This window comes from Oryctolagus cuniculus, chromosome 12 (assembly GCF_964237555.1).
Source record: "Oryctolagus cuniculus chromosome 12, mOryCun1.1, whole genome shotgun sequence".
In the NCBI taxonomy this organism is placed as follows: Eukaryota; Metazoa; Chordata; class Mammalia; order Lagomorpha; family Leporidae; genus Oryctolagus; species Oryctolagus cuniculus.
In genome coordinates this window covers 76,533,334-76,605,422 of record NC_091443.1, presented here as the reverse complement: position 1 = coordinate 76,605,422, position 72,089 = coordinate 76,533,334, and the positions used below count along the sequence as shown (strand labels likewise).

The 72,089-nt window shown below is 39.4% G+C and overlaps 1 pseudogene; it reads left to right on the top strand.

Annotated features, from left to right (window-relative positions):
• The first annotated feature begins 35,770 nt into the window (after positions 1-35,770).
• On the top strand, positions 35,771-60,567 carry LOC138844803 (glycine cleavage system H protein, mitochondrial-like; annotated as a pseudogene).
• The last annotated feature ends 11,522 nt before the right edge of the window (positions 60,568-72,089 follow it).

Below are 72,089 nucleotides of genomic sequence, written 5' to 3'. Positions count from 1 at the left end.
CCATCTATACTCAAGTTGCTTAAGATTTTTGTCACAAAAGAATGGTTTATTTTACCAAATGCTCTCTCTGCATCTATTGAGGTAATCATATAGTTTCTTTTTTTTTATGCATGTATTTCTTTTTTTTTCTTTTTTTTTTTTCTTTTTTGACAGGCAGAGTGGACAGTGAGAGAGAGAGACAGAGAGAAAGGTCTTCCTTTTGCTGTTGGTTCACCCTCCAATGGACGCCGTGGCTGGTGCACTGTGGCCAGCGCACCGTGCTGATCTGATGGCAGGAGCCAGGTACTTATCCTGGTCTCCCATGGGGTGCAGGGCCCAAGTACTTGGGCCACCCTCCACTGCACTCCCTGGCCATAGCAGAGAGCTGGCCTGGAAGAGGGGCAACCGGGACAGAATCCGGTGCCCCAACCGGGACTAGAACCCAGTGTGCCGACGCCACAAGGCGGAAGATTAGCCTAGTTAGCCACGGCGCTGGCCATATAGTCTCTATTCTTCAGTTTGTTGGTGTGATGTATCACAATTATTGATTTTCAATTGCTGAACTATCCCTGCATTCCAGATATAAATCCCACCTATAAAGAATGGATGATCTTTTTTATGTGTGGTTGGATTTAATTAGCTAGCATTTTATTGAGGATCTTTGCATCTGTGTTCATCAAGGATATTGATCAATAGTTGTCTTTCATTGTGTGACTCTTTCTGGTTTTGGAATTTAAGTGTTGCTGGCCTCATAAAAGGAGGTTGGCAGGTATCCCTCTGTTTCCATTGTTTTCAACAGTTTGAGAAGAATTGGAATTAGTTCCTAAAAAATTTGGTAGAATTCAGTAGCGAAGCCACCTGGTTCTGGGTTTTTCTTTGTTGGGAAAGCTTTGTAACTGACTCAATCTCCATCTTGGTTATTGATATTTGGGCTTTTTATGTCTTCGTGCCTCAACTGTGGTAAATTTATGTGTCCAGAAATATATTCATTTCTTGTATACTTTCCAATTTGTTGGCATATTGCTTTTTCTGGTAATTAACTATGATTCTTTTTATTTATGTGGTATTGGTTGTAAAATCTCCTTTTTCTTCTCTGAGTTTACTCATTTGGGTCTTCTACTTTTTCTTCATTAGTTGGGCCAATGGCTGATCATTTTCATTTTTGCAAAAAAAAACAGATATTCATTTCCCTGATCTTTAGTATTATTTCCTAGATTTCAATTTTTCTTCTTCTATAATTTTATTATTTATTTCTTCCAAATAATTTTGGTTTGGTTTGTTCTTGTTTTTCTAGATCCTCAAGATGTTTTATTAAACCATTTATTTGGTGCACCTCCAATTTTTGATGTAAGCACTAATTACCATATACTTACCTCTTATCACTGCTCTGGCCGTATCTCCTAAGTTTTGATATTTTGTGTTGTCATCTTCATTCATTTCTGGAAATGTTTTGATTTCCCTTTTGATTTCTTCAATGATTCACTATGCATTAAGAACATGTTGTCCAGTCTTAATGTGTTTGCATATTTTTCAGTTCCTTATGTTATTAATTTCCAACTTCATTCCATTTTGATCAGAATAGATTCTTCTGAGGCTTGTTTTATGGCCTAGCATATACTCTATCCAAGATAACATCCAATGCACTGATGGAAATAGTTTGTATTCTACAGCTGTGGGATGAAAATGCTTTGTAGATAGCAATTAGATCCATTTGGGCAATAATACAGACTAGATCTGTTTGTTGATTTTTTTTTTGATAGTTAATATGTGTATCGATGTGAATGGGGTGTTGAAGTCTCACACTGTTATTTTATTGAAGCCTATGTCCCCTTTAAAAAAAAAAAGCTTTTATTAAGTAAATATAAATTTCCAAAGTACAGTTTATGGATTACAGTGGCCTTCCCCCCCAATAACTTCCCTCTCACCTGCACCCCTTCCATCTCCTGCTCCCTTGCCCATTCCATTCACATCAAGATTCACTTTCAATTATCTTTATATACAGAAGATCGATTTAGTATATATTCAGTAAAGATTTCATCAGTTTGCACCCACACAGAACATAAAGTGTAAAATACTGTTTCAGTACTAGTTATAGCATTAATTCACATAGGACAACACATTAAGGACAGAGATCCTACATGGGGAGTAAGTACACAGTGACTCCTGTTGTTGACACAATTTGATACTCCCTAGGCTATTGTCATGAGTTGCCAAGGCTATGGAAGCCTTTTGAGTTCGCCAACTTCAATCTTACTTAGACAAAGTCATAGTCAAAGTGGAAGTTCTCTCCTCCCTTCAGAGAAAGGTACCTCCTTCTTTGAGAATATTTTAGGCATGGAAAGCCAAGACACTATGGCAAAAAAAAAAAAAAAAAAAAAAAAGACCTAAATGAGAGATCTCTGCGAGTGAGATCCCAGTAGAAAGAACGGGCCATCAAAGAAGGAGGTACCTTTCTCCTTTTAGATTCATTGTCATTTGTTTTAAAGAGCCAGGTGCCCCAGCATTGGGTACATATGCACTTACTTAGGTACATCTTCCTGTTGAATTTATCCCTTAAAAATTGCATATTCCCTTGTCTCTTTTAATAATTGTTGTGATAAAGTCTATTTTGACTGAGATTAGGTTGGCTACTCCTGATTTTTATTTCTGTTTCCATGGAATATCTTTTTCCATGATTTCACCTTCAGCCTATGTGTATTTTTATTAGCAAAGTGTGTTTCTTATAGGCAGCTATAAACGGGTCTTGTTTTTTAATCCATTCAGCCAGTCTGTATCTTAATTGGATAATTTAGGCCAATTTCATTCAATGTTATTATTGATAAGTAGACTTGGTCCTGCCGTATTTCCACAAATATTTCTATTTTTTAATCTCCTTTGTACTTTTCTGCAAGAATGTTTCCTGCATTCACATTCTTTCATGATGCTGATTATCTCTCTCTATTTTTGTGTGAAGCATATATCCTTCAGTGTGATTTGAAAGGCTGGATGAGTGGTGAGAAATTCCTTCAATTTATGTTTGCTTTAGAGCTCTTTATTTCACTTTCATTTATTAATAAGAACAGCATTAGGGGTTGGCAGAGTTTTTTTTTTTTTCTTTTAGGATGTAAACTATGTCTCTCCAATATCTCCTAGCTTATAGGGTTTCTGATGAGAAATATGCTGTCAATTTAACTGGAGTTCCTTTAAGGTAACCTGGTATTTTTCTTGAACATTTTAGGAACGTTATGTTCTATTTTTCAAAAGTTTGACTTTAATAGTGTCATGGTGAAAATATTTGCTGATCACGTTTCTTAGGTGTTCTATGCACTTCTTGTGCTTGGATGTCCATATCTTTCTGTAAATTAGAGAAATTCTCTGCTATTGTTTTACAAAATAAGTCTTCTAAGCAATGCTGTTTTTCATACCTTTAGGAACTCCTATGACATGAACAACTTGGTCATTTGAAGGTATTTAATAGATCTCAAACACTGTTTTTGGTTTTCCTAATTTCTCCTTCTTTTTTTGTCTGATTAAGATATTTCCAAATATTTACCTTCTAGCTCCAATATTCTTTCTTCTTCTTCAGTGATTCTGTTGTTACAGCTTTCCTGTCTATATTTATTTGATAAACTGAATTCTCCATTTCTAATATTTTAGTTTGATTTTTCTTTAATATCTTTATCCCAACAGGAATTTCTTGTACATGTCATCTACTTTTTTTTTTAATTCATGTATTTGCTTCTCTGTGTTTTTGAGTAATCTTATGACCATTCTTTTGAATTCTTTTTCAGGCATTTCATCAACCTCTTGTATTCATAGTCTAATATGGAAACACTATTGTATTCCTTATTCATATTTCTGGTATTTCTAGATAAATGCCTGTTCATATCTCCTCTGATGGCTTTGTTCTTTAAAATGTGCCTCTATGGTTTTACCAGAATGTCTGGTCCTTCTGTTGGTTAAAATCATCTCATCTATTCCCTCTTCAGTCATTCTGAATCTGTGATGTTTGCATTAATATGCCCTCACTACAGAGGTAGAGGTAGCAGTGTGGCATAGAGGGCCTACAGCAGGGCCAGCTAGCCTGCTGTTGGAATTTTCAGGCTACAAGAATGAGGATCTAAACTATGGAAGTAGTTTTTTAACTGGGGAGGAAGGCGGGAACTATTCTTAGATCAATTTATGGAAAATAATTTTTAAGATGTAGTTACAAAATCAAAAAAGGGAGACAACCTGGAATGACGCTTATGCCCCGGGATTGAGTGAGTGAATATATTGCGGCAACAGCTCTGGAGACTGGGGCTTGGCAACAGAGAAATTTGTGGCAAGTCATGGTCTCCTCTTTTGACTGTTTATTTATTAAATTCTTCTGTGACAATCGGATGGAAATGTAGATGGAAATGTTTTGGAGATAGTTGGATATGTGAGTTTTGAAGTTCTGAAAAGAGATCTGACCTGCTAACAAATACACAAGGGAGTCATCCACATTTAGTCAGAAATTCATGAGTGAATCCACACAGTAAAACAAATAAAAATTAAATAGCCTGAAGCCAAGCCAAGTCTAATATTTAAAGAAAACATAAGAAGGAAAGACAAAAAAGTAAACATAGAAGGAACGTTTAGATCAGTGGAAAGAGTCTAAGTGGAGATGAGTGTCATGCTATCCCACATAAGGAAGAGTATCATGAAAAAAAAATGATTTTCCAATTGCCTTAAGTAAACAACATCCCTAGCTCATCCTCCTATTAACACTGTCAAGTACTCATTGATAATCTGTAGTTAGACAATCTATATTAAATTTTATATCACAGGATGATTAACACAGTCTACAATTTCCAAAAAAAATCTGAATAGTATTCTTAACATTTTTGTTTGTTATTTAAATGCATCAGTCTCATGCTGTTAACCTACCACACAGTATATGATAAATTAAAAGTAACATAAGGACTGCATTATGAATGGGAAAAGCACTAACAGTGATTGTGGACCAGATGTTAGGAAAAGATCAGTTTAATCATCTCTACTTTGATAAATGACTTTGCTCCTACTACATGAATCATTAACATCTGAACTCCAGAGACTTGACTTGACTTATAGTGTATGTGTGATAGCTGGCATTAGGCACACTTCCTGCTAGAAAAAGAGGATGATTTTAACTAGAGCACAACTCAACTGATTCCATCCTTCTTATAGGAAAGTCAGAGTTGTCTACAAAATTCACCTAGGAAAACACCTTAGTCTATTTGTCTTCACAATGTATTCACACTTTGGGCTATACACATATTCCAGAAGTCCTGAGGGTCCAATCAATCAGGTCCCTGCACTGGGTCACTCACGAAAATATATGTGGTAGCAACAAGAAATCTAAGATTATGTATGCATACCCTTTGTAATGCAAGCATTCTAATTAACAAAGAAAACTAAGAGAAGGAAAATCTTCTCTCTGAGATGTCAAGCTCATCTCACTGAAGGAGAAGTCACGATGTTTGAATGGCACTAGTCAGTTGTCACCTGCTGGTTCTTTCTCTACGAAAACCATAAAGTATCCTTTTCAGTTAAGGACATGCAACTAGGAAGAGCCCATTAGACAATGACCAGAGAAGGTTATTTTATTTTACACAACTACCTGTTCTCTGCAAAATTAACAAGACTTAGGTTTCACTTACACTTTCTTGCTCTACAAGTCTTGGCACTTAAAAAGTACCTTAAAATCTCAATTTGAAAGTACATAAAAGAAGCAGTTCTCCAACATTGCACCTAACATCAAACTGCCCTCAATAATTGCTGAATGAAGAAACTGGAGTTCAATATTGAATCTGTATATTATAATGATCCTGTCAGGGATTGAGTATCACATGCAAATAAAAAGAAAAAGATACACACAAAATCTCATGAAAGCTACTGAGAAGCAACTTTCCCCAGCACAGATAGAACAATAATGGTATTTATTAAGCACCAGTGCTCTGTATATTTTGTCTATCATTGTCCCACAAGCAGCCAAACCAAACTTTTTCCCAAAAAATCTGTTCTTAATGGTGTGGCTATCTCCAGAGATGGCCACCAACAACTACACCCATTCTTCTAGTGACAGGCCACTCCAGCCACCCAGATATGAGGATTATTTCCATTCCTTGGAATCTGGGCTTACCTGTGATCTTCTGGACCAATAGAACGCATGGCAGGGACTCATGTGACTTAAGGTCCGGCCATACGAGAACTAGTAGCATCCACTCCTGCTCCCTGGGAACTCGACTGCCATGCTGTAAGGAAGTTCATGCTCTCATCCTGGAGAGAGTGGTCACAGGGAGGAAACCTGTGGAGAGAGGAGGCACTTTGGAGAACTGAAGAAGCTAGGTGACTGACCATCAGCTTCCAGGCCCTAGTCACATGAGAAAGGCCATCTTGGATGATCCAGCCCAGATCAGCAGCCAGCTGGATGTATCCAAGGGAATGATACCAGCTGTAGCAGAAGGACCATACAGGCAAAGCAGAGAATGGTAAGAAATACGAAGCCATTGTTAATTAAAGTCCATATGTTTTGGGTAGTTTCGAACACAGTAATAGGTAACTGAAACACATGACTTCACCATTCTCCCCTTGTAGGCCACCATTAGCATCTCATTCTTTTTCTCCTTTTTGATACTCTTCTCAGAAATTCTACCCTACTTCCTTTAGCGGTGATTCTGAAACCAGTTTCTAGAATGGAAAATGATGGCTTCTAAATTTTTTCAATGAGTATGGGGCCAAACTAAATTACTTATTAAAACAGAGACAAGCTCTCTCTAAAATGTTTATAAAATTCAGTTCATAATTGATCACAATGATAGGATTAAGTGTCAAAGGGATCACATAAACAAGGCCAGTGTCTGCTAATACTAACTGATAGAATTAAAAAGGAGAGAACAATCCAACATGGGAAGCGGGATATACACAGCAGACTCATAGAATGGCAGATGTCCTAAATAGCACTCTGGCCTCAGAATCAGCCCTTAAGGCATTTGGATCTGACTAAAAAGCCCATGAGAGTTTCTTGGGCATGGAAAGCCAAGACACTATGGCAAAAAAAAAAAAAAATGACCTAAATGAAAGATCTCTGAGTGAGATCCCAGCAGAAAGAATGGGCCCTCAAAGAAGGAGGTACCTTTCTCTGAAGGGAGGAGAGAACTTCCACTTTGACTCTGACCTTGTCTAAATAAGATTGGAGTTGGTGAACTCAAGAGGCTTCCATAGCCTTGGCAGCTCATGACAAGAGCCTCGGGTTATTACTGACTTCATAAATAAGAGTGTCAATTATTAAAATAATAGGAGTCACTGTGCACTTGCTCCCCATGTAGGATATCTGTCCTTAATGTGTTGTACTATGTGAATTAACAGTAAAACTACTACTAAAATAGTACTTTATACTTTGTGTATCTGTATGGGTGCAAACTGTTGAAATCTTTACTTAGTAAATACTAAGTAATCTTCCGCATATAAAGATAATTGAAAATGCATCTTGATGAAGAATGGGATGGGAGAGGGAGTGGGAGATGGGATGGTTGCCTGTGGGAGGGAGGTTATGGGGGGAAAAAGCCACTATAATCCAAAAATTGTACTTTGGAAATTTAGATGTATTAAATAAAAGCTAAAAAAATGTAAAATGTTTAAATCCAAATCACAGTACTTGAAACATTCAAATGCACAGAATTTAATTTTTAAAATTCAGCTGACACTTAAGTAGTGAGTACAAGAGCAAATATAATGTAGTCTGTCCCATAAACTTCACCAAAAGAAAACTAATTCAGCTCTAGGCTTATCCATTATATAGCTAACATGTATACATCTTGTTTTTATACAGTTAGAAATGGCTCCTTCCTGCATCACTCAACATTTCAGTGCTAGATGCTCTGCAACCAGAGTAGATACACTGATCAAGTAAATTCTCTGGCAATGTCATTTTTATTCAGCAGCACTTCCAAATAACCTGACCCAATGAGACGGACTCTCAGTAACACCTCCCAGAGCACATGGAATGGGATCTTTTCATTCCATGACCCCTGCCATGACACAACCCTCACCTCTTTTTTCAGGTCAGAATTTCAATCTGGAGTCTTCTCAAAGAAAATGTCAAGGGCATGACCCTGTCCTGAAATTGTTCATTCACAGTCACAAACATTTTTTATATTAAGACTACTTACACAATGGGTGAAATAGTAAGTTAGACCTCCTCATACTTGGAGAAAGCAGCAGTGTCTCCATGAATACTATAGCTTGCCCCTAGAAAGCTATTCACAGCCAGCCGTGCTGTATTATAAATCCCAGCTGTAAGCACCCACAGCGACACTTTCTCATAACAAAGCTGAAAACAGAGTGTCCTCCCAGGAGAGGATAAACAGAAATTCGGTTTTGAATAGTAAAGATATTCTATCTCTATACTGAAATGTTCCAAGTATAAATATGTCTATCACCTTTTTAAATAAATTATTATTTCTAAAGTTGTTAAACTTCACTGACTAGTCATACATGGCTATTTCAACTACAGAATACACTAAATATGACCTCATTTATTCTATCATTTATTTTGCTTATTATGATTGTACTGTTAAAAGCTACAGTCTTCTTCTAGCCCCTGCTTTTAGCTTTTTATGCCAAATGAGGTAAATTTAAGTATATACATCTACATGTCAGATCAAAGCAGTGCAGATCCATTTCCAAAACTACCCTGGGCAATGTATCTGCCCATAATTTGTAGTGATGACTCTGAAATCTAAATTTCAGCCTTGGATCCTTCCTTTTCTTAAGGATATATTTCTCTATTTATTTGAAAAGCAGAGTGACAGAAAGGGAGAGAGGGAGAGAGAAAGAGAGGTAGAGAGGTAGAGAGGGAGAGAGAGAGAGAGAAACCTATCCACTAGTTCACACCCCAAATGCCTGCAACAGTTGGGGCTTGGCTAGGCCAATGCCAGGATCCAGAAATTCCACGTAAGTCTCCCAAGTGGTTGGCAGGAACCCAAGTACTTGGGCCATCGTCTGCTGTCTCCCAGGCACATCTGTAGGAAGCTGGCTCTTGAACACAGCACTCTAATGTTCCAGGCAGCAGCTTAACCAGCTGCTACACACTGCCTTGCGGACCCTGTTTTTGAATCCCAGCTCTACAGAACCATCTGTCTTCAGTCCGTGACCATCTGCATGTCTCATGGCCACTTCAAAACATACATGGCCAATCTTCTCCCATTATTACTGTACTTCATCCTTTTTATGGAATCATCCCCTGTCCTGAAACAGTTCCTTAACTCCTCCTTTACTCTCTACAGTCTATCCACACTCATTTCCATCAATTCTATCTGCTAACATGTCCTTGGAATCCACTCAGTCCCTCTCTTTTGCTCACTGCTTCATCATTTCTTCTCTGGACTCTTGGACCCATATCCCAGCTGGTCTCCTCCCTGCAGCCTTGTCTCTTCTCTCAGCCATTCCCGGCACAGTAACCAGGGTAAGCATTTTAATACATGACAACAATCCTGGGTGGCAGGCAGCATGGGACAGTGGTTAAGAGGAAGGACTTCAGAGCCTGTGTTGAGTCCTGGTGCCATCACTTACTAGTGGTATTGCCTTGTGCCTCACTTCCCTTACAAGTCAAACAGAAACAAAAATAATGTCTATATCAACTGGGGTTTATTTCTTATTTGACAGAGTTAGACAGTGAGAGAGAGACAGAGAGAAAGGTATTCCTTCCTTTGGTTCACCCCCCAAATGACTGCTACAGTATGGCGTGCTGCACCCATCCAAAGCCAGGAGCCAGGCGCTTCCTCCTGGTCTCCCACGTGGGTGCAGGACCCAAGCATTTGGGCCATCCTCCACTGCCTTCCAGGGACACAGCAGAGAGCTGGACTGGAAGAGGAGCAGCCGGGTTTAGAACCCGGTGCTCATATGGGATGCCGGTGCCGCAGGCAGAGGATTAGCCAAGTGAGCCACAGCGCCGGCCCCCATCACCTGGAGTTTATGAAGACAATGATATCTTACTGCTTTAATAGATAAAATCTTGGAAGTACCTTGTATCATTTTATGTTTATCCATGTAATACTAGACAGAGAAAGTTATCTAAGGTTTTAGGAATTAAGTGGTTTCTGAAGGTTCATTATTTAAATCCACAACTTAAATTCCAAATCCTGTTTTTTGCTTCACAATCACAAATGCTTGTCTCGAGATGACCATTTTGTATTAGTTAAATTCTGAAAAATTAATGATACTACCTCCTTCAGCGCCTTCACAAAACACCTGTGCCTCTATGTCTTTAAGATAAATACTTCCCCATCAAAAAAGGAAAGAAGAACAAACTAATCTCTCTTGTTTTAATCACCAAGAACAGTATTGTTTCTGGTCAAATACATTCATTACTTACAAATATGTCTTCTAAACTTCCAGGTAGGTGACTTTTTAAAACATGTTGTGTTCCCTCTGGGGTATGGACAATATCCGTGGGTGCTATTCAAGGGCAAAAAGTCCTTGGAGCCAAATAAGAAAGGTTCGCCTGCAATGTCAATTCATATTTTACGGCAATCCAGCCAGGAATGGTCACAAAAGCACAGCACCTGATCTGGCATGGAGATTTTTCATAAGATCTTAACAAGGAAGATCTTAAAAAAAAAAAAAAAGTTTTGGAGACACCTAAAGATTAGGCTCAGAGCCAGTGTCACAGGTAAATAATAGTCTGGTGTTTACATTTCGCCAGGGAGTGTTTCTCTTGACACCACAAATTAAATGAGGCAGCCTGACTCTCAGAGCCTGCAATTTTACCTAGAGAGCTGTGTGTTTAAAACCTAAACAAAGGGGCTAGCTGGCCTTTCCAGGGAGTGTAAGAAAAGCCAGAATAGAACATGCAAAAACACTTGTATCCTGCCAGACGAAGGGGTTTCATTTCTCAAAGCTCTAAAATGAGTTTTCTCTCAACCCAGAAGCCCTTCCAAATGCAGGTGTGTGGCAAATGCTAATTGCCACAGAGAAAACAAGCCTCTCCCTTGGGAAGGAGAGGCCCTGTTGCCAAACACAGACCTTCTGGGGTTTGAAATCTTGACAGGTCCAAACAAAGCAGCTTGTTTTTCTTTCTTCTTCATAGACTGCAATGTTTAATGTTTTGTAACGTGAAAAAAAAATATGATTGCTTTATTTTATCTTGAATTTCTGGAAAGTATGTAGCTTAGGAGAGACCATCTGAAAGGCAACTTCAATGACATTGCTATAGAAGGCCATGAATGCCCAATCCAATCACCCGGTGACATTTATCCAATCACCTCTGCATCGAAAAAGCAATAATGCAAACAAAAAAAAAAATTCCCTTTGTTCTGAGACATTCCCCATGAATGCAAGTGCTGGTCTCTCTTTATAAAATCATTGGCTGCAGCTGGAGTTGGTTGGCAACAGCTGTGACAACACAGTTTTCTATTGATAGCTTAATTCCCATCTCACCTTGGGCTTCTGAGTTATAGGCAGGCTCAAACCACTTGTATGTCCATATACCCTCAGCATCTAGTTCACAAACAAAATCCCTTCTTAAAGGGGCACTGATTTTTTGAAATCAACAGAATTTATTTATGTTTAAAGAACATTTTGATTATGATAAGATGACTCAGTGTTGAAATGTCCAAGATCTTAGTCAGTGGAAACGTTGACCTTTTTTTGGGATTGGGAAAGATGTTCTTGCATTTGGATTGTTTTTGACTGAAAGCAAAAAAACTTGTGGCACATCAAGTTTGCTAAATTTGCAGTGAAAACTAAATAATTATTTATGTTACACTAAGCACAAGATAATAAACCAGCGTTATCTCCAAAATTTACCCCTAACACAATTTAAAAACTGTGCAACCTATCATTTTCTTTATTCTTGAAAATAAAACATAAATGAAGGGGCTAGTAATAATCTTATATTTTATAAACATTTATCTATGTTCTTTTTCAAATGGGGATGCAGTTAACTAGTGGCAGATCTTTCATCTACTAGTTCATTCTGTAAATGCACACACTGGTTTATACTTGGCAACGTTAGGAGCCAGGAATTCAATCTAGGTCTCTCAATGGGTGGCAGGGGACCCAATTACTTGAGCCATCATTGCTGTCTCAGGGATCACAAAAGCAGAAAGCGCCAGGACCTGAACCCAGGCACTCAGATATAGAACACAGACACAACAATCAGCAACTTGTCTGCTAAATGTCGGCCCTTTCCTATTGATTTCTAAGTTGAGCCTCACAACAATTCTATGGAAGAGGAAGGAAGGGAACATTTCTCCCTTCCCACAAATGAGGATTTCAGTCTCAGAAAGGATACAGGAGTCTGCCCTGTCGCACAGCTGGGAAATGGCAGAATTAGATTAATCTAGTCTATTAGCACTGAACTGTGCAGTGCTCTTGCTCCATTCGGTAAACTTGGCCCTCACCTAGGGTAATCAACTTAGACTCCAAACTGCTAGCAGTTGCCTATCTGCTGTAATACGACTCTGGAATAACTTACAAGCTTAGTAAGCACAGGAGAATTTTGAAGACAAAGCTGTTGAGCACTCATACACAGAGATGATTCTCAGGGTGATGACTCTGTTCCAAGGAAGAATCACACTCTCCCTCCGTGTAACCTGTACTCTCTGGACAGCCATCTCCTTCCAGCTGAATCCTACTCTGAAGCTCTACATTCACTATGTTCAACAGAAAACAAATACCCTGAGCTCAGTAGTGACAGCTCATATTGAAGGGAGCTGTGATGCAAGAGTTGCACAGATGCTTTTTCGGAATGAGTCAACAGCCATAGGAACTGTTTTCTGTAAGTCATCAAGGCTGTGGGTTGCAACCCTCATAACTGTTTCTACCATAAGCATAAATGAGTGTTAATATGCAATGAAGCCATCCCTAGGAAAATATGAAGACTGTTCTGTCCAGTATGATCAGTGATAGACACACAGAGACATACTTCTCTTTTTCAACCAATAACTATTGGGCATCAATTATGGATCAAACACTACACTAGATCCTGAGGGTACACCAGGATATCCACATGGGAGAGAGTAATGCAAACTGATGATCACACTGCTGTTCTCCTGATGGCATAACTAAGATCTTTGCTTAGGGTAGTTTTCATCTGAGTGGGATGACTTCCAGAAATTATGTCATTTGATCTGTCTCAGCCACACAAACTACCAATGATAATATTTTATCACTGCCGTACTTCACAAACATAAAAATTCAAATGAATACACTAGTTTCCACTGCAAATCCCTATCCATCCATGGGTGCAACAACTTCAGAACACTGAGACCACGACTTAGAAAATAATAATTACAGATCACCTCATGGACTTCATTGTTGCTAACTGCTTTTGGCAACTAGTGGTCCTATAAATTACATTCATTTGAAGACAGTCAAAATACTAAGGACAGAAAAGTACCTAGAAGCATCATCTTTTTGATAAAGCAGAGACAGATTGTTACATGTTAAAATCACAGTTAACCACTGAAATTAAAAATATTCAAAACTAAAGGCAGGCATTTGGCCCAACAGTTAGGACATTACTCAGTGTGCCCACATCCCATAGGTCTGTGTGTGAGTCCCAGCTCTGCTTTCAATTTCAGCTTCCTGCCATTGGACTCCCTGGGAGGTAGCAGCTGATGGCTCAAGTAGATGGGTTTTTGCCATATATATGGAAGACTGAGTAACAGGCAACTGGCTACACTCTGGCCTAGCCTCAGCTGTTGCAGGTCTTCAGGGAATGAACCAGCAGATGGAAGTGTGCTCCTTATCTCTGCCTTTAAAACAAAAATGTATATTTTAAAACAAATATTCAAAATACATTTTCCTTTTTTTTTTTTTTTTTTGACAGGCGGAGTGGACAGTGAGAGAGAGAGACAGAGAGAAAGGTCTTCCTTTTCCGTTGGTTCAACCCACAATGGCCGCTGAGGCCTGAGGCCAGCGCGCTGCAGCCGGCGCACCGTGCTGATCTAAAGCCAGGAGCCAGGTACTTCTTCTGGTCTCCCATGCGGGTACAGGGCCCAAGCACTTGGGCCATCCTCCACTGTATTCCCGGGCCACAGCAGAGAGCTGAACTGGAAGAAGAGCAACCGGGACAGAATCTGGCACCCCGACCGGGACTAGAACCCAGGTGCTGGTGCCACAGGCGGAGGATTAGCCTATTGAGCCATGGTGCCGGCCCAAAATACATTTTCTTACATCTAACTTAGTTTCTTTCTTCAATGTTGCATGCTCTGTTGTTGTGAGTCAATAGCTTAGGTTAGGGATATCCTTTGTGAACATAAGGGGATGGTTTGAAGTCACAGGGGTAGGCTAATCAAATTTACATCTATAACTATAACTATTTTGTGTACTATGAAAAGGGATAAATCCATTTGTGTGTGAATGCCTGTTGCATTTCTCAAAATAGTTATACAGAACCTTTATCATCTATGCTCTCAAATACTCAAGCCAGATTCATGTATTTGGTATTGGTTAGTCCCAGTTTAGAAATACAGAGTATGTTGTCTAAATAAGATCAGAGTCGGCGAACTCAGAAGGCTTCCATAGCCTTGGCAACTCATGAAAAGAGCCTAAGGAGATTGCTGACACCATAAACAAGAGTGTCAATTTGTTAGGTCAACAACAGGAGTCACTGTGTACTTACTCCTCATGTAGGATCTCTGTCCTTAATGTGTTGTTCAATGTGAATTAATGCTATAACTAGTACTCAGACAGTATTTTACACTTTGTGTTTAGGTGTGGGTGCAAACTGTTGAGATCTTTACTTAATATATACTAAATTGATCTTCTGTATGTAAAGATAATTGAAAATGATTCTTTATGTGAATGGAATGGGAGAGGGAGTGGGAGTTGGGAGGGTTGCAGGCGGGAGGGAGGTTATGAGGGGGAAAAGCCATTGTAATCCATAAGCTGTACTTTGGAAATTTATATTTGCTAAATAAAGTTTAAAAAAAAAGAAATACAGAGTATGTGTTGCTGAGTTTTTGTGACTTACACAAAACCACTTCCCAAATAGATTACAGAGCTGCCCTTGGAACACATATCATTTATTTTATATTTTATTTTTCAAGTATAACAAAATATACACACTTATGAACAAAAATACTACTGAAAAGTTTTGGAAAGCAGCATGATATTTATGGCACTCTGGCATATTCTGTTTCTTGTGCAAACACTAGTTACAACCCGCTAAATTGAATTATTGAGTAACTAATTTCATGACTATGACTTGCAATTATCAAATACTTCCTGCCGTAGGTTATATGATGCTCATGCTGTTTGTGTCAATAAAGCTTTAAACCAAGGGTCCACACTGGTTCTAAAATTAGACTTTAATAGCTATGAAGGTGCTTTAGACAATTTCAAGTGCCATGAAAATGCGAGGTGTCCACAGCACACCATTAATCAGATGCCTCCACCAATACTGGCTCACAGCACAATTTCCCTCACCACTGTCTACATGCCGAGTGAAAGGGCAGGCACCGTGAGTCCTTTACAGCCCAAGGAAGATTAAGTTATAAATAGCAGTAATTTATCCTGACATTTAGAAAGTTGATATCCCAGTGAAGAAGTTATTAGGTTGGAGAGCTCTGAGAATGATAGATGTTTAAGCAATATGACTTTTTCTCATATGCAATATATAATCTCTATAGAGATTTGTCTAACTTTAATGTCAACAAATATTCTTATTTATATACTTGGCTCAGAAATTATATTGAATATGAAAAATCTCCTATTGATATCAAATCACAGATGTGAATTCCCTCTGTTAAAAAGAACTACATAAATAATATATGAGAATTCCCCTTTTCTTATTTATTGTAAATGGACTGTTATTTCTAATAAACATAAATAGATCACCAAGCAACACTGAAGTCTTTTACCAGTACTAAAACCAAAACACTGAAAAGTTTATAGAGAAAAAAATAATGAAAACATTGGCAGGATATTTTCATTCACATCCAGAGTCAATGTGATTCTAGAGCAGGAAAAAATGCCTCATAATCTGTGTTCCACTTGGCACGATCATGCACTCCAGCTACAGGGCCAATTCAGATGCTTTCCTTTTGCCTAGAAAATTCCCCCACCTCCTGTTGGTTCTACGACACATAAATAATACTGCCTCAGACAATTTCTGTAAACCCTTGCCTTGGTCACCATACCTCACCGTCATAGTTAATTCTTCCAGGCATACGCTCAGCTCAATTTATTTTCACAGCTATTACAAGTGTGAAAACTGGGGATGACATTTTGACATATCAAGATAAGGCACTGCCTGCAACACCAGCATCCCATATGGGCACCAGTTCAAGTCTTGGCTGCTCCACTTCCCATCCAGCTCCCTACTAACATCCTGGGAAATCAGCAGAAGATGCAGAAGACAGCCCAAGTGTTTGGGCTCCTGCACCAACGTGGGAGACCTGGATGAAGCTCAGGGCTCCTGGCTTCTGCCTGGCCTAGCCCCAGCTGTTGTAGCCATTTGGATAGTGAACCAGTGGATGGAAGATCTCTCTCCCTCTCTCTGCCTCTCCTTCTCTTTGTAAATCTGCCTTTTAAATAAATAAATATTAAAAATTTTTAGGCCAGCACCGCGGCTCACTAGGCTAATCCTCCGCCTTGCGGCACCGGCACACCAGGTTCTAGTCCCAGTCGGGGCACCAGATTCTGTCCTGATTGCCCCCCTTCCAGGCCAGCTCTCTGCTATGGCCCAGGACTGCAGTGGAGGATGGCCCAAGTCCTTGGGCCCTGCACCCCATGGGAGACCAGGAGAAGTACCTGGCTCCTGCCATCGGATTAGCGCAGTGAGCCAGCCGCAGCATGCTGGTCACGGCGGCCATTGGAGGGTGAACCAACGGCAAAGGAAGACCTTTCTCTCTGTCTCTCTCTCTCACTGTCCACTCTGCCTGTCAAAAAAAATAAATAAATAAAAATAATTGTAACAGTTATGATTTACATAACTGATTAAAAATAACTCTCACACCCTATTCCCAGTGCCTATTACAGTTCCTGGAACATGCGAAATACTCAGATAATTCTTTTTCTTTTTTCAAAGTAAGTGGCTCCTTCCTGGGAAAGAGTGCACACACTCTCAGAACCAGGCTTCATTTCCTGCCCCAGGCTCTACTTCAGGGGCCTTCACTCCTAAAGAGCCTTATACACCAAGGTATTAATGTATTATAGGAATAGAAAATCAAGCCAATAATCAATTTTTTTAAAATGATGCCTCCAGAAAATATCCAAGAGGAAAGAGTATTATGTACAAAGTTTTATGCAGTAGCGTGGCCCAAACAATAATATACAAACAACCTTAGCACCCAACAGCAAGGAAATGGTAAGACAAGGTATCTCTATTCAGTAGAACATAACCTATCCTTGCACATTAAAAAAATCAAAAAATACAAATTTGTTATAAAAAGAAAAATATTTATAGTGAGGCTAAATGAGTCAGGACAAAATACAGAATTCTGTAACTACTAATATACAAGCCACATGTTTATATAAAAAGATAGATTGGAAAGAAACATGAAAAAGAAGCAAATTAAAATAAGAATTATATTCAGAAATATATTCAGAATATAATTCTTATTTTAATTGCAATATTATTTTATCAAGATAATCATTTAAAAATACACATGAAGTAATACTCGGAGGATGACTGAAGAATAGCATAATCAAAACTTTCAATATGCATCTTGAGACTGCTATATTATGTTATATGTGTATCAGATTTTCCAGCAGAAAGAACAACTAGATTACGTCTTGCAATGAAGACTACGAGTACCAATGCAGTCCTGGTCTTGATTCTCAAGTTTCTGTGATTTATGACCCGATAGTTGTATGCATGGCTACAATCTAAAATCAACACTGTTTCACAAAAGATGGTGAGAATTTCCCCAGCTATTACAGCATGCTTCCCATCACATGATGATGCTGGAGACAGACAAGTGCTAACCTAGATCACAGATGAGCTCAGATGCAATTGTTTAGAAATCAGCACCCAAGCAGCTCTGAGAATGCATCCTGGGAGAATCCCTCCCTGAAGCTAAGCAGGACGTTAATTCATTACTCAAACAGCAGAGCTCTACACTACGAGTACTGATTTCACAGAGACACACACTGTCTCCTGGGAAAGCAAGTGAGTTCTTCTGACAGTCACGTCAACAGCTGATCTCTGACCTCATTTCATCCTTACAACAATTCTACAAATTGGGCATTATTATTAATCCCTACTTTTAAGTGAAGAAAACTGAGGTACCAAAATTATTATATAAACTGCCCAAAGTCACATAACTAGCATGTGTCGAAACCAAACCCGTACAATTAAACATAATACTGGGGCTGGGGCTGTGGTGCAGTAGGTTAATCCTCCGCCTGCAGCACTGGCATCCATATGGGTGCCAGTTCAAATCCTGGCTGCTTCAATTCCGATCCAGCTCTCTGCTATGGCCTGCGAAAGCAGTAGAAGATGGCCCAAGTCCTTGGGCCCCAGCACCCATGTGGGAGAACCGAAGAAGCTCCTGGTTCCTGGCTTTGGATCAGCACAGCTCCAGCCGTTGCAGCCATCTGGGGAGTGAACCAGCAGATGGAAGACCTCTCTCTCTCTCTCTGCCTCTCCTTCTCTCTCTATGTAACTCTGACTTTCAAGTAAATAAATAAATCTTTTAAAAAAATACTGTGCTACAAATGTGCCATAAATGGGAGATTTGCAAAGCATTAGAAAAAAATTGGCCAGTTAGAAAACTTTTGAATTTTGTATTATTAAATTCTCATGACTTACAAAGTTACCTACATCTGCACACATCGGAACAACACAAATGGAAAAGAAAAAAAAAATCCCATGTTCACTGTTTCCTCCTACAGAGCCACGAAGGCACTTATGCTGGGACTATAAAATAATTGTTCATGTCCTATCATACTCAAAATTGCCCAGCACTGTTTGCAACACCCTCAGCAAATACACAAACCCATGCTGTATACTACCAGATAAGTTCCAGGGTGTGGGAGATAGTGTCTCCGAAGACTGGCATTTGCAGGATGAAGTATCCGGCTTCACGATCCTTACTTAACCACTAGCCTCTCTCTCTGTCTGGAAAACAGCCAATTTCCAATCCCAGTGAGACTCAGCAGTCACCAGGCAATGGGAGTGCACGGTCTCCACAAAGCCTAGAGCTTGTACTGCAATGGGCTACAAGGGCTGGGACAGTTCCCCTGCTCAACGCTGACTTGGCAGTCTGGTAATTTTAAGACTGGACAGACATAAAAAAAGACTCACTAGCCAGGGACAGAAGTATCAAGGTTACAGACTGATGCTCCTTTGAAGATGACTTTACAAGCTGAGATATTATTTTCACCTCTGGCTTAACCAAAACGCCTGATAACAAGCTGTTAATAAATAGGACTTGTGACAAGAGGGTGAGAAAAAAAGACTCTGAATAGGGAAATAAACAGTTTGTTGACAGCTGGTCAAAGACAACTGGGCCCTAAGCCAAAAACCTGCCCTCTCCCAGGAGTTTCAGCTTAGCTCTGAGAGCAGCACACACAGGACCTCAATACTCCACTGATTTGAGTCTCTGTTGCTTCTGCAATTGAGTGGCTTTCATAAGCAAAACCAAACAAACGAGAGACAAAACAAAGTCAGTATTGAAGGTGAAACCAACGTCCTTATTAAATCAGAATTTAAGAGCCATCCAAATTTGAAGCAAATAAAATTCTGATAGGAGTCTGTTGGTGGGAACAGTCCATCCAAGGATTTCTCCCAGGCTCAGCCCTTCTGGATACTCCCACTGTACCCAACCCTAGGAGTTTGTTACACTCCATAAAACACACTAAGCTAAACAGACTAAGGGCCTTGTGTCACCTTTCCCCTCCTCCCGTTGTTCCTCCTTCCCCCTCCTCGCCCCACATCTTCCCTTTTGTGGAGATCCTTAGTGCCTAACCTGACCCTTCTCAACTCTTTGCAGTGCAAATGGCAAAACAGATAAGCTGCACAGGGCAGCTATGAAACAGATAAGAGGAAAGTTCCCTGAGACTTCAAAGAGCCCCCTGCTCTTTTGCCAGCTGCGTTCCCATCCCCCTCCCACCCCATGGCAAATTCCCTTCTCCCAACCGGGATAAAAACCTGACTCCCAGATGCACACAGCGCACAGCCCTCTCCTGAGAACGCACTGCCACCCCTCTTTGCTTCCAATAAAGCAACCTGTTTCTGTTGATCATTTGTAAGAAAGATCTCGTAGGATTCTTAACTGTTAAGTACAGGAATTATCTGAGGAGCTGGCACTGAGGTGGCATAGGTATATCCTCCACCTGCAGCGCTAACATCTCATTTGGATGCTGGTTTGAGTCCCTGCTGCTCCACTTCTGATCCAGCTCTCTGCTGCGGCCTGGGAAAGCAGTACAAGATGGCCCAAGTGCTTGGGCCCCTGCACCCATGTGGGAGACCCGGAAGAAACTCCTGGCTCCTGGCTTCAGATTGGCACAGCTCCAGCCATTGTGGCCATCTAGGGAGTGAACCAGAGGATGGAAGCCCTTTGTCTCTCCCTGTCACTGTCTGAACCTCTGCCTCTCAAATAAATAAAAACTTTTAAAGAACTGCTTAAAATGGAATCATTTGATAAATACGGCCTATTCTGAGTTGCAAACAAAGCCATCGAAGTCTACCTTCTTAGCATGAAGTTTCAGTTTTCTCAAATAGAATGTTTCATATTGAACATTCAGTAAGTTTAAATATTATAATTCTAGGGTTTGCATATACCTATATCAATAAGCCAATCTATTAAGAATTACTAGGTGTGTGTAATACATACATTAAAAGCTCACTCAGGTTCAAGGGCTTTCTTTCCTTTTCTCTCATTTGTCCCTGAACAGTGACATCCATACTGTACAGCATTATTCTTTTCTGATGTGCTTCTATGTTCTAAATACTAAGTGTTCTCTATCTCAGATGGAAAATTCAGTATCTTCTCTTTCATTTTCCAATAATATCAGAGCAATTCTTGGAAAGGTCTTCAGCCACTAAATTACTTATTCAAGCCAATTAGCTGTACTTAAATCTTCCTGTCCAACCTACTTTTGAACATAATCTTTCAATTTCCAGTTTTCCATTACCAGATCTTGTCTACTGCTTGCTCCCCTTATGCCTCGCTGAATGATGGCATAACTGGTCTGATCACTGTTTCCTGCTTGGAGATTGATGGGAATTGATACTCTATTGATTTGGCTGAGAGCAATGGTATTGAAAGAGGACATTGTTATACCACTGATTATTTCCTTCTTAGATGCTACCATCACTAGGCTTTGTTTGTCCCAAAGACTCCTTACCAACCTGATTCTGTACTGGCATCTTGAATTACAAAATTGTTGGTTTCACTGATATTTAGAATGCATTATCTTCCCTTTCAAGCACTTTTTTCATACTTAGTATATAGTGTTCTTTGTACTTAGTATGTAGGAAGTATTTAATATGAGTTCATTAAACCAATTATTTAAACAGACTTGCTAGTCTCAACTATTTCTAGTGCACAGTCCATCATTGTAGTTGGTTTCTTCCCACTCTAAGTATTCCTCTTGCGGCTATTAGGTTTCCACTGCCTCAAACTACTTATGTCAGGTCTCCAGGTCCAGTCACCAGATGAAGTTATTCCTTTTTTCAGTGTGATTCCTGACAGTATCTGTTTTCTTTTTATTCCATTATGGGAAATGCTTGACCACAGATGTGACCTCTTCCAATCTGTCTGACTCCCGTCACTAGAAAAGCACACTTAGGTGGCCTAGGGTTAGGGGTGTTAAAGATCAGAGAGGATAAGTAAGGTGAGTCCTAAAAAGGATCCACTGGATTTACAAGTAGTAGATCATTAATCATCTGAGAAAAATTTTTTCCAAAGTTATAATGACATTGATGTCCAGGAGAATGTTGAAAGTGGAAAAAGTAAGGGTAGTGAGTTAAGACTATTCTTCCAAAGATACTTAGCTATATAGAAAGGTAAGAAATAAGTGAACATAGAAGTGGAAACTCTGTCTTTAATGTGTTGTACATTGTGATTTAATGCTATAACTAGTACTCAAACAGTATTTTTCACTTTGTGTTTCTATGTGGGTGCAAACTGTTGAAATCTTTACTTAATATATGCTAAACTGATCTTCTGTATATAAAGAGAATTGAAAATGAATCTTGATGTGAATGGAATGGGAGAGGGAGTGGAGTTGGGAGGGTTGCAGGCGGGAGGGAGGTTATGGGGGGGGGAAAGCCACTGTAATCCATAAGCTGTACTTTGGAAATTTATATTCATTAAATAAAAGTTAAAAAAAAGAAATAAGTGAACATAGAAATGGAAACTAGAATGAGGAAAGGGTTTTTTTTTTTTTTTAACAGGACAAATTCGAATGTTGTTATGCTATGACGAAAGAACCATCAGAGTGGGAGATATTGAAAGCATTGAAAACAGATGGTATGGCTGAAAACATGATCTTGCAGCATACAGAAACAGATAAAAGTTGAACCTCATGTGGTAGTATTGATCTTAGATAAAAAGGTCATTTTTTTCATTGGGATAGGTGGAAAGGACTAAGGACAGTGGGTACGGATAACATTGCAGATAGAGGGATGGGAATCTTTGACTTTCACGTTAAGTAGGAATAAGGGTCACCTGCTGAGATATGTCAAGGTTGATGGAGAAGACTTGAGGAGAGAAGTGAAAATATAGAATAATTAATTACCTTTAAATTTTTGATGAGACTATCCAAATGTTTTTAATGTATTAAAATATACACTCTCAAGTGTCTCACCATATTTTGAATTGGCAAAACAATGTTTGGAATTCAATTTGGTCTCAACATGGAAGGTTTTGTGTTAAAAAAAAAAAAGGTGTTCATTCCAACTCTGTTCATTAGGACTAAATTAACTAGAAACAACTTTATTGTCCAATGATAGAGAAGCATCTAAATAAATTATGATCTATCCAAAGAAGAGAAATCGATGTAAACAAGGGCCAGCATTGTGGCACACTGGATGAAGCTATCATCTGTACTACCAGTATCACATGTTGGAGCTCTGGTTTGAGTGCCTTCTGCTCTGTTTCCCATCCACCTCCTGCTAATGCCCTTAGGAAAGCAGCAGAAGGTATTCCAAGTACTTAGGGCCCTGCCCAATAGAAAGACCCAGATATTATCACAAAAATTAAAATAAAAAGAAATATCATATGTGCTTAAAATAAAACATATATACATATGTGAAATAATGAAGTCTGTTCTCTTTATGTGAAGATTTTTTTAAAAAGTGAAAAAGATCAATGATTTTAATGTTAATTAAGTATACTAAGACTAAATATAGAAAATAGATAAAAACAATAACATAAAAATATTTTTCTGACATATAATTTTCAGTATTTTCCAAATTTTCTAGAGGTGACCATTATTTCTATCATCAGACAATACATACCAAACTCTTTAAACATAATCTTTGGGAATGTATCAAAATTAATACTGCAAAAGAGAAAAAAAGGAACATGTTCTAGTCATTCATGGAAAAATCAAGATTAAATGAGGGAAAATGAATTATATTGCTGCAACTCAATTAATTAAGAGTAAAAGATATTTTTTTACAAAAATATAAAATCAAAGTTGTAGATTTGGGTCTTATATAGGTAGAGTATCTAAAAACTGGGTGGTTGAAAGTAGAAGATACATACTACTTGCCCAGGTGGTTGAAAGTAGAAGATACATACTACTTGCCCATTTTGACAAAAATGGAAGCTCAGTGGACACTCATTTTACTTAGTGATGATCTCCTGGACATGTGCAGCAGTTACCCTCCATGGTTGACTTGTATGAATGCAGTTACCCATAATCTCCCACAATATCTCATTATTTTCCTGTTAGACAAAGAGTCAGTTGCTTTAACACCTCCCCTTTCTTGTATAATTTGTAATAATTATTGCTTTGTCATCATGTCTAGTAAAACAAACAAAAAAGATAACCTGAAAAACCCACATATTTCAAGAAAAATACAGAGCATGCTTATTTATGGAAGAGTAGACTATTTCTCTATGTCTGAAATTTATACACGAAGCCCACTTCTCTAATTTACATAGCTTGCATAGATCACCCAAGCATTTGTGTCTGTAATGCTGGAATAAATCTTGGGGTATATTATAAATAACACAGATAAATACTTAATACACTTTCATATCAAAATTATAATTCCTAAATAAATCCATGAGTATCATTCTGGTTCATCATGAATTGTGAGTTAAATAAATATACTACTCTCTGTCTGAACACTGTGCAAGAAGATTGAGCTGATATTTTAATACCATTATGCCGTTTTTAGGAGACTAACCTACACTCAGGTAAAAGAGGATAAAGATATATTTAAAGAACTTGGTAACAATTTAAAATATAAGATACATGCAGTAGAAAAGGAAGCATTTTCTATAGGGTAGAATAAAGTTGAGACAGGACTAGGACTCAAAATATGTAGGATTTGGTGAGACATCCTTTTGGGAAGTACAGTAGCAAAGATAAAAGACTGAAAATGGATTTTCTCAGAGACACAGATATCAGCCTTTAAGCCAAGGGATCAAGCTGGGGAACACTAGCCAAAAAGTTGAATCAGAAGAATTAAGAAATTCAGTATTTTTAAATTCAGGAAGAGGAATTTGGAACTTAACTCTTTTAGGAAGCTATGGTATGCTCTTGAACACAAGAATTTAATATTTCAAGAAGTTTAATTTGGAAGAAAAGTACTTTGAAGCCAAAGATTAGAGACAAAGGACAACGAGGTGTAACAACCCAGAATTCACACAACCTACAGTTTCTTAAAGAGCTTTTCCTATGAGAGGCCATCTGCTAGGCACTAGAGGTGCATAACAATAAAACTCCTTGATTTCAAAGAATTCATATTTCAGTTGAAACAAAAAGATAATAAACAGATACATAAATATACAAGGTTTCCAAAAATGTCATGGAAAACATCTATTACAAGAAAACTATGAATGCATTTTAAATTGTGTTTGCTCTTGATCCAGTCTCCACAAAACTAAATTCATCAGGATAGAGTGCACAGGATCTTTACTAGAATTACTGTGTTAACAGGTGATCTTTTTGAGAAGCAACATTCAGCTGGGTCGCCAATGATGAAAATGATGCTCTTACATGAAAATCCATGGTAAAGTCATCCAGGTTGATGGGATAAGCACAAGGTCGCCAAGAGGAAATGAGCATGGTGTTTCTAAGGAACCAAAAAAGAAAAAAACACCACAAAACAAAACCAAAAAAACTCAAGTCTGCAGAAACGTGCTGAGAAAGGGGGAAAGTGGTAGGAGATATGATCAGAGAGAGAAGTAGGAACTTGGTCATGTAGACTTGCATCCCAATGACAAGGAACTGGGTTTTCTTCTAGTTGACCTGAGAAACCACTGAAGAGGTTCAGGCAAGAGGGTGATACTACACAATTTACACTTTGGAAAGATCATTTTGGCTATATGAAAAATAGGCCATTTCAGAACAAGAGTAGATCCAGAAATACCATTAGAAAGCTGCTCCAAAACTATACATCTGATAGGATTACACCCTTGATCTTAGCCAAAATGCCAAGAAGCAATGTGATAAAGAGTTAATCTCCAGATTATGTAACAGCTTAAGAAACTCAACAACCACTAAACAAAACAATCCAGTTAGGAAATGGGCTAAGGACATTAAGAGGTATTTTTCAAAGGACAAAATACAAATAACCAATGGACATGAAAAGATCTCATGATCACTAGTCATCAGAGAAATGCAAGCAAAACTACCACCAGGTTTCACCTCAACCCAGTCAGAATGGTTCTCATATAGAAATCAACAAAGAACAAATGCTAGAGAGGATGTGTAGAAAAAGGTACCCTAATACACTGTTAGAATGTAAACTTGTACAACCATAATGGAACAAAGATAGTGTGGAGATTCCTTAGAAATCTGAAAACAGATCTACCATATGACTCAGCCATTCCACTCCGTGGAATTTACTCAAACTAAATTAAATCAGTATATAAAAGAGTTATCTGTACCCCCATAGCTAAGATAAGGAGTCAACCAGATGTCCATCAACTGATGACTGGATAAACAAATTGTGATATACTTACATGATACAATACTACTCAGCCACAAAAAAGAATGAAATTCTATCTTTTACAACAAAATATATGCAACTAGAATTATTATGCTTAAACAAGCCAGTACCAATAAGAAATACATTTTCTCAAATTTGTGGTTTCTAATATATAGAGTATAAAAATGTAATGCATGAGTATCTTTTCATAATTTGTATCTTTTTATAATTTTTTTTTAGAAAGAGCTAGAGAGAAGAAGAGGCAGAGGCAGAGAGAAAAGTCTTCCATTCGCTGGTTTACTCCACAGATGGCCACAATGGCCAGAGCTGGGCCAGACCAACGCTAGAAATCATGAGCTTCACCTAAGTCTCTCACACAGGTGCAGGGACCCACTTAGGTCATCTTCAGCCATTTTCCCAGGCACATTAGCAAGGAGCTGCATCAGAAGTGGAGCAGCTGGAACTCAAACCAGTGCCCATGTGAGATGCTGGTGCTGCAGACAGCAGCTTAACCTGCTAAGCCACAGCACTAGCCCCAAAATTTTATCTTGAAATTTTATTATCGTTTATAGTCTTTTCCTGTACTCCTGAGGGACAGTAGTTTTTATTACTATTTGTTGAATTCTTTATTTAGTGGAAGATTAAGCTTGCGATTATAAAGTAAATTGAAAGCATGTCATTACCTCAAGAGGCGTTCACAGCCTTGGCAGCTCATAGCAAGAGCCTCAGGTGATTACTGACATCATAAATAAGAGTGTCAAATGTTAAATCAACAACAGGAGTCACTGTGCACTTGCTCTCCATGTAGGATCTCTGTCCTTAATGTGTTGTACTATGAGAACTAATGGTAAAACTAGTCTTCAAACAGTATTTTATGTTTTGTGTGTCTATGTGGGTACAAACTGTTGAAATCTTTACTTAATATAGAGTTGATCTTCTATATATAAAGATAATTAAAAATGAATGTTAATGAAGAATGGGATGGGAGTGGGAGTAGAAGGTGGGATGGTTAGGAGGTTGAGGGAGGATATGGGGGGAAGAACCACTATAATCCAATATATTTATTAAGTAAAAGCTTTCTATATAAAAAAGAAAGTATGCCATTACAAAAATTACAAATAAAGGGAGCAGGAGAGAGGGTAGGAGCAAGGCAGGTAGGAAAAGGTAGGGTGGGAAATATTATGTTCTTAAAACTATACGTATATAAATAGGAAATACATGAAATTTGATCTGTTTATAGGAATAAAAATGAAACCTGTTATATTAGTGCAGAATATCAGAGAAATGTAAACTGTCAGGGTCTCCCAGGGCAGATAGTTTCAGGTTGCCAAATTTGAAAATATTTTGGGTGAAATATTGATAGGATTTATTAATGAAGTAGGTATGGAATACAGGAAGAAAGGAAAAATTTTAAATTTTATTAGTAGGAATCTGAGCAGCTGGGTTTGGCCATTCCTGAAATGGTGGAAACCAAGAGAAACAGTGAAGGGATAGGGGTCAAAAGTAAGATTTCTATTTAAAATATGTTCATCTCAATATATCTGTTGGATTTTCAGAGACAGGGATGTGTGGAAGATGGGACTTGACTATAAATCTGGAGTTCAGCAAAGAGGTCAAGACTGGAGACATGTAGGTGGGAGAAATCAGTTGATATTTAAAGCCACGTGTCAAAGATCACCCAGAATGGGTGTATGTTTATGTAGAAATGAACAAAGAACAGAGCTTTAAGATAACATTTTGAACTTCTGAGAGTGGTGGCTTAAGATGTGGGTGTGTCTGATCATACTAGGACGTTCTAACACTGTTCAGGAAAATTAATCTCTAGAATTTAGCTTATTCACAATAGCCAAAGGAAGAAAATAACTTGTGTCTGTGATTGGTTAAAGAAAATGTGGAATTTATAAGAATACTTCAAAAATTTGGTAGAAAAATGGAATCAAAAAGTTTATTTTGGTGCAAAATATTTTGAAATTCATTTATAGTGCTTCTGTATTATAGATTTTCCATAAACCATTTGAGATAACCTTATACATGCAATGGAATATTATTCAGACTCAAAAAAGAAGGTAATCTTGCAATTTTCAACCAATGGATGGATTTGGAGGACATTATGTTAAGTGAAATTAGACACAGAAAGACAATTACTGCAGGATGTCATTTACATGTGCAATCTAAAAAGTCAAATTCATAGAAGCAGAGAGTAGAACAATGGTTGCCTGGGGTTGTGGAGGGAGATGAAATGCTGAGATGCTGGTCAAAGGATCCAAATTTTCAGTGAGTAAATTCCGGAGATTTAATGTGTGGCATAGTGAATATTAACAATAGTACTTGAAATTAGCTTTGAGTTGATAGTAAGTGTTCTTACTATAAAAAAAGACATTTGAGTTGACTGATGCTAATTAGCTTCATTGTATAATCATTTCATGATGTATACATATATAAAATCATCATCTTGTATCCTTGTACACAATTCTTATTTGTCAACTATACCTCAATAAGCCTGGGGAAAAAAAACACAGTTTAAAATGGCCCCGTCAAAGGTCTCCTTCCATGGGGAGCTGAGACATTTTGATGTTTTTCCCACTCAGTGGGAAATTAGAAGAGATCCTGATGACCTCATTCTTTAGGCTATCATTTGTGTAAAGTTAGATTTTTGGAAAGGTATATACAGCTGTTAGGGAAAAAAAAACTTTTGTGTGTGTATAAGTGTTTGCGTGTGTTTTAGTGGAAGAGAATTTAAATAGAGTTTCAGAATCAGGTCAAGAAAAACTGTACTCAGTAACTTTATAGTATCACTCTGACCTTTAAAATAACTTTATTGGGACCATGTTTAAAACATAAGCATGACTCATTTAAAATAATTATATAGTCCCAACCTTAACACAAGATGATGATGATGGTGATGGTGATGGTGATGATGATAGTAATCTTTGCCTAAAATGAGAATTGGATGCCCTTTTAGGACTGCAGGCAACAGCAGGAGGAAGTGATGTCGTATCTCTTACAGTGAACTGACCAGCATGAATCTCTCAGCTGGAATAATTAATTCAACAACACTTGTAGAGAACAGGGTTTTTACCATCAGACACTAAAGCTCAGCCAGTGCTTTCATAGTCAGAAATTGAAGGACTTAAGATACTCAACCAGAACTACAAGGGTCAAGATCCAGAATTTTTCAAAGCACAACATTAATCAATAGGAATTTTAGTAGGAGTTAGATAGGAAATGAAAGTTGGATAAAGTGTTCCCAAGTGAGGGAGGTGACTAGGATTCTGCTGCCTCCTCTATAAAATAAGGGCATTGGACATTGTCAATAATTTTCAGTTTCTAAGTAATTATGTGTAACAGAAAACACTGAAAACCTAACTATTGGATTTCCCAATTAAAGACTTATTGTTCTCATTCGACAAGATGTTAGGAGGTCGGTAGGCCAGGACTGCTGGTGTGGTTTCATGATATGATCAGTGTCCTGAGTGTCTTCAGTGTCTCTGCTCATCTCCTTAGGGTGCGGCTTTTATGTGCATGGCAATGGTGTAAGGTGACTGCCTCACATTCACATTCCAAGATGGAAGTATCATAGACTGCAGAATAGGACATGGTTTAGAAAAGCCATATGGTCCCAAAAATCCCCAGCATATAATACAACTTCCATTTCCAGCAATGCTAGGAAATCAGAATATTTTTCAGCTGAGCAAGGAGCTGCACTGACCATCTCTTGGGTCATTTTAATGAAGAGGAACAGAGGACATTAAATAAGGAGCTAATCTGCCATAAGGCTTAGGGGTTAAAGACATATATCCACTTCAACACCCAATGTGTCATTACAATAGGAATAAAAGTAAATGTAAGAACATTTGTACTGGTATCCAATATCCATAATGCAATACTTATTCACACAGAAATACTTAAAAATGATACCTCTGCCAAACAAATAATCCACACAAACTTGGAAAAATCTGCTACACTGAACACCCAGCTTAAAGTACTAACAGTAACACTTCAGTCAGACTGGGGTACAATGCATATTGGATCTAGTCTTTCTATCACTTAAATGTATTTGCCAGATGTGTGCTGTAGTAGTCTACTTTTCATATTTGTCAAAGTTAAGTTAAAAACGATGGGGCAGTCATTAGGTGAAGAAATTAATGTGCCACTTGGGACACCTAGGCTCAAGTCTTGGCTCCGCTTCCAATTCCAGCTTGCTACTAACGTGCACCCTGGGAGGCAACAGATGATAGCCCAAGTATCTGGGCACATGCAATCCATACGGGAGACCTGGATTTTGTCCCAGTCTCCTAGTTTCAGTCTGGCCTGTCACCAAATGTTACAGCCATCTGGGGTGTGAAGCAGTGGATGGAAGATCTTTCTCTGTCTCTCCCTATCTCTGTTTTTCTCTTTGCCTTTCAAATAATAAAAACAAAATTAAAAAAAAAAAAACACCAAATGAAGCAATGATGCTTATATGCTTCTTAAACAAAACCATGTTTATAAGATTTTCCAATATTCACAGAGATGACTTGGACAAGTGATGTACTAGGGACCCCCAGAAGTGTGTTACACTGACAACTCAAGTAAGCCTAATGGTGGTCACCAATGTGTCATATCGGCATAGCTATATTTAATAACCTACCATTATTTTGTTTTATAATGTTGTTTGCTTGAAACATATTTTAAGTTAAGCAGCAAATAAAAAATACCGCAGAGCTCTGACAACCTCAGAGAAATGCTAAAGTTAGAAAGTACCGGACTAAATGGCCTCAGCCTCACTTAAAGATACAGAGATCCTAATTGTTTTTGCACTTTGTGGGAGCACTATCTTTGTTAAAGACAGTAAGGATGAATGACAGATTATAGTGCAAGTGCTTAATGTTCTTCAAAGAACACTATTTCTCTAAACTTTGAAATTTGGGGGACATACATTATTAAACTGGGAGACAAATTCATAATGTAATGAATCCAGAGATGGGTAAATCCTTCTCATTTGTAACTACTACAAAGAAACAAAACCGTATTTATTCTTTAGTTATCTGCACACATTCTAATCTCACAGACAGATGGAGAATACAAAACTCATCTACAAGGGATTAAATATGTTAGTGGTTAGATATACAATTTACTGAGGCTGGGGTATATTTTAATTATGTTTATAGAGGAATTGTGAAATACATTCTTATAGAAAATATGTTCTTACCTAGTCTGTTTATGAATATTCAATTATCTCATCTAAGATTTAAACAGTATCAGGCCATGCCTGAATTTTTTATAACCTATCTTTCAAAAGACAAAGGTCATTACTAATTGACTCAATGATTTCATTTCTGAGGAATAATAACAGGATAAAAAGATTTATTCATAAAAATGACCATTAGATAATTATATGCAATATTTACATTCGTTGGAGTATAATTATCAATATAATACTTGAAGAGTGGAATGGAAAGGGGAAGATACATGTATTTAAATGAAATAAGATGGGGGCCAGCACTGTGGTGCAGTAGGTTAATCCTCTGCCTGTGGTGCCGGAATCCATATGGGCGCCAGTTCTAGTCCTGGTTGCTCCAATTCCAATCCATCTCTCTGCTATGGCCTGGGAGAGCAGTAGAAGATGGCCCAAGTTCTTGGGCCCCTGCACCCACATGGGAGACCAGGAAGAAGTGCCTGGCTCCTGGCTTTGGATCGGCGAATTTCTGGTAATTGTGGCCATTTGGAGAGTGAACCAACGAAAGGAAGACCTGTCTCTCCCTCTCATTGTCTGTAACTCTACCTCTCAAATAAAATAAATAAAATCTTTAAAAAAATAAATAAATGAAATAAGATAAGCAATGATTACTGTTGAACTCAGTGATGAGTTCATGGGTTATAATTTATACTAGTCACTACTTTTGCAGATGTTAGTTTTCTACAATAAAAGTTTAGAAAATGAAAAACACAAACAAATGAAATTTCATAAGGAACATTTCTAGTGACAATTAAAATGAACCAAAATGACTTAAACAAATGAGTAGTTATTCACTGATAACAAGAAGTCTCCAAATGCTCATTGTCTCAAACAACTGCTACAACTTGCACCATCAGGTCTTTATCCAGGTCTTTATTCAGTTTTTTATAGAAGGGAAAGTAATGGTGCCCAAAGACTTCTGCTCCAATTCCAGGCCAATCACATGACCAATCTTTGCTGCAAGGAAACCTGGAAAATTGAGTATTTGGTTTCTACATGTTCTATAGTAGCTAAGAAGGGGAAGAAAAAGGTTGGGTTCAGATACTGGGTGAGCCAACCTATGGCATCTTCCGAAGCAACTATAAAAAATACTTATAAAACAGTTTTATAATCAATTGACTGATTGTTCTTAAGACATTTAAAAAAAAAAAGTCATGCAACCATAAGTTTAAATAAGCAAAAGACCAATGTTAACTTTATATACCACTAGTGATAATACTACTAGTTAAAAAACATCCTTATATACAGAAATAAAAAGTCATCCTTATATACAGAATTAAAGAAGATATATGGGAAAATATTGATAAAAATTGTGTTTAGCAATGATTTGAGGTCATTATTTTACACTTAATTTACTTTGTTTCTTCACTTTTTTTGTTTTTTGTAAAGACCTCATATGTTCATGGATTGAAAGAATATCATCAAAATGTTCATACTGCTGAAAACTTCATAAATTCAAAGTAATCTGCATCAAAATATCAATGGAATTCTTCACAGAAAAAGATAAAACAACCCCAAATTCATTTGGAAATACAAACAACTCCTAACAGGCAAGGCAACCTTGAATAAACAGAACAAAGCTGCAGGCTTCAAATACTGGATTTCAAGACCGTCTACAGAGCTACGGTAACCCAAACAGCATGGTACTGGCATAAAAACAGATGCATGGACCAATGAAACACAAAATAGACATCCAAAAAATAAGCCCATGCATCTGTAGCCAACTGATTCTCAAACACAATGGAGAAAGGACACGCTCTTCAACAAACAGTGCTGGGGAAGGGGTATATGGCATTTAGCTTAGACCAATGACGACACCCACATTGGGGTACCTCAGTTCAATTCCTGCCTCTGACCCCAGAGCTCTGCTACTGCAGACTCTGAGTGGCTCTCAGATCCCGGCCTGCCGACAACCTGTGTTCCTCCGTGCGCTTGCCTGGGCCGGATGGAGTCTGCAGGACGCGCTCTCCAACCACTCCACTGCAGAGAACTCACACATCCCCCTTCTTTCATCTCCCGGACGCCAGCGCTCCATACCAGCCGTGCCCCGGCCACCCAACTGCAAGTCGCCATTTCTCCACCTGCCTATACGGGCGGCCTCCCCAGAGTCCAGCCCCAGGCCGGCTTCGCAGGAGCAACCTCGATGCTGGGCGTCTTCTGGGTGGCACCTGAGAAACCGCACGCAAACGAAGGTTCTGGAAGTGACTGGAAAGCTCCACAGCAAGTTCATTCCGAATGCCGTGTTCACATTTCTTATAATGAAAAGAACTCCTGGAGAATAAGAAAAACAAACATGCTAAATAATAAAGGATTGAGAGGATACAATGGATAAGTTTAATAGGTGATATTTTAATATACATTATTTTTAGACCAGTTTTAAATTTACAAAAGAAGAGAGTAATACCGAGTGTTTCCACAGCTCTTCCCACCACAGTTTCCCATGTTATTATATCTTGTATTTGTATGGTACATTTGTGATAATCAATGAACCAGAATTGATACAGTATTGATAACTAAAGTCCATTGTTTATTCAGATTTTATTAGATTTCCTCAGCGTTTATTTCTGCTCCAGGATTTCATGCTGGATATCCCATTACATAGCACTTTCTGGCTACAACAGTTTCTCAATCTTTGTTTATACTGACTTTGAATATTTTGAGTAATATGGAGCTTTAAGCTACAGTATTTAAATTAAAAATATGCATGGAAGGTTCATCTGTGTCTTTTGGTAGCTTGCTAATTCATTTCATTTTATTGCTAAATAATATTTTGTTATATGGATATACTAGAGTTATTTTGTCCACCTGCTGAGGAATACCTTGGTGGTTTTGATTTGTGGTGATTATGAATAAAGATGCTACAAACATTTGCCCTTTTTTTGTGGGCATACGTTTTCATCTCAACTGCTTAAATACCTACGAACACATTCGCTGGGTCCTATGCTACGATTACATTTAGCTTCGTAAGAAACTGCCTGAATCACCATGGTTATATCATTATCACATTTTTACTAGCAGTGAATACAGTCCACATTTGGTGCCTTTCATGTCAGTTGTTTCCCTTTGTGTGTGTGCTTTATTTTGTTTTTGTCATTCTAAACAGCATACAGTGGTACACCATTGTTGTTTTGATGTACAATTCCCTATCAGCAAAAGATATTGACCATCTTTGTATACATGCTTATTTCCCACCTGTTTATCTTCTTTGGGAGGTGTCTGTTAAGATCTTTTAAAAAGTGATGCTCTTTATTTTCTTATTTTGAGCTTTAGAAATCCTTTGGAAATTCTTCATAAGATACCTCCTACAAGGAGTTTTTCCCAGTCTATGGCTTGTTATTCCATCCTCCCAAAATTATCTTTCACAGAACTGAAGTCTGAATTTTAATAAAGTCCAGTTTACCAACATTTTCCATCCATGTCTCGTGCTCTGTTTTAGGTAAAAAGGACACAGAGATTTTCTCCCATGGACTCTTCCATTGAGCTTTATTTCTGCCATTTCCCCAGGAACACACTGAGTAGATTACAGTAGTTTTATAGTAAGCAAAGGTAAGATGGTTTTACTTTTGTCTTTGTTTCTGGCTTCTTTGAAGACTTTTCTCTTTACTTTGGTTTTCTGAGGTTTCGACATAATATTCCTAGGTGTAGATTTTTGGAGTATTTATCATGCCAGATAGTCTCTGTACTTCTTAGTCTGTGGTTTGCTGTTTTTACCAATTTTGAAATCTCATGCATGATTACTTCAAAAATTTCCTCTGAAACTTTCTCCTTCTTGTGTTTCTTTTATGCATATTTTGTACATTTTGAAATCCTTCCACAGTCCTTGTGTCTTCTACTTTTTTCTTTTATCATTGCATTTCACTTGTTTAAGTTGCTATTGTGATATCTTCAAATTCACTGTTTCTTTCTTTGAGCCTACCAGTCTGCCAATGAAAATACCAGTATCAAATGCCTGCCTCATTTCTGTTAGTTTTTTTTTTTAATTTTTAGCATTTCATTTATATTCTTTCACAGTTGCCAACTCTTTTCTTACATTACTCATATTTTCTAACAATATTTTCTGAGTTTTCTTTCCATTAGAACTGTTAAAATATGAATCATAGCTATTTTAAATCATTCTCAAAACTGTGTGATATATAAGTCTAATTGTGATGCTTACTTTGTATCTTCAGTCTGTAAGGATTTTTTTCCTTTTAATATGCATTGTAATTTTTTATTGAATTTCAGAATTAATGAATTGGGTAATGGTACTGATATGTACCATTGTGGCTTTCTTATGATTGCTGTTGATGCAATTATAGCTCACTAAAATTCATATGCTGATACCCTAACTCCAAATATGACTATTTAAAGATAAGGCTTTTAAGAAGTAATTAAGGTTAAATGAAGTCATATAATGAGGTTCTAATCTAGTAGGCTGGTAGATTGACGACCATATAATAAGAGGAGTCTATGTGTGCGTGTATGTGTGTGTGTGTCTGTGTGTGCACATGTGCGTGCACACAGAGGAAAGGCCATGAGTCATGGAAGCGAGCAGCAAGAATGCTGCCTTCTCCAAGCCAGGAAGAGAGTCATCACTAGAAATGGACCATTCCAGCACCCTGATCTGCAACTTGGCATTCTTCAGTGCTGTAAGGACATAATCTCAGTTGTTGTTTTTTTTTTTTTTTTTAAGCCATGTAATGTATTGTGTTTGATTATGGTATCCAAGGAGATAGCCAAAGACTTTTCATGTTCATCTGACTGGGGATTGATTGGTGTACTGATGGAGGTGCCAGAGGCTTCTGTTTCCTCTGCTCTGGCATCCTGTTTTGTTCCTCCTGTTTACTTTCTGTTTCCCTGAGACTCCTTCTCAGACTGTGTGCATCCCGCAGGTCAGCTGTGATCCACTGCTATTATTTTGGAGCCCTGTTGAGGCAATGATAATGTGTTAAGGAGGAAAAGTATTGTATAATCTGATAATTGATCTCGGTCTTTGAGTGGGTTTATGCCCCTGAGCTGTGACCTTTCCAAGTGTTTCTTAGCTCTGGGTCTATTTCAAAATGATTCTGTTTCTTCCTGCCAGAAACATGAGGGGATTTTTCTTGGCTCTTCACCAAGGCACCTGATAGGGTGCAAGCTTGTGCCTCCCATGGTTTCTGCTTTAGATAACCCGATTGCATCTGTGATTCTCTGCATTCACCTCAGATTTCAGGGTGTGATTTTGTCTGTGAACCTGAACTATCTGGTAAATCTGAGGAGACTCATAATTGTCAGTTGCTTCCAATTTTGCCTTGTGGTGACTATGGGAGTGACGATTCTCAGGCTCTTTACAGATCAAAGCTAAAACCAGAAGTTGGTATTTCAGTTTTGCTACAGAACGTTGTAGTAATTAAACTTTGTCAAACATCTTCTACTCCTAACTGGGGCTTGGAAACCATATTTGTGGTATTTTTAAACCAGTATACCAATTGTTTTCTATAATTTCAAAATTTTGGCATGTATGACAAATACTTACACGAGATCAATGCCTATGTGTTAACTTATCTCAAAAGTCATTATATTCTCACAATTAATTTCTTAAAGCCTACAAAAATACTGCCTCTCCTAAAAGAAACAAAATATACAATGTGATGTGTTTGCCTTCTAATTATAAATTTAATATTCTTCAGTTTAAAAATCTAACTCAAGGTTAATAGTGAGCCAATTAACTAAAAGTTTCATTTAGATTGTAAAGAAAAAGTATTTAAAAATAAATTTTTACCTAATTAGACTAATGATTACATTAAAGCATTTATTTAATGAATATAATTTTTATAGGTACAACTTTAGGAATATAGTGGTTTTCCCCCCATACCCACCCTCCAACCCCCTACTCCTGTCCCACCTCATACTCCCTCTCCATCCTATTTTCATTAAGATTCATTTTTAATTAACTTTATATACAGAAGACAACTCTATACTAAGATTTCAACAGTTTGCACACACACACACACACAACATAAAAAGTACTGTTTTAGAACAAGTTTTTCAGTTAATTCTCGTAGTACAATTCATTAAGGACAGTGGTCCTACATGGAGATTAAGTGCACAATGACTTCTGTTGTTAAGTTAACAATTAACACTCTTATTTGTGATGTCAATGATCACCAGAGGCTCTTGAAATGAGCTGCCAAGGCTATGGAAGCCTTTTGTGACCACAAACTACATCAGTATTTAGACAAGGCCATAAGCAATGTGGAAGTTCTCTCCTCCCTTCAGAGAAAAGTACATCCTTCTTTGATGGCCCCTTCTTTCCACTGAGGTCTCATCCACAGAGATCCTTCCTGTAGGATATTTTTTGCCACACTGTCTTGGCTTTCCATGCCTGAATTGCTCTCATGGGCTTTTCAGCCACATCCAAATGACTCAAGGGCTGATTCTGAGGTCAGAGTGTTACTTAAAGCAATTGTCATTCTATGTGGACTGCTTCCCATGTTGGACATTCCCTCCCTTTTAATTCTGTCTATTATTATTATCAAGCACTTGATGCTATCTATATGGTCTCCTTAACACTTATTCCTATCTAAATGTTCACTTTAACACTTAATCCTATCTATATGTTCACTTTAACACCTTAATAACATAGTTATTATGAACAAAAGTATGTAAACAATATAGAAACAATAAGTGTATTATCAAGAAGCTGGAAGTATAATACATTTCAATATATTAAGTTTTCCCCATGGAACACTAGCTTTGTAAATTAATGCCATATAAGAAGTACTTCAGGCACAGGCAAAAATAAATGTATTTTACATTGTCCCACAGAGAAAGCAAGGTGATGGTGTGTGTTAATTTGGCTTTGAAAAAAACAAAATTACTTGTCATTGCTATGAAATGTCATCACAAATAACACACAACAGAAAACCTGGTAAAAATAAGAATTTATAGCTATTCATTTATCCAGTAAACCATTTTATTCATTTTCTGCTAAATTCAAATTAGGCAATTGCAAATAATCCGTCCTTACACATCTTTAATTTGATCATGAACAGTTACATCAAATTGTTTTATAGCATTAGAAAAGCCTTCCTACACTGGTCACTTCTCAAGACATATGTTTGATGGTAATTCAAGTGTTTAAATCCTTCGGCTGTGGGGCCAGCACTATGATGTAGTAGGCTAAGCCTCAACCTGCAGCACCAACATCCCATATGGGCACGAGTTAGTGGCCCAGCTGCTCCTATTCCCATCCAGCTCTCTCCTTATGGCCTGGGAAAGCACTGGAAGATGGCCCAAGTACTTGGGCCCCTACACCCACATGGGAGACCTGGAACAAACTCTTGGCTCCTGGTTTGGTCCAGCTCTGGCCGTTGCGGCCATTTGGGGAGTGAACCTGCAGAAGGAAGACCACTTTCTCTCTGTGACTCTGCCTCTCAAATAAATAAAATCTTTTTTTCTTTTTTTTATTTAGTAAATATAAATTTCCAAAGTACAGTTTATGGATTACAATGGCTCCCCCCCCATAATTTCCATCCCACTCGCACCCCTCCCATCTCCCGTTCCTTCTCCCATTCCATTCACATCAAGATTCATTTTCAATTCTCTTTATATACAGAAGATCGATTTAGTATATATTAAGTAAAGATTTCATCAGTTTGCACCACACAGAAACACAAAGTGTAAAATACTGTTTCAGTACTAGTTATAGAATTACTTCACATTGGACAACACATTAAGGACAGATCCCACATGAGAAGTAAGTACACAGTGACTCCTGTTGTTGACTTAACAATTTGACACTCTTGTTTAAGGCGTCAGAAATCTCCCTAGGCTCTAGTCATGAGTTGCCAAGGCTATGGAAGCCTTTTGAGTTTGAGACTTCGATCTTATTCCGACAGGGTCATAGTCAAAGTGGAAGTTCTTTCCTCCCTTCAGAGAAAGGTACCTCCTTCTTTGATGGCCCCGTTCTTTCCACTGGGATCTTACTTGCAAAGATCTTTCATTTAGGTCTTCTTTTTTTTTTTTTCCAGAGTGCCTTGGCTTTCCATGCCTAAAATACTCTCATGGGCTATTCAGCCAGATCCGAATGCCTTAAGGGCTGATTCTGAGGCCAGAGTGCTGTTTAGGACATCTGCCATTCTATGAGTCTGCTGTGTATCCCACTTCCCATGTTGAATCGTTCTCTCCCTTTTTTATTCTATCAGTTAGTATTAGCAGACACTAGTCTTGTTTGTGTGATATCTTTGACTCTTAGACCTATCAGTGTGATCAATTGTGAACTGAAATTGATCACTTCACTAGTGAGATGGCATTGGTACATGACACCTTGATGGGATTGAATTGGAATCCCCTGGTACGTTTCTAACTCCACCATTTGGGGCAAGTCCAATTGAGCGTGTCCCAAAATGTACATCTCCTCCCTCTCTTACCCCACTCTTATATTTAACAGGGATCACTTTTCAGTTAAAATTTAAATTTTAACTAAAATCTTTTTTCAAAAACAGGATACTTAGGCTGTTCCATTTCTTATCCTTCAAAAAATACCATGAAAAGGTTTATTTGGATTTTGAGAAAAAATACAAAAGTTCTTTAAAAGAGAAGAACTTAAAACATTCCACTTCACCCAAGGCTTTTGCTTCTACAAAACTTTCCCTTTTGTGGGTCTGGGTGCCTGGAATAAAAACATCGTGGCCAGCGCCATGGCACACTAGGCTAATCCTCTGCCTGTGGCGCCGGTACCCCAGGTTCTAGTCCCAGTCAGGGCGCCAGATTCTGTCCCAATTGCCCCTCTTCCAGTCCAGCTCTCTGCTGTGGCCCGGGAGTGCAGTGGAGGATGGCCCAACTCCTTGGGCCCTGCACCCACATGGGAGACCAGGAGAAGCACCTGGCTCCTGGATTCAGATCAGCGTGGTGCGCCAGCCACAGTGTGCTGGCTGCAGTGGCCACTAGGGGATGAACCAACAGTAAAGGAAGACCTTTCTCTCTGTCTCTCTCTCTTACTGTCCACTCTGCCTGTCAGAAAAAAAAAGAAAGAAAGAAAACATCATAAGGCTTCCCCATGGTTGGCACTAAACCAACAGCTGTTGAACTGAATGCAGTCCAAAGAAACCACTATCACACCTGGAGACAACTAGACTTTAAGGCGTCAGGAGAGAGTTGGGGGCAGCAGAGCCCTGCATATTCAGACCCTCAGGAAGGAGGAAGAAAGAACTAGTGGGTAACTGAGGAACTCTGTAGGGAGACATGAATGTCCATGGAGAGGGAGTGGAAGGAAGGAAGATTCACACCAGTGAACCTGAGAGAAGTGGGGACAAGTCACTGCTCACACAGTGCTCAGAGGCAGTCCCTCATGGGAGCAAAGCAGGCAACTGCTGCAAGTTTACAGAGGGTGAATGAATATAAGAACTGCTTGGCCGGCGCCGTGGCTCAATAGGCAAATCCTCCACCTAGCGGCGCCAGCACACCGGGTTCTAGTCCCAGTTGGGGCGCCGGATTCTTTCCCGGTTGTCCCTCTTCCAGTACAGCTCTCTGCTGTGGCCCGGGAAGGCAGTGGAGGATAGCCCAAGTCTTTGTGCACTGCACCAGCATGGGAGACCAGGAGAAGCACCTGGCTCCTGCCTTTGGATCAGCGCGGTGCACTGGCCGCAGCGCACCAGCCATGGCGGCCATTGGAGGGTGAACCAACAGCAAAAAAGGAAGACCTTTCTCTCTGTCTCTCTCTCTCACTATCCACTCTGCCTGTCGAAAGGAAGGAAGGAAGGAAGGAAGGAAGGAAGAAAGAAACAGATGTCAGGCCTGACTTTTCATCTAATCATGAAGTGGAAGAATCTGTGGCTTTTTGCCACAGGAGAGGATGTATTACCTCCACACCGACCAGGGCTAATGGGAGAGGGGTGTTCTTCACCAGAACCTGTCCAGGCACTGGGAGGTAGGAGAAATGGAAACCGCTTGAAGGTATGGATTTCTCATTTAGTCTGTGTATAAAAATCACAATTCTTTCATAATCTCAAAGAGTAGTGAAGACTCGTGTGAGGATTCCTGAGACCAGTGTCCCTGTGTCACCCTCAGGGGATGAGTAGGAGTAACAGTAGATATGGTGGTGTAGAGCTAGTTTCAGATCCCTAGGGTCTTCAGGGGTAGGCTGGTAGCACGGGTAGTGTCATTCTTCCCTAAATGCAGTACCCAACTCTCACCACTGCTAATTGTGTGAACTTGAATAAGCCATTGACCTTCTATCTAAAATGAGAATGAAATTATGTATCTCATACAAGTGCAGGAATCAACCGAGGTAATAAATGTGAAATTTTCTAGCATGTTTGTATGTACATAACAAATATTCATTTAATATATTTCCTTCTTTTCTATTGTGCAGTGAAGTAGCCTACCTGGAACTAATGTAAGGTTGTCAGATAAGACCTAAGTACCTTTAAATCTAACAAGCGGCCTATGAGTTGTGACAAAATAGATACAACCTGTGTTAGCTTAAAGGGCAATGAACGTCCTTGGACAGCTGTTGAGATAAATGCTGCCACAGGCCCCTTCAGACCACGGTGCCTCTGTGATGGTGGGCATAAAATGGTCAAAAAGGAATTTGTCCCTTGAGCTGCAGAAGTGGGAGGTAGAGACAAAGATAGAAATGTGCAGTAGCTTATGTGGCAAACTTATCAGAGTATTCTAAGGTCTTGCCTTGTGAAGGGTGATTTTAGATCCAGTTTCAAATCAGCTATTACTGTTTAAGCAAAAAGTTACTCCACAGCCAAAAGAGTGAAATTTATCAGTTCCCCTTCCCACTTCCTGAATGGGTAGCAGCTTAGGACTGTAGGAAAACAGCGAGCCCCAAGAGCATTAAGCTGGTAAGTCCTAGCACCAGACAGAACCAAAGAGGGAAGCCTGTTGAGTTAATACTGACTGTGGATATTTTACAAAGCAGATTATTAGGAGTCTGCATCCACTAGCAGTTTAACTGTAGTGATATTGTACCTCTGCCCCTGAGCTTTAGGCAGTTTGACTAAGGTATCATGGAAAGAGCGTGGGTTTATTTATTTATTTATTTATTTATTTTTGATAGGCAGAGTGGACAGTGTGAGAGAGAGAGACAGAGAGAAAGGTCTTCCTCTTCCGTTGGTTCACCCCTCAATGGCCACTGGGGCCAGCACGCTGCGGCCGGTGCACCACCTGATCCGAAGCCAGGAGCCAGGTGTTTGCTTCCTCCTGGTCTCCCATACAGGTGCAGGGCCCAAGCACTTGGGCCATCCTCCACTGCACTCCCAGGCCACAGAAGAGAGCTGGACTGGAAGAGGAGCAACCAGGACAGAATCTGGTGCCCCAACCAGGACTAGAACCCGGGGTGCCGGCACCACAGGCAGAGGATTAGCCTAGTGAGCCACGACGCCGGCCAAGAGTGGGTTTTAATCTCAGATCTGCCACTTAACATTTTAAGGCAATGGGGACAGGAGTTAGCAGCGCTGAGCTTTAATTTTCTTGACTAAGAAGTCAAAAATCCTTTAAGGGACTTTGTATAGAGTCAGTGAGTTGTTTTTAGCAAGTGCCAAGGGCAGTGCCTGACAGAAAGTAGAACTGAACACATCCCCCTGGTGGTGGCACACTAGCAGCAGCAATAGTACGGATAGAAGTGAAGCAAACATGGTTGGAACTGAACAAGGGCTCCTTCTGTAGGAGTCAGGAACTACAGCCTCCAAAGGAGTAAGTCCAAGATACAGTATTCCGGGTGGGAAAATAACCCTTAATCAATATACCCAAAGGACAGAATTAGGGCCAAAAGAGTAGCATGATCATGATCCGGAGCCAGCACAATGAAACGGAAACAAGCCGGGAGTGAAGTCCAATGTGTCTGAGAAATTACTGAAAAAATTGCTCAACAGAGAACCAGTCTAGATCACAGTTCTGACACCAGCTGACCACAGGACCCAACAAGTCCCCTCATTTCCTGCATCTTGTTTTCCCAATTGAAAAAGGACAGGATTGTACAGTTGCTTTGATGATCCATTTGAGCCTTAACCACTCTGACTGTCTTTTATCAACCATTGTAACAACAACCATGTGCTCCAGAGGCCAAGGAGACACCCTGACTCAGCCATGGGCAGGTCCAGCATCCCTGCTTCCACACAGAGCTTGGCATAAAAGTGACGCAGGCAAACGGGAAAGAGCAGAGGAACATGGAAGCAGCTTACCCTCAGACTTCACCTGAGAATCTGTGCCCAGCATTGGCAGGGAAGATAGATAACAGTACCCTGAAATGTTTTGTACACTTATTCCAAATATCCAAATGCTTTGACAAAGTCTAAGGCTTTCAAAGTCAAAACAAAACCAATTTTAAAGGAGAAAAATTCAGTGTTCAGGGTTTATGTTCCTCTTAAAAGTAAGATGGAGCCTGGAAATTTTTCCTCTGAGATTTCCACAACAGGAGAAAAACAAATATGACTTTTTTGACAAATAACCATTCTGTATTATATGATGACTAAAAAAAAATTGTCATAAAAACCTAATCTTGGGAAATACATACTGTGTCTGCATTAAATAGCAGTGATGGAAGCAGCATCTATCATTTCTGTCACTTCTACAGTTAATAGTTTTGCTAACAGTTCTATGGAAGAATACCAGATAGACCTGAACTGACATTTGGCTCTCTCCTTTTGGATGAGGCAAATTAAAGCAACTCTTGAATATGACGCAAAACAGACACTTATTGTTAAGGTTTTTGCTTGTTAATGCAACCAAAAGCCTGAGAAATGTGAAATATTTGTCAGTCCTTGCAAGGTTATAGTTGATACCAAGAGGAAATATTTCAAAGCAAACAGCAATGATATTTGTTGTCATAAGTAAAAATAAACAAATTCCTCCTTCCTGAGGCTCCCAAAGCCACAACCTGCAGCCCAGACCTACCAGTTGCTATATTGTACTTTTCTGAGGTTGATATTAAAGCTTTATGGTAATATAATAAATCTGTGTTATTTTTAAGCTTTTTATAAAGTAATCAATTGCTGTTTCATTAAATCTTTTCCTACAAGATTAGTTTTCTCAGGTGTTGTAGCTACATTGTTCTCCCTAGATTCTCTGGGTAATAGAAAACAGATGACCAGGGGCTGCTGCTGTGGGGTAACAGGTAAAACCGCCACCTGCGACACCAGCATCCTAGATGGATACGAGCTCAAATCTCGGCTGCCCTACTCCAATCCAACTCCTTGCTAATATCCTTGGTCCCCAGCCACCCATGTGGGAGTCCTGGATGAAGCTCCTGGCTCCTGGTTTCAGCCTGACCCAGCCCTAGCCATTGAAGCCATTTGGGGGAGTGAACAAACAGAAGATTCTCTCTCTCCTCTCTCTGTCTGTCTCTCTCTCTCTTTCTCTTCCCTCTCCCTCCCTCCCTCTCTCCCTCTCTCCCTCTCTCTTCCTCTCTGTAATTCTGCCTTCCAAATAAAATAAATATTAAAAAGATGACCAGAAGTTGTCTCTTAATAAAAATAATGGGATAATCTTCAGTGGAGAATACCATTCTGAATACTTGATAACCTTGATAGAGATCATGCTAATCCTTACATCAGGAATATTACACTACACAAAAACAGTCTGCCGGATATACTGATCAGACAAAGTTTTGGAAAGAGAGTGGGCCTCCAGCACCAAGCCTATTTTTGATAAATGTAGGTTATATGTCATTTAGCTATGTTGTATGTCTAAAGTTATTTCTCAAAGGACTGCTCTATATTTCAAGTCTTGCCAATGTGAATAATCCTCATTCCCTGTCATTATTGTAATGTATTATAAAATTGAATATATACACACAAACACAAATAGAAATAAGGACCTGGTCACATGAAATATTATGAATATTATAGTCCAGTAAACTTGAACTTTCACAAATTAAAAAAAAAACCCTAATTTCTAGACTTGCCAATCCCAAAGACAATACTGCGTTTTCATAGATAAATACAGTATAATATTGTACAGCCATGAACTAAAGGAAGATTTTGAAATAGTTCATAAATCAAAAACATTCAGGGTGTAGGCACTTAGCCTAACAGTTAAGATGCTTGCCTCTCACCATGGAGTACCTCGGTCCAATTCCTGGCTGTGGTTTCAGACTCTACTTCCTGCTAAGGCAAACACTAGGAAGAAATGGTGATGGGTCATACAATTCAGTTCCTGCTACCCACATGGAAGATCTGGATTGTGTTCAGGTCTCTGGGTCCAGTCCTGCTGCTGTGACCCTTTGGGGAATGAGCTAGCAGATATAAGCTCTTGTTCTCTCCCTCTACTTCTTCCATTTTTCTGCCTTTCAAATAAATATTTTTAAAAAAAATCAATTTTGTTAAATATTTAACACTTTCATTGTAATAAAAAACAGCTGACATTTATTAAACATAAAAAAGCTGGACTTTGTATCCAATGCCTTAAAAGGCATTGTCCTAATAACAGTCTGCAACCTTCAGAGGTAAATATTATGTTCACCCATTTCATAGAAGACTTTTCCCACAATTGTGCATGTTCTGAAAATCCTCAAATCCAAGGGCCATAACCCTACCACCTATGGCCTTTTTTCCTGAACCCTCTATGCTGGGTCTGTGCTGACTCTTCTATCAAGTCTTGCAAAGGTTGCTCAGAAGACAGCAGAAAGAAATTAACCTCCAAAACACCACGCGGCTTAGAGGTGTCATGCATAGCCCTTCTTGGTGATAGTTCTATATAATGAAGTGGGATAATTCACTTTTTGGAAAGACACTGAAGGATTTTTTGAGAACGTGAGCCCTCTTAATGCTTTCCAACCTCTTTGTGGAGAAATAGTGTGAGTTTGGATAAAAAATAGGGGACAATAATTGTGACAAATATATTATGTTCATGTTAGATGTTAGTAATAGGAGAAGCTGGATATTGGGTATCTGGGAACTCACTGTTCTACTTCACAACTTTTGTAAATTTAAAACTATTCTGTAAAAATGTTAAAATAAATGAATAATACTCCCACCACCAAACTAATAAGGTTACTGGTTAAAAACTCTGTAAGTGACAAAATCCAACTTTTCAATCCTCACTCTCCCATGACAAAAGGGAACTGGCTGAAGAACTGTGTGATCTGGTGCTTAAAAGCTCTGGTTGGAGGCTGGTGTTGTGGTTAAGCCGTCACTAGCAGCACAGTATCCCATATGGGCACTGATTCGTGTCCCTGCTGCTCCACTTCCAGTCCAGCCCCATAATGATCTGGGAAAAAGCAGTGGAATATGATCCACATACCTGGGTCCCTGCCACCAACATGGGAGATGCAGATGAAATTCCTGGCCCCTGGGCTTCTGCCTGGCCCAGCGCTGGCTGCTGCAGTCATTTGGGGAGTGGATCAGCAGATGGAAGATCTCTCTCTCTCTCCCTCTCTCTCTCTAACTCTGACTTTTAAAATAAATAAATAAATAATCTTACAAAAAAAAAAAAAGCTCTGATTTGTGGCTAAAATCAGATGCCCAACACTGGACAACTGAACTGTGACCAAGGAAGAGGATCTAGAAGAAGCTGATAGCCCCTGTTCATGCTATGAAGAATGCTCTTTACCTCATCATTCTTGTTCATGCTCAGCTGCCTTAACGTGTGAAAGTGAGATATGGGTAAGCAGAACTTCTTCAATATTTATATGACTCTTTAAATTTCTTTTTTTTTTTTTTGATAGGCAGAGTTAGACAGTGAGAGAGAGAAAGGTCTTCCTTCTGTTGGTTCAACCCCAAATGGTTGCTATGGCCAGTGCGTTGCACCGCTCTGAAGCCAGGAGCCAGGTGCTTTCTCCTGGTCTCCCATGTGGGTGCAAGGCCCAAGGACCTGGGCCATCCTCCACTGCACTCCCGGGCCACAGCAGAGAGCTGGTCTGAAAGAGGAGCAACCAGGACAGAATCCGGCACCCTGACCGGGACTAGAACCCGGAGTGCCAGTGCCACAGGCGGAGGATTAGCCAAGTGAGCCGTGGCGCCGGCCAATGACTGTTTAAATTTCAAATGTCTTCAGAAATTATAACACAGGTGCAGGACAAGACATATAAGTTCAAGATATTATTAACAACCACTTTAACAATATCGGACAGGGTGCTGTAGCAGACTCAAGCACTATTTTCAGCTCTCTTAGTCCCTAAGTATGGAAACTTGGGTAGGCAGTGATCTCTCCAAATGGCCATGATTACTATAAGTTTCTAAATAAAGAACCTAGACACATCCTAAATTCCATTTCTCCCATTTCACAGAGAATGAAACCAGTTAGGTTTAAATCACACACACACACACACACACACACACACACACACACAACACCAACTTCTCCAAGAAGCTTAGAAGAGTTAGCAGAGCCCTTGAATGATGGGCTTATTTCCTTGCTAAATCTCAGCCACTGCTGAAAACTCGACCGGAGCTGTGATGCATTTGACAAAGCAAGCATTACTTGGGGCAGTAGAGAAAAAGGATTGCCTCTTTGCTATTCCATCCACCTCCAATTCAGCCCCAAGTTCCTTTTCTCCTGATATGTTTTTTTTTTAATCATCTTCCACGTTCAGACTCCCTAACAGGCTTCTTCTTTTATTCATGAACATTAAAACCAAGCCATTGTTATCCTAAAACCCACTTGGGTAGTCTCGAAGGGAAGTCACACTGGCATTAGAAGGGCAGAGAGCAATGCCTTCATCTTACTTTCTCCATTATCTGCAGCCATGACTTAAGGGAAAGACTCTCTAACACTTTCCTTTGTGATGATTTCTGTGGGGAAAATGAAGGGGGGGACAAAAGAGCTTGCTTTTTGAAAGAGAGAAGGAGGTCTCCGTTAATCCCTGGTGGAAATCCTCTCATTTCAAGAGCAGGACAGGTTATCCTGATAATAGACCCGGATTTGGTCTCCAGAGAATCCCCCAACCGACCTCACAGGAAGCTTCCTGAAGCCGAAGCCTTTTCACGCTGTCACCAAAATGCTGCCTGGAAAACCAGATTCGCAGTTCAGGAATTCCTCAGGCTGTTTCTGGAACTCTTTGGAAAACAACTGCGAAACTGCTGAAACACAAATTGACTTCTTTGAAATGGAAGTGATTGGTCATTATAGTTTATTCTGTATGAATATTGATTTACTGTCCAGTTTCTTCACTCTCTTTAATACAGTTTTCTCAGCAGCTTTCTAGTTCTCAGATCTGAGGATAATTACCGTTTATCAAAGGCTCTCATTCTGCCATTTGCAGACTTGCTTTGTTCCAGAGAGAGCTCTGGAAAATGTCTCCCAGAGGGCCTATCTTTTAATTCCAGCTTCGTTTCTCCCCAGCCATTGAATGGAACCCGGTCACCGCCCCAAGTGTGGAAAATGGATACAGTAGTCACCCTACTTAATTCACGGCATCTGGAAGCAGCCACACCATGGTTGCAACAAAAATGTCAGTCACCTTTGAGAAACTATTTTGCCTGAAAACAAAGAAGAAAAATCACACACACACACACACATGCAAAACAGATACACACAATCACAACACATACATACACTGATTATATACATTTATGCAGCATGAGAAATACATTTTAAACATTTTCATTATACCTGATTTTTTACATTATGTGGTTTGCTTCTATTTTTATTTTCATTTTAACAAGGGAGCTAGCATTTGCTTCTAAAAAATCTAAGTATAATTAAAAGAGCTGTATGAACCAAGTTCATTTCTTACTGATCATGATGAATACAAATGCTAATTCCATACATACATTTGACATAAAAATTGAAGATAAAAAAATTGAAATCATTTGAAAATCTTAGAAGATTGCTTTCATTGCTTAGAAAAATAATTTTTAGTTTTCGGATATGCTTTATTTTATAAAGGAATCAAAGTGAGTATAATATGTATTCTTTTTTTTTAAAGATTTATTTATTTGTGTGAAAGTCAGTGTTACAGAGAGAGAGAGAGAAGGGGAGACAAGAGAGAGAGAACAATCTTTCATCTGCTGGTTCACTCCCCAGATGTCTGCAATGGCTGGGGCTGGGCCAAGCTGAAGTCAGGAGCCAGGAGCTTCTTCCAGGTCTCCCATATGGGTAGCAGGGGTCCAAGCATATGGGCCATCTTCTGCTGCTCTTCCCAGGCCATTAGAAGGAAGCTGAATTGGAAGAGGAGCAGCCGGGACATGCATCAGCACACACATGGGATGCTGGTGTTACAGGGGACAGCTTCATGGGCATAGCACAATACCAGCCCTGCATGCCAAGCTTTCTTAATAAAAAATATTAGACGGTGACTCTCATTTCCAGCAGAGTCATGTCCTAGTTTTATTTACTTGTTCAGAAGCAAAAATTATTTTAAAATTATATAAAGTCAAAGAACTCATAAAAAGAACATACAGTAATTGTCTCACTATTTTATTTATTTGAAACATAGAGACAGAGAGAATCTCCCACCTGTTAATTTATTCTCCAAATGCCCGAGTCATCCAGGAATTTGCCAGGCTGAAGTCAGAAGTCAGGAATTCCATCTGGGTGTCCCACATGGGTGACAGGGCCACAGCCAATTGAGCTATCATTTGTTGCTTTTTAGGATGCTCATTAGCAGAAAGTTGGAACCAGGAGTGGAGCTAGTTCCGGATTCCAAGCATTCTGCTATGGGGTACAGGCATTCCAAGGGGTAGCTTAACCACCTGCATGAAATGCCTGGCCAACTTTTCTAAAAGTCATCCATCACTTTAGATATCAAATGTCCTTCTACATACACTTTCTTTCTTCAGAGGTTCACTTACTGGTTGGTTCCTTGCATAAAATAGCATTAATCCTTTAGCCATGCATGAAACACAACAAAAGTAGTTTTTTCCTTAAATGATTTCAGAACCAGATTGAATTGAAAATATCTTGATTCAGGGTACTCAGCTCTTCACTTCCATTTGTCTTTTTTCAGGAAAGCTTCCAAATTCTCTTTACTCTCAACAAGTACTGTATGATGACCAGGAGTATACAAAGAATAGCACAAGAACCACTTGCCTGGAAACAGGAGCTCTTCAGGAGGCAGTAGGTTTGGCTGCACTGAAATCCCAGCAAGCCTTATGGCCACATGGGGGACAGGTCATTCCTTTAACAGGCCCAGTCTGACAGAGCACCACATCACAGATTTAGAATGTTGGCGGGTGGAAGGAATACAAATTCCTCATGCCCAACTCTGAATCACAAAACCTGGTACCCAGAAACTAAAAGTTGAGTACGGCAACAGGAAAAGCTGTGTGTGAAAATGCATTGTAAAGCCAGAGTGGTCATCATACCATACCTCCTAACAGAAGTTAGGGTCCATTTTTCTCGGGGAGGAACTGAGAGGAGTCAAATGAGTTGATAGGCAGTCAGGTTTGGTCCTGGTGGAAACCAGGGATGCAAAATGCTTGCTTTCCCCAAAAGTTACCTTTATCAAGGTCAAAAGTGCCTGTTCTACTCCTTGGGAGCTCCCAGTTTTATCATGAGAATGGAAAGGGAGTAGAAATTCCATCCTTCTGAGCTTACAGTTTGTTTTGCTGTAAAACCAAGTTACTTAACACACCAATGTACCCATGTGGGAGAACTGAAAGAAGCTCTGGCTCCTGGTTTCTGCCTGGCCCAGCCCCAGACATTGAGACCATTTGGGGAGTGAACCAGCAGATGGAACATTTATTGCTCTCCTTCTCTGTAACTCTGCCTTTCAAATAAATAAAATAAATCTTAAAAAGGAAGAAAGGGAGGAGGGAGGGAGGGAGGGAGGGAGGGAAAAAAGAAAGAAAATAAGAAAGAAGGTGGTCCAGAGGAGATATTTACAGTGAACACAGATGAACTTTCTAAATTGACAATAGATTTCAGTTATCATCCAACTCCAAACCATCATCACAACCAAAGCATGTTCAGTACAAAGACTGAAACTGCAGTGACCAGAAAACAAAAGGAGACCAATGTTTTCAGAAGACAAGTTTCATGGATAATCAACCATAAGATGGAACCATACTTAGCACTAAAGAGAAAGAACTATGATACAAATGACCCGAATGAATCTAAAATGTTTCTATATTAAACAGAAGGGTAAGTCACAAAAGAATACCTTCCATTAATATGAAGCTCAAGAGCAATCAAGTGGACCAGCAAAGACAGCCTGGCTGCAATGGGTGGTGCTGAACCTGCCATTTGGGGAGTAAACCAATGGAAGGAAGACCTTTCTCTCTGTCTCTCTCTCTCTCTCACTGTCTGTAACTCTACCTGTCAAATAAAAAAAAAATTTTGATATGTTGTGTTGTTGTCTTCATTTGTTTCCAGAAATTTTTTGATTCCTCTCTTTATTTCTTCTATGATCCACTGTTCATTCAGGAGCATGTGGCTCAGTCCATGTGTTTGGATATATTCTAGAGATTCCTGAGTTGCTGATTTCCAGCTTCATTGCATTGTGTTCTGAGAATATGGATGATATGATTTCCTTTTTTTTGAATTTGCTGAGACTTGCTTTAGGGCTTAGTATGTGGTCAATCCTAGAGAAAGTTCCATGCATTGGTGAGAAGAATGTGTATTCTGCAACTGTAAGATGAAAAGTTCTGTAGATATCTGTTAGGTTCATTTGGTCTACAGTGTCAATTAAATATGCTGTTTCCTTGCTGATTTTCTGTCTTTTTGATCTCTCTATTGCTGAAAGTGGGGTATTGAAGTCCCTCATTACTATTGTGTTAGAGTCTAAGTCTCCCTTTAAATCCCTTAACATTTCTTTTAAATAGCCAGGTGTCCTGTAATTAGGTGCATAGACGTTTATAATAGTTATATCTTCCTGTTGAATTGATCCCTTAATCATTACATAGTGCCCTTCTTTTTCTCTTTTCACAGTTTTTTTTTTTTTGTTAAAAGTCTATTTTGTCTGATATTAGGATGGCTATACCAACTCCTTTTCAGTTTCTTTGGTCATGGAATATTTTTTCCATCCTTTCACTTTCAGTCTGTTTGCAGATTTTTGGTGAGATGTGTTTCTTGTAGGCAGCAAATAGATGGGTTTTGTTTTATAATCCATTCAGCCAGTCTGTGTCTTTTAACTGGAGATTTGAGGCTATTTACATTTAAGATGACTATTGATAAGTAATGACTTTGCCCTGCCATAGTTCCAAATTTTTTTTTTTTTTACTTTGAACTCTTACTGAGAGATTTTCTTCCTTTCCCTTATTTCGTACTGATGACCATGTTTCTGTGTTTCTGTGTGCAGCACATCCTTATGTATATTTTGTAGCACTGGTCAAGTGGTGACAAATTCTCTCTTGTCTTTGGTTTAGCTGTAATATTTCCTGTGCTTTGTCTTCTAAGTCTGATATTCTTTCTTCTGCTTCACTGATTCTGTTGTTAAGGCTCTCCACTTCATTTTTTAATTTTTTCTATTGAATTATTCATTTCATTTTGATTCTCTTTAAGATCTCAATTTCATGGGAAAGATTTTCTTTCATGTTCTGTATGGATTTCAGTAGTTCATGCATTTGCTTCTTATTACTTCTATGTAATCTTATGATCAATTTTTTGAATTCCATATATTTCATTTCTTCCCTCTCATCATTTTCACAATCTAGTATTGAAGTGTTATATTATTTTGAGTGTGTCATTTTGTCTTCCTTATTTTTGTTTCTTGAATTGGTGCATTTGTTGTTTGGCATTTGTGAAGATACTCATTTCTTTCTTTTTCCCTCCCTCCCTCCCTCCCTCCCTCCCTTCCTTCCTTTCTATTTCTTTATTTTTGCTGCGGCAGATTTTATCTTTGTACTATGACTCTGTACATAAGTGGAATGTCTGTTTTAAGTGTTTCAGTGAATATCTAGAGGCTTGTAGTGGGTGTAGCCAGGGAGCTCTGTTCAGTTTTCCAGAGTTAAGGATGTGCCTCAGATGATACACACAGGTTTGGCGTGATAAATCTGCTCTCTTTCTTTTTTGATCCAGAAGGAAAATATATTATGCTCAGGTGAGCTCCTCTCTTCAAAGGAGACCAGTGCCTGAGTGCAAACCCTAGTGGGTATACTATTCGTCTGCTCTGTCTCAAGGACCACACAAAGGATCTGTGTAGTCCTCAGTGTAAATTCAGATTCTCCACTGATGTCTCTCACCAGATAACCAAGAAGCCCTGAGTGTGTAGAGTCTCCCACTGTGAAAGCCCAAAGTCACAGCCACATCGTGAGTCCTCCCACACACCCTCAGTTTTTTCAGTCCTGGCATAGAAGCCTCACATAGTCACAAGCTCCTAGCCCCCTGTTAGTTCTCCCCATCAGAGCCAGTGGTCATCCCTCAGATGGTTGCTGGGCATAGACACAAGCTGGCACAGCTGTTATGTTTGTCTAAAATGGTGCCTACTCTGTCCACTTGTTACATGTTGCTGTTGTAAAGTGATTGGGGTGAGACAAACACATCCATCCTTTTTGTTTTCCCTCTGCTAGTTTTGCAGGTACACTATCCACCAAGGGGCTCCAAGCTGGGTTCCCTCTAGGCTCTTCCTGCAGATTTATTGCCAGTGGTTTGGGCTTCTGTAATCTGGTACCACTTCATTTTCCAATGCTAGAGAGTAGGTAGGTCCTCGGCTGCTGCAGTTCTGAGTTGTGGGCATCCATGCCCTTCAAGTAGGTCCACCATGTACCTCTAATTTTGGTACTTTACTCTGCCATTTTATCCCAAACTCTTCCCTGAGACTACACTCTCTCCACTTTTTTAAACTGTCTTCTCATGGACTAGAGCAGTAAGCTCCCTCCCTACTCTTCTAAAGATCTCTATGATGAGAATTACAAAGCATTAAAGAAAGAAATAGAAGAAGACACAAAAAATGGAAAAATCTTCCATGTTCATGGATCGTAAGAATCAATCATAAAAATGTCCATTCTTCCAAAAACAATTTACATATTCAGGGTGATACCAATCAAAATACCAAAGACATTCTTCTCAGATCTAGAAAATATGATGTTGAAATTCACGTGGAGGCATAGGAGATCGCAAATAGCTAAAGCAATCTTATACAACAAAAACAAAGCTGGTGGCATAACAGTACCAGATTTCAAGACATACTACACGGCAGTTATAATCAAAACAACATGGTACTGGTACAGAAACAGATGGATAGATCAATGAAACAGAATAGAAACACCAGAAATTAATCCAAACATCTACAACCAATTTATATTTGACCAAGGAACTAAAACCAATCCATGGAGTAAGGACAGTCTCTTTAACAAATTGTGCTTGGAAAACTAGATTTCCACATGCAGAAGTATGAAGCAAGACCCCTACCTTACACCTTACACAAAAATCCACTCAATATGGATTAAAGATCTAAATCTATGACCCAACACCATCAAATTATTAGAGAACATTGGAGAAACCCCGAAAGACATTGGTACAGGCAAAGAGTTCTTGGAAAAGACCCCAGAGGCACAGGCAGTCAAACCCAAAAAGAATAAATGAGATTACCTCAAATTGAAAACATTCTGCGCTGCAAAAGAAACAGTCAGGAAAGTGAAGAGGCAGCCTCGAACAGGAGAAATTATTTGCAAACTATGCAACTGATAAAGGATTAATAACCAGAATATACAAAGAGTTCAAGAAACTCCACAACAACAAAACAAACAACTCAGTTAAGAAATGGGCCAACGACCTAAACAGACATTTTTTTAAAAGAAGAAATCCAAATGGCAACAGACACATAAAAATGTTCAGGATCACTAGCTGTTAGGGAAAAGCAAATCAAAACCACAATGAGGTTTTACCTCACCCCTGTAAGAATTGCTTTCATACAGATATCAATAAATAACAAATGCTGGTGAGGATGTGGGAAAAAAGGTACCCTAATCTACTGTTGGTGGGAATTTAAAGTAGTAAAGCCACTATGGAAGACAGTATGGAGATACCTTCAAAAATGTGAATATAGACCTACCATATGGCCCAGCTATCCTACTCCTGGGAATTTACCAAAGGGAAATGAAATCAGTAACAAAAGAGCTTTCTGCATCTCCATGTTTATTGAAGCTCAATTCACAAAGGCAAAGACATGGAATCAACCTAAATATCCATCAACTGAAGACTGGATAAAGAAATTAGGGGACATGTACACTATGGAATACTACTCAGTGGTTAAAAAAATAAATCTGATCAATTGCAATAAAATGGATGAATCTGGATAATATCATAGTTCGTGAAAAAGCCAATCCCAAAGGGACAAATGCCACATGTTCTCCCTGATCTGTGAGAACTAATAGAGCACCTAAAATGAAATCTGTAGAAGTAAAATTGACACTTCAAGAAGGATGACTTGAGCTGCCCTTGTCTTGACTGTCGAGGAACAGTTTTTTGTTTCTTTTTTCAGTTTTTTTCTTCTTACTATTTGTTGAACTCTTGACTTAACATAGAGTTAATCATATGGGTATAAAGAATTGAAAATAGATCTCAGCAAAAAAAAAAAAGAGTGAGAATAAGAGAGGGAGGAGGAAGTCTGCAACTGTAAAGCTGTATAGTTCTGCATACATTCCTACGAATTTATTTCTCAGGGTACACTTTAAAAGCTTGTCATGAGCCTCCAAATCCCATTAAACTTGATGGTAGAAATGCCATCTTAATTGTTAAAGTGACCATATTAAGTGTTCAAGTGAACATATAGATAGGATAGATATAGATAGTGAACATATAGATAGGATATAGATAAGTGTTAAGGATATAATATAAATAAGATCAAGTGCTTGGTAATAATAATAGAATTAAAAAGGAGAGAATGTTCCAACATGGGAAGCAGTCCACACAGCAGACTCATCTCTTTAAGCAACACTCTGACCTCAGAATAAACCTTTAAGGCTTCCTGATCTGGCTGAAAAGCCCATAAAAACATTTCAGACATGGAAAGCCAAGTCACTGTGGCAAAAAAATGTTCTGCATGAAGGATCTGTGAATGAGACCACAGTGGAAAAAAAGTGGCCATCAAACAAGGATGTTTCTCTAAAAGGAGGAGAGAACTTCCACTTTGCTTATGGCCTTGTCCTAATACTGATGGAGTTTGTGGACTCAAAAGGCTTCCATAACCTAGGCAGCTTATTTCAAGAGGCTCAAGTGGTCAATGAAGTCATACGTAAGAGTGTTAACTGTTAAATTAACACAGGAGTCACTGTGCACTAACTCCTCATGCAGGGCCTCTGTCTTCAATGAGTTGTATTGAGAGTTAACTGTAAAACCAGTTCTCAGTTTTGTGTGTATGCAGATTGTTGAAATATTTTCTTAGTATAGAGTTGTCTTCTGTGTACAAAGTTAATTGAAAATGAATCTTAATGGAGAATGGGACTGGCAAAGGGAGAGGGAGGAGGAGAAGGGGTGGAAGTGTGGGTGGGAGGGATGGTATGTTGAAAGAATAACTGTATTCCTAAAGTTGTACTTGTGAAATTTTTATTTCTTAAAACATAAATTTAAAAAAAGAAATAGGACATTTTAATTTTGAGAAGGGCTCATTTGAGACAGTGCCTCTCTGAGAGTCAATTGAAGTTCACTCCTTGAGCTCTGAGCTCTCTATTGAATCAGAAAAACAAAAAACAAAAAATTCCAGTGCATTGACAAGTTAGTTTATTACCATACTGTCAAAATGTCTGTGTGATATTGGATTTCAAAATGCAACAGGAGCAAAAGTTAAAAATAATCGTGAATAATTCAGATCACAGCAGGTATGTCAGACCAGGAGGAGATATTTTATCTTGAATGGGAAAGATTATTTAGCACCAAAGGTCATTATGTGGGACTGAAGCCAAAGAGAAGCATTTTAGAAAACTTACCCTGTGCTCAGATATCTGAAAGAACATCTCATGGAAATTGACATTGTGTACAGAATTAGTGTCCTTTTCTCACCACTACTTGTTCCAGCATCTGTCAGACTGCTCTCTGTGGACTGCCTGCCACGCAGTGGCATTGTGTGACATACACTGGTGGCAAGGCATGACCCCACAGCTGCAGGGCTTGCATGAAGAATGTGACCACAGAAAAGATGGAGAACTCAGGATAGGGTTGAACTGTGTAATGCAGACCATAAGGACCATTGCAGAAGTATAAGCACATATGCCAGAGGCAACATATTGGAGGTGGGGGAGGCAGGAGAAGGAGCACTAATTTCTTGTTTCTCAATTCTCTGCTCAATGTTATACAACACTGCTACATCCACCATCCCGCAGTGCAGCTCCCATCACTCCACTTTTTAGCTCAAACACTTCAGTTGCTCCCCAATGATTTGCTTACTTGAAAATCTTTGTCCTGACATTGCATTGGCCTCCAAGACACCTTACCTGCCTCCTCTTCTCCCAATTCAAGTGCCTTTTGGGTCCAGGCAGACATGATAAAATGTGTGCAACCTGCCATAAGATCACAGGGATTAGAAAGTCGAGGCAGGACAGATTTTAAGTCCTTCAGATAAGAAGTAAAAGAAAAATATTGTGGTAGCCAAGTACAGTAAGCCTGTCATCCACACTGAACCTGCTGAGCCGCCACACTACATTCCAGAAAAGTGGAACAAATCTCTTGCCTTGAGCACTGTCTTTCCCTCCCTTTACTGTGTCTTGCTTTTCCTTCTGCATTGAATGCTCATAGATCCACATATTCACTGTCAAGGCCAACCTGATATCTACTTCCAATAAGAAGCCTCTCAAATTCCTTCAAATCATATCTCTTTTCAAATCTCATAGCTATGGCAATTATATAACTTGTTCTTTTTAAGATAATAATTTGTGCACTTAAATTATCTTCTTTACTAAGAAGGAAACTGCTTGAGATTAGAGATGTTCTTACTCATCTCTGAGTAGGTTGTGTTACCCTTAGCTGGTGTTCAATGCGTTATTTGATAAATTGAATTGAAAATGTCACATGAGAGAATATTTATTAAAGGGTTGCTCAAGTTACTTAAATGTGATAGGAAAAGTCATGTGCATATGAAATTATTTTTTAAATCAGTCACATGGCAATTCAAGAAATGGCAAGACAACATATGTGGAAGTGGCAAGCTAGTGGTACCAGCAGTAAGTTTCAGAGGAAGGTGAGACCACTGAGAACCAATCTGAATGGGAAAGGTTTAGGTAGAAAGGGATATGAGCTGGATAGTGAAGGCTACACAGGCTTTGGATATATAGGCTGGTAAGGGAAACGTTTCAGGGAAGAACAGTCTGATGTATGATTGACCTTGACAATCACAGGTCCTTTCTGGGTGAATGTTCTCTCATCTACATAATGAAAAACCCTAATTGGATAATTTCAGAAGTCCAAGTTCAACAATGTGAGTAAACGTATAGTACATGGTGTGCTTAGAGATGACACATCCAAAGGGTGGCATAGGAGTCAGCTGCAGCCTTGGAAAAGTTTAAATCTATTTAAGTCTCAGCTGCTCTCATCTTTAAAATGAGAATAATGCTAATAGCATCATCAGGCCATCAAAAGAATTAATAGATGAAGCATTAAAGTACTTTGAGCAGCACCTACCACAAAGTACATGCCCAGTAAAATGCATCTTTTATTTTATGACTCAAAGTATCCCCATTTGTGAATATATTAGAACACTGAGTTGAGTGTTCCCTGTTTACCCCAGAACATGGACTAGAACTTACAGATAAAGAACTGACAATAGCACATTCTGAAAATTCTTGGAAGAGCAGATACCCCTTTTATATTTTTTCAGATTACTAAGCCATCTCAACCACCAGCCCATCACAACCCTGTGAGGGGTGGAGAGGAGCAGGGAAACTCACAGATGAAAGTCGTCTACTATGGCAAGAGCTCTATGTTTCATATTTTTCCTATCCTCCCCCTGAAAGAGAAGGGGGGTTTCTCAATCTCCTCACTTATCTGAAGCCATGAGGAGCCTCCAGGATTCTCAGCACATGGGGAAACCAGTATCTCATCCCATGACTGGAATGTATACTTATATTTCAGAAGATAGATTTATTTATTTGTTTGTTTGAAAGGCAGAGCACTAGCCGGTGCAACGGCTCAATAGGCTAATCCTCCGCCTGCGGCGCTGGCACCCTGGGTTCTAGTCCCGGTCGGGGCCAGATTTTGTCCTGGTTGCTCCTCTTCCTGTCCAGATCTCTGCTGTGGCCAGGGAGTGCAGTGGAGGATGGCCCAGGTCCTTGGGCCCTGCACCTGCATGGGAGACCAGGAGAAGCACCTGGCTCCTGGCTTTGGATCAGTGCAGTGCGCTGGCCACAGTGGCCATTGGGGGGTGAACCAACGGCAAAAGGAAGACCTTTCTCTCTGTCTCTCTCTCACACTGCCCATTCTGCCTGTCAAATAAAAATAAAAATAAATTACAAAAATAAGAAAAGCAGAGCAGTAGAAAGAGGGAGAAAGAGAGAGGGATAGCTCTTCTATCCACTGATTCACTCTTCAATTGGTCACAAGAGCCAGGCCAAAACTAGGAGCCGGGAACTCCCTCCTGGTCTCCAACATGGGTGGCAGGGGCCCAAGTACTTACCACATGATCTGCTGTATTCCCCAGCACGTTAGCAGAGAGCTGGATCAGAAGCAGAGCAGCCAGGACTCAGAATGGCCCTCCAATATAGGATGCCTGCATTGCAAGCAGCAGCTTAACCCCCGCACCACAACGCCGGGTCCTGAAAATATGGTTTTGTAGATTGCCAGATAGTTTGGCTTCTGGACTTTTTTGCACTAAGAAAACTCATAAAAGAGAAGAAAGGGAATAAGGGATTGTAGGTTTGTGAAGCCACCACAGTGCGACAAGGTAAGCAAGGTTGCTGCGTGAGTTTCCTGTGAGTCAGATGGACCTCACAGAAGAGGAGTCAGGTTGAGTGCCTTTCATGCCACAGGGTGGGGGACACTACTCTGTTAGGGAATGAGACAATGGTAAGACATAGGTCTGAGCACAGCGAGCCTCGGCACCCCTGCGAACAAGGCACTGCCAGTGGCCTCGGTGCCAGGCGCCCGCTGCATGCTGCTCACCTCTGCCATGGCAACTGCAGGCAGCACTGTGGGGACGCTGCACATGAGACCTGCTCTGCTTTCAGTGTGTAAATTCACAGAGAAACAGGAACAGATAGAAATAGAGAATGATATTGGAACAGCGGGAATCAGCTATTTTGCACAGGGAGCTTTGGGAGATGTTGTTTATTATAGTCTGCCTCAGGTTGGGGCAAAATTGAAAAAACAAGATGAGTTTGGTGCTTTGGAAGGTGTGCAAGCTGCTAGTGAACTCTGTTCTCCTCTAGCAGGAGAAGTAACTGAGATTAATGAAGCCCTTGCAGAAAACCCAGGACTCGTCAACAAATCTTAGTATGAGGATGGTTTGCTGATCAAGATGACACTGAGTAACCCTTCAGAACTAGGTGAGCTCATGAGTGAAGAAGCCTATGAGAAATACCTAAAATCTATTCAGGAATGAAAGTGGAACCCTTACGAACTAGTATGGAATAATTTAATCCAGCACAGTTATCTTAAATTAGCAGTGGACAGGACTTAAAATAACAACTTTTAGCAATATTGATGGGAAGAGATACTACTTTCAATTCTGCTACTGGGAGAATATACCCCCTAACTTTGAAACGATTGCAGTTGAACACAATATGCATCTTTTTCACAGTACTTTGTGATTTTTATACTGTGCTTTAGGCACTAGTATTCAGAATACATGAAGTTATCTGTGTTAAAAACTAGTTATACAAGGCCGGCGCCGTGGCTCAATAGGCTAATTCTCCGCCTAGTGGCGCCGGCACACCGGGTTCTAGTCCCGGTCGGGGCACCCAGGCCAGCTCTCTGCTGTAGCCCGGGAGGGCAATGGAGGATGGCCCAAGTGCTTGGGCCCTGCACCCACATGGGAGACCAGGAGAAGCACCTGGCTCCTGGCTCCTGCCTTCAGATAGGCACGGTGTGCCGGCCACAGCGCACCGGCCGCGGCGGCCATTGGAGGGTGAACCAACGGCAAAAGAAAGACCTTTCTCTCTCTCTCTCTCACTGTCCACTCTGCCTGTAAAAAATAAAAATAAAAAAAAAACTAGTTATACAAATAAAGTAATTCAAGGATAACATTATTATCTTAAGCCTTATGTAATATTGTAACTTCCCTGGATTGGGGTCAAGATATGTAATGATCATTCCATTGGAAGTAACTGGGAATGCAGAACAGTTTTTGTTAGTATTTTTCTTCCTCTGGCACTGTACTACTATCTTAATTTTTGCAATATATGCATTTGCTGGTGCTGTTGTATACAGTGAAGCAGCAGCTCTGCAGCAAAATAAGAAACATAATAAAATTTTCAACTTCCTCACTAATCATGTTTTTTTAAAGATTTATTTATTTATTTTCAAGTCAGAGTTACATAGAGAGAGGAGAGGGAAAGAGAGAGAGAGAGGTCTTCTATCTGCTAGTTCACTCCCTAGATGTCTGCAACAACTGGAGCTGTGCCGATCCAAAGCCAGGCGCCAGGAGCTTCTTCCAGGTCTCCCATGTGGGTGCAGGGGCCCAAGCAGTTGGGCCATCTTCTACTGCTTTCCCAGGCTATAGCAGAGAGCTGGATCAGAAGAGGAGCAGCCGGGACTAGGACCGGTGCCCATATGAGATGCTGGCGCTTCGGGCCAGGGCATTAACCGGCTGCACCACAGCGCCGGCCCCACTACTCATGTTTTGATGTTAACGTTTGATTGACTTGGCTAGTATCTATGAATATCCTAATTTTAACTTCTAGAAAGTTATGTTTTAAAAGGAAGTTTAAGGCATAACAATGAAAGGTTCCAAAAAATGTTTCCTTTTAGTTGCAAATTAATTGTGGTAGAATCAAGTACTTTTGTCATCTTTAATATAGGCACAAAGAAATCACTGACTTTTTCACCACACTAGGTTAGAAATGAGAAGAGGAAAAACAAGGAAATGGGAACCTTTTTTGATCAGCACAGCACATGGTATTCTTAAGAACTGAAACCACACGCAGGTTTCTACTTAAGAAATGGGAGCAGAAGTGGCCATCAGCGAGGGCCTGTGAGCTGTGGCACTGACTCAGACACGGAGTGTTTTTAAAGCTGAACCACTGTTTCCTTAGGGTGCTAAATGTCATTGTCAAATGGCTAATATGTCTGACATACTTACTGTCTCTAAATTAGTCAACCGTAACAGTTTTGGGGGGTGGGTTAAATTCAGCTAACTCCTGTATCATTTCCCCAGCTACTATAGGACAAGTGAAATACTCAGATGTTACCTCCTTCTGGTGGTAAATTGCAAGTGTGAGAACCTGGAGGGTCAGTAGGTAAATAACACGCAAACTTTCTCAGCTCTTTAGCAAAACAAAGCATCTTTCCAGGACTGTCCTAATGGCCACATCACTGCTGGACTGTCCATTTGTAACCTTAACAACAGAGTATCCAGATAACTGTCTCCCTATTTGAGTGACTATTAGTCAGGGTAACTAACTGGACTCTCTGCTTTGGAAATACACACGTCACACATAGTCTGCCCCCAGCATCAGCATAATAATTATATAAACTTACCTTTTTGTTTTGAAGGTGATCTCTTATATTACTCTGCCCAAGCTAGGTAAGAACCCATCACTGCCAGCATTTCTCAGAAAGGTGACGGAGACAGTAAATGACTTATAGTTACGTGTTAAATGTGGAGTGCTACATTTCCTAGTCTACTCTTCATCCCTGTGCATTTGTTACTACAAATTAAATATGAGTATTTGGCATAGCAATTACAAAATTAGCTTCCCACATTACAGCGCCTGGGTTTGACTCCCAGCTTCCTGCTAATGCAGACCCTGGGAGGCAGCAGGAATGATTCCAGTTGTCAAGTTCCTGCCACTCATGTGGGAGACCTGGACTGAGTTCCCACTTTTGGCCTCCTGGCTATTGTGGGCATCCCAGGAGTGAACCAGTGGATGGGAGCATGCTCTCTTTGTGTCTCAGATAAGTAATTTAGAATTTAAAATAAGTAAAATGAAAATATGAAAAACACCTCTTTAAAAAATACTTAAGAGTGTCAATTTTGTTTGTTTTTTCAAAAACCCAGCTCTTCATTTCACTAATTTTTGTTTCAATTTTGTTTATTCTCTGAATTTAATTGTTTCTTTCCTTCTACTAAATAGGGTATGATTTGTTTTTGTTTTTCTGGGTCTTTGAGATGCATTGAGATCCATTGTTAGATCATTTATTTGGTGCTTTTTCAGTTTCTTGATGTAGGTATTAACTGCTATAAACTTACACACTGCTTTTGCTGTATCCTACAGGTTTTCATATGTTGTGTTGTCATTAAATTCATTTCTAGAATTTTTTTTATTTCCCTTTTGGTTTCTTCTGTGACCTGCTGTTCATTCAAGAGCAGGTTTTCATTTTCCATGTGTTTGCATATTTTATAGTTTTTTTAAAGAATTTCTTAAGTTGTTGATTTCTAGCTTCATTCTATTGTGGTCAGAGAGAACCCATGGTGTGATTTCAATTTTTTGAATTTTTGAGAGTTGCTTTATGGGCTAGTATGTGGTTATCCTAGATAGGGTTCCATGCACTAATGGAAAAAAAAAAAAAGCTAGGTCTAACACACGCCTTCCACAATGCTCTCAGCCTCCACAGGGAACCCCAGAAACTCACAACTCTCCCTCTCCAGAATCAAGGGAGGCCTGAAACTCAGAAGGCATTGGCAATGCTGGATATTGACATTAGAGAAACAGGGATGACCCAGAGAGAAAACTACAACCAGGGCCACTGCAGAAAAGGAGACTCATCCTTGTCCCTCTTCCTCCGCATGACAAAGGATCCAGAACCAGAGAGAAAGAAAGAAATAGAGAAAAAGAAGGACAACCACAGACAGTCTCCTCCCTTTCTGAAGATCTCCTAGGATATTGATGAAGCCTGTGGAAGTCGAAGAAAGGAGACGGGAGTTTAAAATTCCACTGCATGTTTTATGAGCTGGAGCAACCAAAAGGCCAAAAAGCCAAAAATCCATGGAACATGGGAAGGCTGTCATTTAAGGAACTTGAGCTTGGTGGTGAAACTGATTATAGAAGAGAATATCATTTCCTGTGTGTGCACCGACAAGGTCAGCATAGCTATGGTCAGCCTATAATGGGCAATACTACAGGAATAGGTAAACGGAGTCCAGATTGCAAGGATCTTGAATTATTAGCACCTGACTTGTGAAGAGAATGCAAATACTGACAGTTTGAGGCTAGATCGGCACAGATCCCTAAGAGGATGAACTGAGCTGTACCGTGGAGGGTGGATCAGGGGATGCACAGCTTAGAGGCACGGAGACTGGGGAGGAAGTTGTCAAATCATTCTGTGACTCACAGTCACTGGAGCCCACACCAGAGTGATGACTGTTGAAACGGAATATAAGGAACAGAGAGCAGGGATGTTTCTCATGCAGATTTTTAAAGATTTTGACAGCCATCTATATCTAGGGAATAAGAATAAAAGATAACTTTAACTTGATGTGAAATTCTTAAACCTATACCATGATTAGTCTTGGCCACTCCTCACCCACTCCTCCAAACTCCTCTCTCAAGAACAACCCATGACCCAGTGTGGTCTGAAGTCATGTGTCCTTTTCAGCTCATGAAAAACTTCTACACTTCTGGTCTAACATCTTTGTTCAGAGATGCTCCATGTCAACACTACTCACCCCTTCTCTGAAAACAGAGCTGGTGCAGCAGAGCGTGAGAAAAAGACATATAGCTCTCAGAGATTAGACCGTGAGCCCAGAAACATCAACAGTGAGTCAGACTTCCTGAATCTTAAATCAGAGGTCACAGTAACACATCCCATTAGTTCTCTGCAGCTTCTACAGATGTGGGGTATCTCTCTGTTTGTACTCTGTGCCCACTGCAGGGAACATCCCTAATGCCACAATTGCAGGAAAAAGCAATAAAGAAACTTTTTTTCTTGCACATTTTATTGAGGGGTGGTGGAGCACACTTCATGACTACAAGTTGAAGGGTTAAAATGCAAGTACCCACTTGTCAATAATCATTGAAATGACTTCTGTTGATATCATTTGATATCAAGGTGGGTAATTCTAAATATGGAGGTACTTTTAAAAAGTTCTTGGATAATAGGATTAAAAGGTAAATTATTTTTGGTACATAGATTTTTGTGAAATCTATGCATAGGTTTTGCATAATATGTGTTGATATGAGCTTTGTGAAAATCCCTTGTATGCATGGATTTCAAAAATTTTTACACCAAAGTAAACCTACCTTTCAATTCCATGTTCACTGAGCATGAAGAAACCACAAAAAAAACCCAACATTTTGATTTTTCTTTTTTTTTTAATTTTATTTGACAGGTAGAGTTATAGACAGTGAGAGAGAGACAGAGAGAAAGGTCTTCCTTCCATTGGTTCACCCCCCAAATGGCTGCTACGGCCGCAGCTACGCCAATCCGAAGCCAGAAGCCAGGTGCTTCCTCTTGGTCTCCCATTCAGGTGCAGGCACCTAAGCACTTGGGCCATCCTCCACTGACCCCCCAGGCCACAGTACAGAGCTGGACTGGGAGAGGAGCAGCCAGGACTAGAACCCGGTGCTTATATGGGATGCCGGCGCCGCAGGCGGAGGATTAACCAAATGAGCCAAGCCACCGGCCCCAACATTTTCATTTTTCTAGAATTCATAATTCCTGAGTAGAACCAAGGCTACAGGCTTAGGCCTAGGGTGCCACTCCCCACTTCAGTCATTTTTCTAATCATTCGCAACATATTCATTAAATGCCTACTCTGTGCTAGCCACTGTGGTGTCAGCGTAGAGCAAGTAACAAAAGAGACCTGCTCTGCCTATGAGATCAACTTCTCACGGCATCCAGGAAGAGATCAAAGATGTGAAGGAAAACATGACATCTGGTATCAGCGAGCAGAGGCTGTTATGGAAGTGATTAGCCATCTTAGATTAGGAGCATCAGGGAATGTTTCCATGACTTCAGATACAAGCTAAACCCAGAGGAGCAAGAGGAGTCAGCCAGGTGGAATCATGAGGTGATAAAATACTGCAGGCAGGTGCAAATCCTCATGGCAAGAACAAATATAGACAGGGCTGTGCATGACATGCATGGAAGGTCTGTTGGTATTCCTGGAGCCTAGAGAGCAGAGAGAGGGTAGGCAGAGGAACAGGGATAAAAATAAGGCCATAAAGATACCCACATCATACATGAAGTTCTTTGTGATAGAATTTGAGAAGGAGATCAAGGGAAACACACAACACTTCAGTTTACTTTGGGGGAACAGGTCACTTCGGAGGCAAAATGAGAATGAGCCTAAATTAGAGTAGAATATTGTGAGCAGCTGGGACAATTGTGGGAGTGAGGATGGCTTGTGATAGGAGGGCTGGGAATAAAGGAATAACTCCAATTTGGCCTTGCATCTATGATGAGTCATCTTTGAATAGAGGTGAAGTGTGGTTCAGGGCAAATAACTCTAGTTCTCCTAATTAATTGCTGTATAACTTTGGCCAAAGTTCTTCAACTTCTGTCCCTTGGTTGATTCATTTTTAAAATAGATATAGCCATGAGACTTGCCTGATAGAGAGGTTGCAATGATTATATGTGACAAGGCACATAAAGTTCTGAATATTGCCTAGTACAAATCATATGGGTGTATTAATAGGGATATAGACTTCATTGCTGTAACAGTTTCTCATCTACAGTGACTTCGATAAGGGGTTAGCAGTCTTAGGAAGATAAACTGGATGGCCATGGACTGTTGCATTTCTTACTGCATTAACACTGGAATGAGACACTCACTTACATGATCCAGGGTGTCTCCATTCCAGCCACTGGAGGATCAAAAGAAGAGTGAAAAGAAATAGCACACCCAGCAAAATCCAGGAGTTGTGTTCTTTACTAAAAAGGGAAAAGAGGAAAACACTTATCAGGGGATAATTAGCCACAAACAATACTCAGTACATGTTAATATTATATAAAGATAGAAATTGTTTGAAAGAGAGGGTGAAAGTAGGCAAAACACCTCTGGTGGTAGAACTTTGTGAATTTAAAAACTAAAAAAGTTTTAAATTTAATATTTCTCTGGTTTTATTGAGGGGGAGGATTTAGACAAAGTATATTCTATGTAAATAATGAGGAACCCAAAGGATTTATTTTCTTGTAAAAGGCATAATGTGAGAACTAAAGAATTTGTAAGAAAGCTTCAGGAACTCTTGAGTGTTATTATGAACAGCATTCAGGAGAGGGAGTATTTATCTCCTAATATTGAAAGAAAAGTGATTAAGTTGATAAGGGAATTTCTGCAGATTCCCTATTATACTGACATAAAATCATGGAAGGAAAGGTTAATAATTTTCTTCTATTCATGAAATGTCTTCAAAAGAAAATGAAGTTGTGAACGTTTATGCTAACGTATTGAACAATTGGTATTAGGTACCTCCTGAGACAGACATGATATTTCCTGAGTCATACAGAGAAGCCAGTGGCGCCGCCAACTCAAGATTGTAAAGGTTTGCCGCCCCCATGTGGAAATTTCCACAATTGCAGGTCATCCACTTGGAAAACATTTTACCTGCAAATCCATGCCCTAATCTAAGGTCTCTTTCCCTTCCAAAATGAAATGGTAGATTTTCAGTTTGCTTTCTCTATTTATGATTATTCATGGGTTTACATGCCATTCTTAGAGTGTGATCTACATAAAGCCTCAAATGGTATCTTTATACCCCTGAATAATGGAATCTCAGGCCTAGAATTTATTTTCATCCTTCCAAGTCATGCATGGATTTTTTTAACCTCTTTAGGGATTGGCCAGAAGCAAAATTAGCAATGCAACTACCTCTGGTTTAAACAGGAAGAGATCCATGCTCTGGGGCAGAGGGCACTTTCCCAAGCAGGAATGCCTTGTACAGTCAGCAGATATCATTACCCTGCTGGTGTGGCTATGTGGATATCAGGTCTTCCCCAGGTCTCCCCTCTTCTGACTTTCAGAGAACAGTTGGTACAAGCACAGCATTCGGCTGCAGATCCAGAAAAGGTAGGCCAGGGCTGATCTTGGGGTGGATTATTCTAATTCTTTCTTTGCGTTCATCTTCTGCATGGGCCCTGGCTGCATTTTGTTGATCAGTCCAAGGATTGAGAACTGCTCCTCCAACTGCGATGTGGTGAGAATACATTGCACTGTCTTCTGCCCATACAGGTTTGTAACATGCCTATGAGCAAGGAAGGAAAGGGCACGCCTTAGCAAAATAGTGCAAGGCTTGGTGTTTAACAAGAAATAGGACCCAGATCACGTTAGCCAGCAGGAAGGAAATAAATACAGTGGCACGGTGTGCTTATTCTTAGATGATGAAGAAAAAATACAGCCGCCATCCACAGGACAAAAGTTCTCTCATCCACCCACCCCTGTGTCAGCTGCTCAGAACTTTCCCACCTGTTGAGTCTGATCCCAAGCCTTGTACTTGCAGGGGAGGCCTGAGGCTTTAGACTTAGTAAGGAACTAGTTGCAAAGCAGTTTTCATTATTCCTCGGCCTAAAAGGAAGGGCAGGATGTGGACACCTTGCGAGCCACAAGAAGGGTTTAAGTAATGGAAGCAAGTTCACAACCTGATCATTCAGGTCTGGTGCTCATGTGTTAGGGGCAAAGTAGGGGAGAGAACTCTTTGATTGTCTTAATATTTTCTTTTCTTTTTTTTTTTTTGATTGTCTATATTTTCTAACAACTGTTAAATTCAAATTTCTAATTTTTAGCAAAGTTATTTCATTTACATTTTAATTTATTCATATAAATGTATGAGTATTCATTTAAAATGGTTGAATCTCTTTATTGCATGATTCAATAACTTCCCTATTAATCTTACATATTTATGTTATCTGCATGGATTTTTTTTTAAAACAGCTGTATAAAGACAATGTTTTTTTCCTTTCCATTTCATTAGTTTCTGCTCTTATTGTATTAATTTCTTTATTCTTATTTCTTTAGTATCACAATTTATCTACCTTCTGAAATGGAATGCAGAGTAATATACTTTTGAATATCTGTCCTTCCAAAAATAATATAATGCTTTAATATTTTTCCTGCACTGTCAAATATTTAAAGTGTTTATAAATTTGCTTATAACAACAAATCTAATGACAACCTAATTTTTGAGTACTAAAGAATAACAGTTGAAAACTTTCCTTTACTACTCCTGTGCACTACATACTTTTTAAAAAAGATTTATTTATTTATTTATTTATTTATTTAAACGTCAGAACTTAAGAGAAAGAGGGAGAAGAGGAGAGAGATCTTCCGTCTGCTGATTCATCCCTAGATGGCTGAAATGCCCAGAGCTGCACCAGGCTGAAAGCAGGAGCCAGGAGCTTCATTCATGGGTCTCCCACAGGGGTGGCAAGGGCCCAAAACGTGGGCTGTCTTCCACTGCTTTCCCAGGCTACTAGCAGGGAGTTGGATCAGAAGTAGAGCAGCTGGGATACAAATTGACACCCATGTAGGATTCCAATGTCACAGGCAATGGCTTTACCCGCTATGCCACAGAGCCGACCTCTACATACAATTTGCCTTTTTGACCCAAGTTATGAGAAATTTCTTTTTGAAAACTGCTCTTATGTGATTCATTATCTTCCTTTGTTTTGTTTTTACCATCTTTTAGTTATTAATTTCTTGTTCTACTGCCTAGTAGGTTCAGAATTTCTAATTTGAGGGATGTATTGACATTTTTCTTTGGCCTAATATATTATCATTTTTTTGTATGTGAATGTTCCATAGTCAGTTTGCTTTTAGGTGGAGCTGGTTGTTAGCAAACTTCTGTATTTGCCTTTAACAGAAAATAAATATATCTGTGGCAAGGAAAATAGACCCTAGGATTCAAAATAGAATTTGAATGATCATTAAATTACAGAGGTGGGTGCATCTCAATACTAAGCCTTTAGCATTTGTCCACCTTCCTGTGCTACCATACATGTTGAACTGTGCCCCCCACTTAGTTTATATGGTGTAGACCCAACCCCAATATATCAGAATGTAACTCTAGTTGGAGATAAGGTCCTTGTGGAAGTGATCAAATTAGAATATGGCTTTAGGATGGGGCTTACATCCTTATGAGAGGAGGTAAAGACAACAGAGGCAGGTGCATAGCTGTGCACACAAAAATATCCATGAAGAACTCAGCAAGAAGGTGGTCACCTACAAACCAAGAAAGGAAGTCTAAGGAGAAACCAAACATGCTAACACTTAGCACTTGGATTGTAACCCTCCTGAACAATATGAAAAAGTATGCTTCCGCTCTGTAGCCCTGCCCTGTCTGTGGTATTTTGTTATGTCAGCCTGAGACTTCTGCCCCTGAGGGACTGATGACCACACATTTACAACCGAGGTAAATGCTGTTACTCTTCATCACTCATGCCTGCACTGTTGATTTTCTTAAGCTGAAGAGATATTTCTCAGGGCACAATCCTCCACTGATGATTGAAAAACAAGAGATGGTCCAAGTAAAATCACTGCATTTATTCAAGTAACTTGTCTGTTCCCATGAGACATTAGCCCATTCCCTTCTTGTCCCTCTGTTTGAATTTAGCACTCCCACAGCTGAACAAATCATTAAGGCTAAGAATTAGTCTTCTGATTCCTGGTTAATAGCCTTTCTACTCACGACGCTATTCATTCTATAGACTCAAAGATTTGTCTAGAAAACTTACTTTTCTATCCCTACAAACAGAATAGCATCACTGGCAAACAACTGCCTTTTCAGATTTTGTGGAATGAATAGGATTGAAGCCCACTGTAAGATCTGTTGCATTTTTATCTAGAAGGAATCAGGGTTACTTATGAATAATACAACCTAGGAGGAGGGTGTTTCTTCAGAGACATCTATACCTAAAGTTCTACAAACACAGGTCTCAGCATAGGTCAATTTGCTTCTGATAGGCAAGAGAAAGACTTTCTTAGGTTTTGAAATATTTAAGGATATATCCAAGGCAGAGAGAATAGTGAAAGTTTAAAATTGAAATTCACTTGCTACAGGAACTGCTTGAGGCTTCTATTGCCCTTAATATTCTTTTGATTGATAGCCATTACATAATCAAGCAATAAGTCTCTTTAATTTCAAAGGAGCTCATGTTAGCTCTCTTTCAAAGGAGTTTGGAAGAGGAATGGGATTGAGAAAAAATGAACAGAAAAATAACATTGGTTGATCCTGTTTAAAACAATTTGTATTTTTTTGTTCTTCCAGGTCCATTAAAGACAATGCAGATAACCAAAAAAAGAAGAAAATAATCACCTATTATCTCACTATTGCTAATAATAGCTCATCTTGATAATCCAATGTACAGATTTCCAGTCAGTTTTCTATATGTATAAATATTATTTCTAATGAAATTCCATTTGAATTAATAATTTGGGGTTTAATAGAAAAGACCTTTAGACAAGGATTCAAGTGCTAGCAGTTCATTTGCCTGATGCTGTCAAGAAAAAATAGAGTAGAAAAGTAAGACAGAAGGGAAAGCAAAAGAAAGGTTTGTTACTACAGAAATCACTACTCTGGATAGCCAGAGTTAATCCTAAGGAAGAAATCTAGGAGTCAGTATGGGACATATACCTCAAAGTTTTCATCATCATCAGCTCCATTCTTCTGCACTCTGGCCTGCTAAGTACACAAGCAACGAAAACTGAAACAAAGAGAAGTTGATGCTGACAATTGACAGTGGTAAGGATGAAGAGATCTGGGTGGGAACACGGACATGTGGAGTCTCTTCCAGTGGGAATGTTGTCAGTAACCTGGCTTATTCATTTCTTAGACTTGAATCTCTTACGTGCTGGTAGATGAACTGAGTACGGTGTGAACGTTCTTCTGGACTTCATACTTCTCTACTGAATGAGGACATCAATTTCATTGTTGATACAGGGGGGTTTCCACTTTATTCCATTATAACATGGAAATTGTGATAAGCACACTTGTATTGAAATATTTTGGGCATATATAACAATATCATTGC